The 59805-nt window shown below is 37.1% G+C and overlaps 1 protein-coding gene and 1 long non-coding RNA gene across 3 annotated transcripts; both read right to left on the bottom strand.

The window, feature by feature from the left end:
• Positions 1–4725: 4725 nt before the first annotated feature.
• On the bottom strand, positions 4726–7762 carry LOC121235332. The gene is made up of 3 exons (XR_005934568.1): positions 7483–7762; positions 6939–6989; positions 4726–4879 (listed from the first exon to the last, which is right to left on the bottom strand). It is a non-coding gene; the product is annotated as an uncharacterized LOC121235332 (long non-coding RNA).
• Positions 7763–23509: 15747 nt separating this feature from the next.
• On the bottom strand, positions 23510–59568 carry LOC121234195 (ABC transporter E family member 2-like). 2 transcript variants are annotated; one of them, XM_041130038.1, is made up of 13 exons: positions 59411–59568; positions 59220–59330; positions 47076–47161; positions 46879–46976; positions 46683–46800; positions 46515–46604; positions 35244–35548; positions 26890–27085; positions 26627–26812; positions 26253–26522; positions 24417–24662; positions 23949–24084; positions 23510–23846 (listed from the first exon to the last, which is right to left on the bottom strand). In XM_041130038.1, the coding sequence occupies exons 2-12, from the start codon at positions 59320–59322 to the stop codon at positions 23965–23967; spliced, it is 1818 nt and encodes a 605-aa protein (XP_040985972.1). In that variant the 5' UTR covers positions 59323–59330; positions 59411–59568; the 3' UTR covers positions 23510–23846; positions 23949–23964. The 2 variants fall into 2 exon arrangements, with proteins under 2 accessions (XP_040985972.1, XP_040985971.1); XM_041130037.1 differs by having other exon boundaries at positions 59220–59339; positions 59411–59564.
• Positions 59569–59805: the final 237 nt, after the last annotated feature.

Here is a 59805-nt window from a genome sequence, read left to right as displayed (position 1 = left end):
GCCGCTCTATTCCTATGCTTTTAAGCAGTCTGATTAAAGGTTAATTTGGGTAAATCCAAGCTGGTTGCAATGGGTCAAGTCATCAAAATGGATTTGCTAGGCATTCTGTGGTGTAAGGTCCCACATTTACCTATGAAATATTTGGTTCACCCTTTGCAGGCCACTTCCAAGGTTAAGGTAATTTGGAATGGGGTTGTTGAGAAGACTGAACGAAGACTAGCTCGGTGAAAGAGGTTGGATGTATCTGTCCAGGGGTGGTAGAATTACATTGTCAGGAGTACTCTTCCATCCATGGACCTTTTGCAAACAAAATAGTGAACTCCAATAGTGGAATGTTAGTTTCATGGCTCATGATTGGGAGATTGAGGTTCTTTATTTCATTTTTATTTTTATTTTTTTGTACGCCACAAGTTTGAGAACAACAGGTGAAGACAAGTTGCGTTGGGCTCCATCCAAGAAAAGGAGGTTTCGATGTGTGTTTCCTCTCTATATAATGCCTAATACCAACTCATTTCCATGGATGAGAATATTTGTGCGAGTGGGGAGTCCGTAGACCATCTTTGACTGCATTGCCAAATGGCAACTGCTCTTTATTTAGTCGGGTTGATTTGACTTGGGTTATGCCAAGAAACATAATTGTCCTTTTCAACCCATGGAGAGGATTAGCAATCGTCCACAAATCCTAGCAGTCTGAAACATATTTGGTGAATCTGTAAGAAAATGATTGAGACAAATTCTGAGGATGGTGAACAAACAATAGATGAGCTCAAGACTTGTCCTTTGAATGGACAAGAAGCATAGACTTCAATGGACATACTCATCATACCTTCTTTTCTTTTCTTTTTTTGTTTTTTTTTTAGACATCCGGGAACCGCTCCAAGGCCCTTTCGGACCCACCCGTAAATTCCGATTCCGTGCACCGCACCCTCGGAAGTTTTTCTATATAAAACTGGTTAAATCTCTGACTTTTCACTAGGGAGTGTGGTCCTAAAGGATTGTTTGCATCCATGAGGTGTTGAACCATAGACTTTGAAGGGAGTGATACCTCTTTCAACGTCTAGCTTGATGACTTTTTTGTACCCATTTCGTATGTGGAAATGTTTAGTCCTATGGTTTTGATTAATTACTATTTTGCTGGAAATATTGGAGACAAGCTGGGTTGGATCCAATAAAGTATGCGTGGGAAATTATAAATTTTCTTCTTCTATCACGTTGAAGCGTGGTTCATATTTCTTGAACTTACTAGATATTTAGATATTCCGTCACATAAAATTCTTTAAATTTAAATTTAATACTTATGACCAATTTTAGAAGTTGTCAAACATTGAAAATACTGATGATAGGTATCAGCTGTACAACTGTCGGTGGGAACTGCCGGGTAATCTGCTGATGTGTCAGCCAATATATTAAAAAAAAAAAAAAAAAAAAAAAGGCAAACACACGAAAAATAAGAGGAAAAACGACTGAGCCTCTAAGCTTGAAGAAAGCTCTTTCCTGGGTTAAAGAAAATGAAAGCTTTTTAACCAATGTTTTATTTTTCACCAAAGGATCTAATTTAGTAGAGTTTTTCATTACCCCAGAAGAAGGAAAAAAAAAAAAAAAAAAAAAGAGAGGATAAAATGCTAATTCCGAAATACTATTCTTCCACTTTCTTGGCAATCAAACAAGACATGCAAAAAATAAATGTAAAACAAGTAGGAAAAATAAAGAGGTAGATGGCTGGAATAGAATGAGAACAGAGTTTTGAAGTTCTTTGATCCATTGCTCTTCATAGGTACGGCCTTCATGAGCTCAGGTAACTTTGTCTCTTTCAATTACCGCGCACAAGAAAGAACAAAGAAGACCCACCGAATCAATGACCCTATATATGGATGCGATGAGTTTTTTTTTTTTTTTTTATCTTTCTAGATGACTTTTTGTTTTCCCCTAAAACAATCGAAAAGAAATTCACTTTCACAAAGCTCACAGAAAGTTCTCTGTGAGGAAGTGATAAGAATCTCGTCATTTTCTCAGCAGTTCTATGAGGAACTGAAGGAACAAACGAACGATAAATGTACTTTAATTTGGCCACGTGAGATGCAGTGTCCCGACGGTTTCACTGGCAGGTTATAAATAGACTTTTTCTTGTTCTAATTATAAAGGTGAGATTTGATTGTGTAATCATTAAATGGTGGGCTGATGTTTTTATTTTTCCCAATGAAGTTGAGTGTCGGGTATGTATAAAGCCCACTAGATTAAAATTTAATTGTCAAGTCTAACCCATTGTGTATTGGAAGCTCAACATGCATGAAAGTAAAGAAAGAATAAGGCAAAAGAGGAATGATATGTATCAGTCACTATCTATTCTCACACTCCACACTTATAATTTTTTTATAAGATATGAGAGTATTTTTTTATAAAGTAAAGTGTGGAATGATAAATAGTAATTGATGAGAAGAATTTTTCTAAGATAAAAAGCCTGTCATCCATGTTAAAATTGGACTTAAAAAGGTTGGCACAAGAAGAAACATAGAGAACAAAAATGATAGGCAAAAAAGGACACAGGCTAAAGGGAATAGACGAGATAGAGTAAGGGCACGTCACTTTTTGAAAATCTAAAGAGATTTATTATTTCTTCTTCCCCTCCTCCATTATTGTTCTATAAGTGAGCTTAAAAGACTGAAATATTGTAAAACATCGAACGAAATAAATTAAGGGAACGTCACTTTTGGATATTATAAGAGACATCCTTTTTCATCTTCTTCCTCATCACCTCCATTATTGTTGTATCATTGAGTTTGACAAACTATGAGAGCTTGTAAAACCATAAATATAGTGAATTTTGTTCAAAGACCCGTGAGCACAGACCTTGGTGCTGAACCACGTAAATCCATATATTCTCTATCTCTTTTACATTTCCTGCACTGTATTTAGTGTTCAAGCCATGGACTAATAATCCAAGCACTGTATATCGCCTAATCACCATCTTGGATCATATAATCATAGCATTGCCATTCGGCTTCCAAAAGAATGCATAAACTATTTGGCGTTGTCTAGGAGAGTCAAAGTCATTATATTAAAAACATTGTAAAGCCCATCCCGTTGTATAGTTATAATAATCAATCAAACCCAGAAGGTTACCATTATGGCGTCATACTCATACCCAACATCACCTCCACACTGTAAAGTGTATACAAACAAAATCTCATCTCTCTCTCTCTCTCTCTCTCTCTCAAAGAACAATGAACAGTTGACATGAGTCTCATGTAAATCAAGCAAAAAAAATATATATATATGAGAAAACCAAGTAAACCCACAAAAGAAAGCCACCTTTCAGATTCACCTACCACGCTTTCATATTCATCCAACACGCTTTCAGATTCACCCAGAAAAGAATAACAATTTATAACCCGTCAATAATGGCAAAAAATTTGAGGGACTAATCAGAAATCCATGTCACTTCAGACCAATCATGCAAGAAAACATAAAATAGAGAAATGAAAATTACAAAGAAAAGCAAAGAAGTATACAGAGTAACAATAGAGACTTTGTTGTTGTAAAATGCCGGGAGGGAACTGACGTTATTCCAAATGTGTTCTTTCAAGTCTAGAAGTGTCAAGTTATATCAAGGATAAATCCAGGATCGTATTCCACAGGGACAGAATAGTATTAAAACAACCTTGAAAATACTATGTAAAATCTTATGGTTTATGTATAAAAAAAAGTGTACGAAAGGATTTATGTAATCTAATTACAAAAGCAAGTTGTAAACATATCTACATTTGAGTCCAAATCGAAATGATGAAGTGTCAAGTTCATTCCTACTACTTAACATGTAAAGAACCATGAAAATAAGATAAACAAAGTATGAAACTAAATGTAGCAAAATGAAGTCAGAAAATACTTAAGATTTCAAAAGGAAATAAAATCTAAGAAGCAATTTATCAAACACTCGGGCTGCAAATGGGTCTCTTTTTTATTTGGTTCTTAGTTAATTTTCTCAACTATCAATCCAATCAAGAAATTGACAATCGGAAGATGGAGAGTTCACGTTCAGATTTGCACTATTTCTTTAAAATCTTCACTGCATTGCCAACCAACCCATAATAACATCTAACTAAAAAGAGCTTTGATAAATTTTCAAGCGTTTGTTGTGCCTTACGTCTACAACAAAGCAAGAACAAGAGCTTCTATCTAGTTTCAAATCAATTTCTAAGTTGCAATAGAGTAAAAATAACGTTTAAACCAACAGAAATTTCATTAACCTAAAATCCAAAACAAATTAAATCTCATCTTGCAACCCAAGCTTTCAAATTAGCCTTGTATCATCTTTTTAGAAAATGAAACTAGAAACAAGAAAAGAGCCATGGCTCATAGAGGACAATTTTCTGTCGAAAGCCCCCAAACTCTCTCTCACGATTTCGTCTTTCTTTTCCCAGGAGCCTTTAGCCAAAATTCCTCTCTGCCGCTCCTTTTTTTTCTTTTTCTCCAGGCTCAATGCCCTTTTTACTACAATACCCTTTGTTTTTCTACCAGTGACCACACACGAAATACTCCTAGCAAAATCCATCGTTTTGCTCCCAGGAAGAACCTGTGTATATCTCAGGGCCCTAGCATGAAAATACCCTTTCATTCCAGCCCCAATTTCGTGTGTTCTCCTAGGGACCACCTCTTGCATTCCAGCTGTATTGTTTCATGTCTCCTCTGGTGCTCTGCTTCTCTCTCTTGTGTCTAGTTCCTTCGCGCATCCACTACTCATTAGCTTGTCTCTCGCGCACATTTTGTATCGCTCCCAGGAACCACTCACTTTTTCCAGCCGCTAGCATCTTCCACTAGGCACACGAGTGAGTCTTTCAAAAAGAGTATTACTTCAATTGGTAGCCTCTCTTCCAAAAATGCCCTATAACAAATATGATTAAGAGCTCAGCACCATAAGTGTAAAACTGGAATATTGAACCTAATGTGGCTTAACAATGTAAGTGTCATGTGTATCCTTGATGCAACCAGCTACATTATAAATGTTTTTAAGTGCAAAATATCAGGAATTATCAATTTACTCAAGTACTATAATCTACTGCATAATTAAGTGCTTAACTCAGTTTTGGTTAAACAATTTATTCACTTAAGCAACTTAATCATGCAATTTTAACATTTTATCACACCCTTCAACTAGCTTTTTGCTAGCAAATTGAGCAGTCAAAAGAGCATGCAGATTCACTTTACTTCAAAATTACTCAATCCAAAAATCTATGCCATAGGTCAGATTAATTGGCTTTTAGAGCTAATGTAAATCAAACATTAGTTCTCCACAAAAGTTTATACATTATCCAGCTAATCATCCAAAGGAGAAAAATGCAAAAAGCATGTTTAATCCTTAGTGCACAAGTGCGTGGTCAGATTTCCAAGTTTGACTACCAAAATCCATTTAAAGGTTCCAACATCAGCATCTGATCTAGAAAGACCAACTGGTCTTACTCTAATTCAAAACCATTGTAATTGTGGCTTTCACCCTATTACACTTTAAAAGACCCCCTTTTTTTTTGTAGGAACCCCAGTAATAGGAAGTCTTTTTCCATCACACACCACTTCTCTTGATTCCTAGCTTATCCATTTTTTCATTTGTTTTTCATGCTTTCATTCTCCCTTTTCATACTTCTTTTTTTTTCTTTTTTCTTTTTTCACTTTAAAGCATAATGGAGTTTCTTCCTAAGCCATTTGGATATGGTTCATCAAAGTTCCATACAGCTACAATGTTGATCTCCAATTCATGGTATAATAGTGTCAACTAAGATATTCCAAGTGTATGTGTAGATCATTAGTTAGCAGTTTTTAGCAAATCACCCCTGGCTTAATCAACTAAAAATTGGATAAACTTCTATTTTGAGCTAAAATCTGGATCCTTAAATGTTAAAGTAGCTCATAATTCTAACAGATCTTTTCATAGGTATAAAAGTTTGAAAAATAGTAATTTTAAAACATGTCGAGTCATAAAAAAAATCAGTTCCTTTCAAATGTTCTTGGAGGTGAAATAAAAAATACATAAAGCATGCTAGTACCAGAAAAACCATAAAAAAAAAATACTTCTGCTCCCACCCCCCAACTGGAAATGAGCATTGTCAACAATGAGTAAAAGCTGCAGAATTAGGCTTAAAAAATGGAGGAAGGTTATCTAAATGAGCTGCAGATAATGACAATAAAAGGGAAAAGAAATATAAAATAAAAATCTACAAAACAGAAGGAAAACAAAGCAAAATAGAAAAGAAAGAAAAAAAAATTAAAACAAAGAGAAGTACTAAGCAACAGCAGGGTAAGTAGGATCTTACAAAAAACTGGTGGTGGCCTCAGATGAAATTTTTTTCAGAAAATGTTTCAATATTTGGCCATTTACCTTGAAAGCATTTCCATTTTGAGGATTGACAACCTCAACAACACCATGAGGAAAAACTATTTTAATTAAATATGGGCCACTCTATCGGGATCTTAACTTGCCAGGAAACAAATGAAGTCAAGAATTGTAAAGTAAAACTTGTTGATTAGGTTCAAATGATTTTCTTTGAATATGCTTATCATGTAAAGATTTCATACATTCCTTGGACAGCTTACAGTTACCGTAAGCATCCCTTCTAAGTTCCTCTAATTCAGAAAGGTGTAACTTCTTTAAAGATCCAGTCTGGTCAAGATCAAAATTAAATTTCTTGATGGTCCAAAATGCACGGTGTTCAAGTTCAACAGGAAGGTGACAAGCCTTACCATAGACTAACCAATAAGGGGATATACCAAGAATAGTTTTATATGCAATCCTACACACCCACAATGCATTTGTTAATCTCAAAGTCCAATCATTACGATTAGGATTCACAGTTTTTTTCAAAATGGTCTTAATTTCTCTATTAGCAAGTTCAACTTGACCATTTATTTGAGGGTGATATGGGGTAGAAACCTTATGGTGAATGACATACTTGTGTAAGAGGGCATCAAATGGTTTGTTCCAAAAATGGGTGCTATTGTCACTTATGATAGCCTTAGGCGTGCTAAAACGAGAGAAAATTTTTTCTTTTAAAAACTTAAGCACAATTTGATGGCCATTTGTTTTGCAAGGAATAGCTTCAATCCATTTATACCCGTAGTCGACAACAACTAGAATGTAAAAATGACCAAAAGAAGGAGAAAATGGCCCCATAAGTTCAATGCCCCAACAATAAAAAACTTCTAACACCAAAATAGGTTGTAGAGGCATCATATTTCTTTTAATTATTCCACCCAATTTCTGACATGGTTTACAAGATTTACAAAAATGTATGCATCCTTAAACATGGTAGGCCAATACAAACCATATTGCAAAATTTTAGCTACTGTCTTATGAGCAGAAAAATGGCCACCACATGCCTTGGTATGACAAGCATTTAACACAACAGATATTTCATCATTTGGGACACATTTTTGAATGATTTGATCTGAGCAATATTTAAACAAATAAAGGTCATCATAGAAGAAATACTTAACCTCGGTTTTGAATCGTTTCAAGTCTTGAGCAGTCCAATGTGGTGGAGTCTGATTTGTCATCAAAAAGCTTACAATGTCAGCATACCATGGTAAAACATTAATAGACAAGAACTGATCATCAAGAAAAGAATCAGATATAGAAGAAGAGGTTCAGTTTCTGTGAATTGGATTCAGGAGAGATGATCAACAACCACATTCTTTACACCCTTTTTATCCTTAATGGTGATGTTAAACTCTTCAAGCAGAAGGATCCATCGAATGAGATGTGGTTTAGCATCTTTCTTTGTCAAAAGGTATTTCAAGGCTGCATGGTCAGTGAAAATTACCATAGGAGAACCAAGTATGTAAGTCTGAAATTTTTTCAAGGCAAAAATAACAGCAAGTAACTCTTTTTCAGTTGTGGAATAGTTCTTTTGGGTTCTATTTAAAGTTTTACTTGTATAATATACGACAAAAGGACGATTATCCCACCGTGGCCAAGCACAACCCCTATGGCAAAATCACTGGCATCATACATAATTTCAAAAAGGATGGATCAATCAGGGAGTTGCATGATAGAGGCTGTGGTGAGCAAATTTTAAAGTTGGTCAAAAGCATTGGTGTTCAGCTATCCAATTAAAAACAGTGTCATGCATGAATAAAAGACACAAAGGTTTAGAAATGGAGCTAAAACCTTTGATAAATCTCCTATAAAAGGGGCATGACCTAAGAATGTCCTAACATCATTTACTACTTTAGGTGCAGGAACTTAGAAATCAATCTTAGCCTTATCAACCTCAATTCCCCTAGCTGAAATGATATGCCCAAGGACTATCCATTTTTGAACCATGAAGTGACATTTCACCCAGTTAAGGAGCAGATTTTTTTCTTCACACCTAGCCAACACAACTTGTAAGTTAGCAACACAATCATCAAAGGTACTATCAAAAATAGAAAAATCATCCATAAACACTTCCAAAATGTTTTCAACCATATCACTGAAAATACTTAACATGCATTGTTGGAAAGTAGCTAGTGCATTACATAAACCAAAAGGCATTTATCTAAATGTAAACGTGCCAAAAGGACATGTGAAAGTAGTTTTTTCCTGGTCCTCTAGAGCATTAGCATTGGTCTATGCATATGCATATGCAAAGTCATATTTACATAATATGACCCTAAAATCATCTACATTGACTTATGCATATCCAAATATTTAGCTACCTATAAACAGTGCTTATCCAAATTTGGATAACCACTATTCATCCTACAAATCATATTTTAATCATTATTTCTCTCTCCTCCCACTCTCTCTCTCACAATACTTTCCTTTTCTCCCTCTTTCAACAACACAACAAATCTTCATTTGCATATTCATTTTATTATTATAATATATTATATATATTTTTTTCATTTTATTATATTTTTAATATAATATATAAAAAAATTATATTTTTTATTATTACATTTGTATTATTAATGTCAAATGTATGTAGTGGATGCTAATTGCAAAATATATATAAAAAAAATTGATTTTAGCAAAAAATTAATAATAATGAAATAATAAAATTTTATTATTATTTTGTCTCAAATATGCATAAGCCAATGTGAGAATTTTGCTTGAATGACAAAATGGATATGCAAAATGGTGATTTTGCATATGCATAGGCATAGACCAATGCTAATGCTCTAAGGCAATTTCAATTTGGTAGTAGCCCGAAAAACTATCTAAAAAACATGACCAGCAACTCTTCCAAAATTTGATCAAGAAAAGGCAAGGAAAAATGATCTTTCCTAGTGGCTGCATTGAACTTTCTATAATCAATACACATACGCCAACCAATGGCCATTCTCGTAGGAATCAACTCATCATGATCATTTTTCATAACTGTCAAACCAGATTTTTTTGGAACAACTTGAGTTGGACTCACCCACTTGCTATCCAAAATAGGGTAAATGATACCAACATCAAGTAATTTCAAAACTTCATTTTTAACAACTTCTTTCTTGGTAAGGTTCAATCGCCTGTTGCATTTCCCTAGAAGTTTTTGCATTTTCTTCTAAACAAATCCTATGAGTACAAATAAGGGGACTTATACCTTTGATATCCGCTATAGTCCAGCCAATAGCTCCCTTATGTTGCCTCAACACTTCAACTAGCCTCCTCTCTTGTGTTTTAGTGAGCAAGGAAAAAACCACCACTGGAAAAGTGTTGTTGGAGTCCAGAAAAACATATTTAAGAACTTATGGCAGTGGTTTTAAATCCAACTTTGGGTCTCATCTGAATAAGGCCTCAATGCTGCTACTAGGGATGGAAGTTGCTCAAATTTTTGCTTCCAGCATGTCTCCTTTTGATTCACTATGAAAGAAACATTAAATTGGTTAGAGTTGTTGCTAGAAAATTCACTAACAACCTCTAAATCAATTTCTAAATTAGCACACTGTCTTTCTAAATAAGTTTCTTCATCAAGAATAACCTCCAACAAATTTACTTCTTGAACCTCCTCCAAGTCATGTGGCTACCTACAAGTGTTAAAAATGTTTAGCTCCAATGTCATGTTTCCAAAACTCAACTTCAAAACACCACTTCTACAATTAATCAATGCATTAGATGTTGCAAGAAAATGTCTTCTAAGGATTACTGGTGCTTGAAAAGAAGACTTGTCAAATGAACATCAAGCACCACATAATCCACCGGATAAAAAAATTTATCAATCTGAACTAAAACATTCTCAATAATACCTCTAGGCATCTTACTGGAATGGTCAACCAATTGCAAAATAATTGAGGTTGGTTTCAATTCTCCCAATCCTAGTTGTTCATATATGGTATCAAGCAATAAATTTACACTTGAACCTAAGTCTAAAAGTGTTTGACCAATTTTTGAGCTACCTATTACAGAAGAAATTATGGGAGACCCCAAATCTTTATACCTTGGTGCGGTATTATTTTGTATAATAGCGCTGACCTGATCAGTTAAGAAAGCCTTTTTTTGGACATTTAGTTTCCTCTTTACAGTGCACAAGTCCTTTAAGAATTTAGCATATGTAGGAATTTGTTAAATGGCATTTTACACAGGAATGTTGATCCTAACTTGCTTAAAGATTTCCAAAATTTCAGAATGATTTTTATCTTTATGCAAAGGAACAAGTCTTTGAGGGAAAGGGGCTGGAACAAGGCAAGGATTTACTGCCACATCAGTTTCATTTTCTCCATCAGCAATTTGAGTTGAGTTAGAAACCTTGCCAGCCTTATTTACCTCGTCTGCCCCTTGAGCAGGAATGTCTACCACTTGTCCACTCCTTAAGGTTGTGATGGCCTTCACTGGTTTGAGGTTGGAATACTCAATTGCTTCTTGAACTTGTTGAGGTTAAGCTTGAGGGTTCAGTTGTGGCTATAAAGGAAATTTTCTTTTCTCTTGGATGCTCAATGCGGTAGTCAACCTTGTGAGTGTGCTCCCCATGTCGTTTATAGCTTGACAATTATGATTATTAATTGTGGCTTGTCCTTGCATGAACTACTGCAGTGTATTAGCCATCTGCTGGACAGATTCTTCAAGTCTCCTTTTTTTAACTGAGGCATGTTGGCTTGTGTATTGAGATGCCCCTTGAATTGTAGGTCCTTGAGGAGCATTTTGTTCACTCTTCCAACTGAAGTTTGGATGGTTCCTCTAACTTGTGTTATAAGTGTTAGAATAAGGCTCAACATATGGTTTAGAAATCAAATTCACAGCATTTATTTGGTCTAACATCACCTCTTTAAAAGCAGGAATAGTGGGGCATTCATTAGTAGAATGTCCTAACTCTTCACAAATTCCACATTTTTCAAGCACTCTAGGAATAACTTGCACCTCATTAACTTTTTTCATTTCAATACCATCAATTTTCTGGACAGTAATGTTATTCTAGCATGCATATCATCATCCTCTTTCAAATTAAACTTGCCACCACTAGACTCAACCCACTTAGATCTGTCATAAGCATCGGCAGTATCCCAAGATTGGGCATTTTCAGCTAAATAATCTAAATATTCGAATGCTTTTCAAATTCTTTATTGAAAAATTTCACATTACACATGGTTTCAACAAATTGGTGCATTTGGGGTGTTAAACTCTTATAAAAGAAACTAATCACATGCCAATGCTCATAACTATGGTGTGGGCATGAATTTAACAGATCTTTGAACCTTCCCCAGCATTGATAAAAAGTTTCAGAATCTTTTTGAGAAAAATTCATGATTTATCTTTTCAAAGCATTTGTCCTATGTATAAAAAAGTTTTTTCAAAAATTCTGTTTGTATCTCCTGCCAAGTGCCTATGGATCGAGATCTAAGTGAGTTCAACCATGTTTTAGCTTTATTTTTTAAAGAAAATGGGAACTACTTAAGCCTAATGACTTCTTTCGTGCATGTACAATCCAAAAATGTAGAACATACTTCCTCAAATTCCTTGATATGTAAATAAGGATTTTCAGACTCCATGCCGAGTTTATCGTTCAAATTCCTTGGAAGCAGAGGTATCATTCCAGGTTTGAAATTGAAATTGTTGGCATTTAGAGGTTAGATGATGCATGAAGGTGCACTAGTTCGAATGAGATGCAGTTATTCCCTAAGAGTCCTATTAGGATTCACAATCTCCCTCTCGGCATGCTCATTTTCACCCATATTGCTTTGAGTTTCAGATGTGAACTCAAGGAATACAGATGCTAAATCAGATGCTAAATCAAAAGATGTTGAATTAGAGTGTGTGTTGTTAAAATTTCTAATAAGACGACCATAATGATTTTGAGCCCAACCAGACATATACAATAGTAAAAAAAAAAAAATCATAAAATAAAGAGAACAATCCACCGAAAAAAAAAAAGTTTAGGTATCACCAAAGGTCCAAAACTGTGAAGAGGTTCATAGCATCATAAACCTCATGTCCCTTAACCAAAATTGCTTCAATGAATACCAATTGTCCCCGACAACGACGCCAAAAACTTGACATTGTTCTAAATGTGTTTTTCCAAGTGTAGAAGTGTCAAGTTGTATCAAGAATAAATCCAGGATCGTATTCCACACGAACAAAAGAGTATTAAAACAACCTTGAAAATGCTATGCAAAATATTATGGTTTATGTATAAAGAAAGTGTATAAAAGGATTTATGTAAGATAAACCTTGAAAATAAAGAACCTTGAAAATTTTAACATGTAAAGAACCTTGAAAATAAGATAAACAAAGTATGAGACTAAATGTAGCAAAATGAAGTCAGAAAATACTTAAGATTTCAAAAGGAAATAAAATCTAAGAAGCAATTTATCAAACAATTGGGCTGCAGATGGGTCTCTTTTAGATTTGGTTCTTAGTTAATTTTCTCAACTATCAATCCAGACAAGGAATTGATAATCGGAAGATGGAGAGTTCACATTCAGATTTCCACCATTTCTTTAAAATCTTCATTGCATTGCCATCCAACCCATAATAACATCTAACTGAAAAGAGCCTTGATAAATTTGCAAGCCTTTGTTGTGCCTTATGTCTACAACAAAGCAAGAACAAGAGCTTCTATCTAGTTTCAAATCAATTTCTGGCTTGCAATAGAGTAAAAATAACGTTTAAACCAATAGAAACTTCATTAACCTAAAATCTCAAACAAATCAAATCCAATCCCACAACCCAAGTTACCAAATTTGCCTTGCATCATCTTTTTAGAAAATGAAACTAGAAACAAGAAAAGAGCCATGGCTCACAGAGGACAATTTTCCATTGAAATCCCCCAAACTCTCTCTCGCGATTTCGTCTTTCTTTCCCCAGGAGCTTCTAGCCAAAATTCCTCTCTACTGCTCCTTTTTTTCTTTTTCTCCAAGCGTAATGCCCTTTTTGCTGCAATGCATTTTTTTTTTCTCCTAGGGACCACACCCAAAATACTTTGAGCAAAACCCACATTTTTCCTCCCAAGAAGAACCCATGTATATCCCAGGGCCTCGCTTGAAAATACCCTTTCATTCCAACCCCAATTTCGTGTGTTCTCCCAGGGACCACCTATTGCATTCCAGCTATATTTTTTCGTGTCTCCTCTGGTGCTCTGCTTCTCTCTCCCATGTCTGGTTCCTTCGCCCATCCACTGCTCCTTGTCTTGTCTCGCGCACACATTTCGTATCGCTCCTAAGGACCACTCACTTTTTCCAGCCGCTAGCATCTTCCACTAGGCACACAAGTGAGTCTTCCAAAAAGTGTATTATTTCAATTGGTAGCCTCTCTTCCAAAAATGCCCTACAGCAAATATGATTAAGTGCTCAACACTATAAGTGTAAAACTGAAATATTAAACCTGATGTGACTTAACAATATAAGTGTCATGTGTATCCTTAATACAACCAACTGCATTATAAATTTTTTTAAGTGCAAAATATCAGGAATTATCAATTTACTCAAGTACTGTAATCTATTGCATAATTAAGTGCTTAACTCAATTTTGTTTAAGCAATTTATTCACTTAAGTAACTTAATCATGCAATTTTAACACTTTATCAGGAACCCAGGCCACGTCGAAAATGGAGCTTTAAGGCTCAGGTTTTGCCTGAAATGAACGTGGAACTCTAAGATTGCTTTGAAAGTGTAGGGCTTCAAATGGGAGGGAGGCAAGTGGCTTTGAGAGGGAGACAAGCTTTAGGGTTTTCGATATTTGAAGAAAGGGTTTTCAAATCACTCAAGAGAGGCTTTAGGGTTCGGTTTTAGGATTTAAAATTAGAGGGAGGGGGCATGGAGGAGAGTGGCGACGAGAGCTGAGGCAAGGGTTTAGCTCAAGGAGATGTTCCATTTGAGAGGGGCAAGGGTTAGGTTTTAGGGTTTAAAATTAGAAGGAGGGGAAGGATGGAGGCGAGCGGCGAGGGTTCGGGCTCAAAGAGAGAGAGATGTTTAAAAAGAGAGGGAGAAAAAATAATTGGTTCATTTTTTTTACTAGCCAGGTAGCAGGCGCCACATCATTCAGTGGTGTTTCTCGGTATGCACTCTTGGTGGGAGTAACATTTTCCTTTTACTTTTGACTATCTTAAAGAGATTTATGAGAGATTTTGAGATGAAGTACAATATTATTTTCTAAACATGTCTTTATTCTTCCATCTTCTTCTTTTTCTTCCGTACCTTCATTCTCATTGTATCATTGAACTTAACAAACTATGAAAGCTTGTAAACCCCAATTATAGTAGATTTTTCCTCAAGATCCGTGGAAGTCGAATTATGTAAATTCATTTGTTCTCTATCTCTCTTTTACATTTCTCGCACTTTATTTATTGTTGAAGCCATGGACATGCACTCCCAACATCGCATCACCGACTAATTACTACCGTGGGTCATGCATCCTAAGTCATTCGATTATACCATTGGCATATGACATCCAAAAAATACATTCACAGGAAAATTTATAATTCAAAGATTTGAGAGTCCTCATGGAAAGACAAAAGCAAATATGTACATGTTTTAAAAACATCTTATTTGTCTTTTTACAAAAAAGAGTATAAAGCCATTATAAATATCACAAGATGGAAAAGGGAAAAAAAAGCTAACACCATAAAGAAAGAAAGTTATTATATATAAAAGAATAATTCTTCTCATTAGCCACTATTCACTACCCCACATCCCATACCCCACACCTTATGCAAAAAAAACTGTCAGGTATGAGGTCTGGAAATAAATAGTAGTTGATATATAGCAAACCCTATATAAAATATAAGTCCTGTCATTTGATTGTCATACATCAGTTGTTTAAAATATAAGTGGTGGGGTAGTAAAAAGGACGAGTACCAAAATAAGATGAACTACATTTTCTTCCTTATTAAATAAGTAATAATAAAATGCTAAGAACTCTTTTTTTTATCACAACTTTTCTAAAATTTAAAATTTAAATATAATAGCAAATTGGATTATTTTACTTAATAGGAACAAAACTCCAACTTGAAAAGCTATATATATTATAGATATATAAGGATTGCACAAAAAAAAATAAAGGAAAAATATGTAGCTCTCCTCAAACTACCTCCTAACTTTTCCAATCCTTGAGGTTTGAAAACTTTTAAAACCGATACCTACAATTTGCATTTGAGAATAACTTCACACAGGTATATCCGCTATTCTCCAAACAACAGCAACGGTAGCATGCCACGTAGGATACACATCTTTCCAATGTTGGGGTGCATTGTAGAGAGAGAAAAAAATACCCTGGGATCAAAACTATGATTCTCCCTCTCTCTCTCTCTCTCTCTCCTTCCCACATTCACGAACCCTAGCAAATATAGTTTGCATTAGATAAAATAATTGTAAGGACAAATATGCTTGTAATTTCACAGAGGAAGGCCCATACGTACTTAATTATTTTGAAAGCCCATATATAAATCCATCACAACAATATTGGTGCAACAACAAAGTTTTTTCTTGTTTTTGCTCCGATGGGGGTGGGAAATGGTTCAGAATGATGCATTGAGATTTTTTTTTTCTTTTTTCGTGGGGTTGGGAAATGAGATATTTGAGTTTTGAAAACCTAATGTTATTTGCATATAATCTCCTACAAAAGACAGAGTTGTATTTTTATATTATGTGATTTGCAAAACTGAAACAAGGAGGAATGGGTATGGTGCGATGGTTCCCTCGATCTAAAAGGCACCTACTGCACACTATGGGTGTGAATACGGTGGGGTGCACCGGTCTGGGTTCGCCTAAAGGGTTGTTCTATTGAAGATGCACAGGAAATCACCCCAACGACTAGTAAGCCTTACATGGAAACCTAGCCATACATAGACTCAAGTCACCCAACTGCTACAAAGCCATACATGGAAACAAAGATACCCAATGGCTAAAATACAAATATGGAAACAGAGGGCTGATCTCATCTACTTTCCAATTCTTCCTCAATTGTAACGTTAGACTATAATTTCTATTTTTCATTCACACATTTTTACGGTAAATATATATAGTGAAAGGCTCTCCAATATGCTCTCACGCTTTGTGAGACATTGTGTCCAACAACCTGTGTTTAATTCTCTTTATGGTATCTAGAGCCTAATGAGAGCAAGAGAGTCTTACTCCCATTGCAGCCCTTTCCATCTCAGTGAACAATTTTGTCACTCTACGTTTGAACCAAGGAAATTATCCCTTACGGAGAGAACAAGTCGTGGCCTTGGGTGAGAGCCACGACCTCTGTTCCTCCACCCCAATATGAGCCCAACGATGACCCAACAAATACCACACAACCTCAAATTCGCTCTAGTTACCTCAAATGGCGGAAGGAAGACAGGTTGCTTCATGGATGGATCATCGGTACTCTGTCCGAGGAGTCCCTCGGTCTAGTTGTTGGCCTCGACAACTCCTATCAAGTGTGGCATGCTCTTCAAAAAGCCGATGCCCAGGATTCCCAAGAAAGGGAGTTTCAACTTACTTAGCAATTAACCTACATGCAGAAGGAGGACTCGGTTTCTCTTCAGGTACATCTCAAAAATTTTAAATCCGTTTGTGTTAATCTTGCAGCGATTGAGTGACCCGTGAGTGATAAACTCAAGGTGTTTGCTCTCCTCAATGGACTCGGCCACAAATATGAGCCCTTCACCACCACCATGCTCAAGCCACTGATGCCTTCCTATTCCGAGGTAGTGTCGTTGCTGCAGGGCTTTGAAACGAGAAGCCAATCGCATGACTTGTACAATGTACAGCACTCTGCCTTTTATGGTCAAGTTACGGGTCACGACAAAAGCAAAGGGAGACCTTGGTCCTCCTGTGGACGTGGTTTTTCCCAACCCACACAAGTGGCACGTCCAGGCCATCAACACAGTCAACACAATGGGCCCAAAAATCAAGGACCACATTCTAGAACGGTCCTTGAAAATGTTAAAGAAAATAATCGTATTCTGTCCTGCCAAATATGTGGGAAGCAAGAGTATATCGCAATTAAATGTTGGCACCAGTTCGATCATGCTGTTCAACCCAATGATATTCCTCAAGCATTGGCTACCATGACCCTTGAAAATAATATTCATGATACCAAGTGGACAGCTGATACAAGTGCTTCTACCCATATGACAGGGAATTTAAGTATGCTTTCGAATCTTCGTCAATATCTTGGTAATGATGTTGTACTCATTGGTGATGGTAGTCTTCACACAATTACACACATTGGTGATACTTTTATTAAACCTGGTAACTCGTTTATTAAATTAAAAGACGTTTTACTAGTTCCTGACTTAGCAAAAAAAAAAAATTTATCAATTAGTCAATTAACTTCTGATTATCCTTATAACTGTGAATTTTATGGTGTTGGTTTTTCTATTAAGGAAAGGGTGACCAACCGCACATTACTAAACGGCCAATGGAAGGGTAATTTATATGTGTTGTCCCCACCCTTTGAAGCACACTTCTCAAATCACTTTCGTGCAGTTTTTGAAGAAGTGTGGCATCAACGGCTGGGACATCTTCAAGCTTCCACTCTTCAAGTTTTACGATCTAAAGGTCTTATTTCGGTTATTGGAAAAATTAAAACCAACTCCATTTGTGAGAGTTGCCAACTAGGAAAAATGAGCAAACTTCCTTTTTTTCAATCTTCGCATGATGACTTCAATATATTTGATAAAATTTATTGTGATTTATGGGAACCCACTCAAGTTTTATCTGTTGGTAAATTTCAATATTATGCTTGTTTTGTTGAAGCCTCCACCAAATATATGTGGTTTATCCCTTTACGAAAGAAATATGATTCTTCTAATGCATTTCTCTTATTTGAAAAATTAGTTGAAAGACAATTCAACAAAAAAATTAAAGTTTTCAAACCGATGGCGGTGGCGAATTCACTAATTATCAACTAAATTTGCATTTTCAAAACCAAGGAATTCTTCATTAATATTCCTATCCTCACACTCCCGAACAAAATGGTTCGGTAGAACGACGACATCGTGCAATCTGTGAACTTGGTATGACCTTACTTTTTCAAAGTGGCGTTCCTAAACATTTTTGGGTCGAAGCTTTTTCAATTGATGTTTTCTTAATAAATCGTCTCCCTTCTTCTACTTTAGAATTTCAATCTCCTTTTTTTCTTCTCTATGGTCACTACTCGGACTATACCTCCGTTAGGATTTTTGGCTCAAAAGGCTATCCCTATACTTGGGATGCTAAACAAAACAAGTTTGAACCGAAAACTCTTTCTTGTATTTTTATGGGTTATAGTGACAAACATCAAGGTTATAAATGCTATCATCCTACATCTCATCAAACCTTCATTTCTCGACATGTTGTTTTTTACGAGTCCTCATTTCCTTATAAACAACCTGAAAATCTTCACCTTCCTTCCCATGGTGATCAAATTTTATCTACCTTTATTGATTGGCGTTCCACTAACAATTTACCTTTTAATCCTTTGGATGGTTCTAGTGTTTCCTCTATGCAGGCACCTCCTTCACCGCCTATCCCCACACTACATGAGATTGACAACATTTATTTGCCACCTTTACCGCTTATGCAAGAATCACCATTTATTCAAACAACCAACCCTACTCCATCAAATAGTGATCCACCCACCTCAACAACTCATCATTACACCATGGTAACTCGATCTCAACTTGGGATCCGCAAACTTAATCCTAAGTATACTCACTATCATTCTCTAATCGAGCTCCCCAAGGAACCTAAGACAATTCACTCCGCTCTTAACCATGCAAGTTGGACCAAAGCAATGTAAGAAGAAATTCAAGCTCTTCATGAGAACAAAACATGGACACTTGTATCTCATCAACCTCAAATGGATGTTATTGGATGCAAATGGGTATTCAAAACAAAATCAAGGCGGATGGTACCCTAGATCGACTTAAAGCTCATCTTGTTGCTAATGGATTCCACCAAATTGATGGTGTCAACTACACAGAGACTTTCTCTCCAATCATAAAACCATGCACCATACGGATCGTCCTCAGCCTTGCTCTTGTCCATAATTGTGACATTCGCCAACTCGATGTCAAGAATGTCTTTCTCCATGATGACCTTCAAGATGACGTATTAATGGAACAACCTCCAGGTTTTATCCATCCAACTCTTTCCTCTCATATGTGCAAATTAAATAAAGCATTATATGGGTTAAAACAAGCACCTCGTGCTTGGTTTGATAAATTTAGTCATTTTTTAACTGCTTATGGTTTTACTTGTAGTTCTGCTGACCCTTCAATATTTATAATTCCTCTATAAGCACAATTTATTTATTACTTTATGTTGATGATATAGTTCTTACGGGTTCCAACCCCACACACCTCACTACTTTCATTCATGCTCTTGGGGAACAATTTGCAATGAAAGATCTTAAACCTTTGCATTATTTTTTGGGAATTCAAGTAACCCGCAACTCAGATGGCCTTACACTATCTCTAGCTACGTATGCGCTTGAGATTTTGGATCTTGCTTCGATGAAAGATTGTAAACTTATGGGCGCACCTATGATGCCAAAAACTAAAGGACTCACAAGTGATGTCCCTTTTCAGGATCCGGGTCACTATCGGAGTATTGTTGGAGTACTTCAATATCTCACCCTTACTCGCCCTGACTTAGCCTTTAGTGTTAATTTTGTATCCCAATTTTTTCACTCTCCCATTATGGCTCATTACAAAATGGTAAAACGTATCCTTTGCTATTTGCATGGTACTCTTGATATCGGTATTCATTTTAGTTCACATTCAACACTTAATCTCCCTTCATTTTCTAACGCAGATTAGGTAGGTTGTCCACATACTCGTCGCTCCACCAAAGGCTACTGCATTTTCCTAGGCAGTAACTATGTTTCCTAGTCTGCCAAGAAACAAAATACCATATCCCGATCTAGCTCTGAAGCATAATATCGAGCCATGGCGAGCACCACTGTAGAAATTACTTGGATTTCATTTCTACTACGTGATCTTGGTATTACTCTGCCATCGGCACCAATTTTGTTTTGTGATAATCTCAGTGTCCTACATATAACTGTCAATCCCCTTTTTCATGCCCGAAGCAAGTATATCGAGATTGATTATCACTATGTGAGAGAACGTGTTACTCTTGGTCTTCTCCATACCCGACAATTCCAACCTCTTCTCAACTTGCCGATATTTTTACCAAGCCTCTTAGACGTCCTGCGCTTTATTCTTTACGAACCAAACTTGGCCTTCTATCTCGGCACAGTTTGCGGGGGACTATTGAAGATACTCAGGAAATCACCCCAATGGCTACTAAACCTTACATGGAAACCCAGCCATACACAAACCCAAGTCACCCAACGGCTACAAAGTCATACATGAAAACAAAGATACCCAACGGCTAAAATACAAATATGGAAACAGAGGGCTTAATCGCATCTACTTTCCAATTCTTCCTCAATTGTAACATTGGGCTATAATTTTTATTTTTCATTCACACATCTGTATGATAAATATATATAGTGAAAGGCTCTCTAATATGCTCTCACGCTTTGTGAGACATTGTGTCAAACAGCTTGTGTTTAATTCTCTTTATGTTCCTCCACCGGCGTACGACGTGCAGCTGGGACCTTTCAGTAAAGCGTGCAGCTGGGTGCTTGCGTTTGAAGGGATGCAATTCATCCAAACAATTCTGACCTTTCTGTAAAGGGAATTTGCCCGTTTCTATGGTGTGGCCAGGTTCAGATGAGACCATGTGCTTAGTTGATGTGTCATTTTGCTATTAGCCTCTGATAAACACCCCCCCACCCCCTGCGAGAGGATACACCGTTCCAAAGAGGAACTGTTTACATTTGAACATTGCCCTCAGAGTTTCAAACTACCTAAAGAATGTAGCATACCCATTTTTCCTTGAAGGAAATAAACCCTTATATGAAAAAAGGCATACCGTATTAAATATTAAAAAAATTAATTTTTTGAAAAAATATTTTATAGAATGTAAAAAATAATTATATATTTGTAGAAAAAGAGAGATAAAAAAGGACTATGTTTGAATTATCTTTTTTTTAACAAAAGCTATTACTATTTTTTCATTTTCTATTTTTTAATTTTTATAAAAAGGTTGTTCATTTTTTTAATTCTGCTTTTTAAGAAAATTATTTTTCAATTTTTATGTTTTCGTTTTAACTTTTCCGAAATTTTTTCATTTTTTTAGTTCTTTTTATCAAGTGTTTATGTCGGCATTTTACTGATGGTATAGATTATTATGATTATTATTATTATTATTATTATAGTTTGGACGGTAGTTGGCAGAATTAGTTGTTTAAAAAGTAATGGTAAATTGAGTGAGTTTGAACCAGATTTATATATTGTTTTCCCTAAAGGACGCTGCTACGTCCGCCAAGGTTTTCTACTTATAGTGCATTTTGCACTTTACTTTTTTATTTACATCTTTTTAAATATATTTTTTTAAATCACAAACTCATTAAAAATTACTTCCTTAATATTAATTAAAAAAAAAGTAAAAAATACGAATCCATAAAAAGCCTCGACAGAAAATGTCGATGACTTTATCATTTTCCTTTCCCTAAAATCGTCATCACAATCCATTTTCACACTGAATTTGGCACGTACCATGTAAATATTATGTAAGCAAAGTGAGAGGATTCCTAACTACATACACAAGGGGATGCAATAATGGAAAGAGGTACCAAGTCAGCACAATTTTTTTTTTTTTTTTTTTTGGGGGGGGGGGGGGAGGGGGAGCAAAATAGCACCAATCAATAGGTACTTTTTTTTTTTTCCTAAGCAAACAAATGATCATTCAGATAATGAAAAACGAGATACATGAGAGGATAGGGTTCCCAACAAATACCTCATTACAACAACCACAACGCAAAAGTGAAGGAAAAAAAAACAAAAAAAAAAAAGCAGGCCTCAGGACCAAATACTTGGTCCCTACCCATGCGCTGCAAAGAGGACGCCTTCTTAAAGACCTTTTTTTACAATTTGCACAGCTATTCAAACTGTGGAGTCACCGTTGGAGGCGGTAGAAGCTGAAGGTACACTGTGGTTTGTTGTTTTAAGATGTTTCTTGGAGAGACTCGTATTCCCTTCCTCAAGATCATTAATTAGAGAAAACAAAAATATAGAAGAGAGACCGGCATCAAATGGATTGGACTGCGACGAGCCAACTTTCCTCACGCGCACCTATGGTGACGCATGGAGACCACGCGTCGGTGATTGTGAGATGGAGTTGGGCAGATCTAAAAGATCTTGAGGTAGAGAATCTACTGGTGCGATGCGTGTAGCCGACAGAGTCATTAGGGAGCGACGATGCATGAAAGCCACGTGAGGGTCAAGCGCCGATAATTTTGCCGCGGTTCTGCTTCATCCCGATAGATCAACGGTTGGAGAATTTCATGGTGGAGCGCATGTCGACAGGCAGTCATCGAAGTGCAGTAGATCTGACCAAAACTGTATTGAAAAAAAAAAAAAAAAAAAAACCTACCATGAAAGCATATATTTAGAGCCGTACTAGAAAAGGAACGGAGAGGAGGGTGGGCGGCAGAAACACTCGGAGAAAGATTTGAGGTTTTTCTAGAGAGGAGGAACTTCTCTTTCTAGAAACCGAACGGGTAGCTCTTCTAATCAATAGGTACTTGTTCTATTCTCTCCATGTCACGATATCAGTATGCCAGGTCTCTTTCTACCATTAATCAATTTTTAGATTAAAAAAAAAATCAAAAGTTGATAGATAATGTCGACCAAACGTATAGAAATGGGAGTAAAAAGAGAATAACATGCAACTTTCTCCTTCCACGCCACGGTTAGACCAACGGACTCTAGTCGAACAAGAGTAACCTCGTCGAGTTAGAGATTTCTATTGACTTGCATTTCTATAGCAACATGCATGGTCGTACAGAATAATGAAACTAATCACATACAGATCACTCACAAACCGAAAACTATATGGGGGAGAAAAGAGGCCAATATATAAAGTAATTCAGGCATCAGTCACCATGGATTAATACCCATTAGAGATGTAGAACCGAGAGACCCGTTATCTCCACTGGAAGTTTTAACTAATTATACAACAATAAATCATTCGTACGACTCAAATTAATACTGGAATTGTCATGTGATAACCCGGAAACTAGAAAACTAAAACATGTAAAACTCAATAACTCAGTATTAACATCAGTTTTGCTGTTTGTCACCTAGTAAACTACAAAAATTTGGGTTATAAAGACCAAGTAGAATACATATATTCACTCACCTCACGTCACACATAACTGGTGAACAGTAAGCAAGGGGAAAATATACTTAACTGGCATCAATAGAGATAACATGGCCTTTAAACTCATTATAACCAACTTAAGTGCCCCGTTGGACGAGCTAAGGACTCTTTTCGACCTCTTTTCTTTTGTGAACACAGTAACTTGGCTGACATCCCACGGCTCGTACTGATGCCCTTAAATATTGCGAAGGGAACTGCATGTCAACAAAAATCCCAGCTGAAGTCTATCTAGGTGCCAAAAGAGCTATTATGCTTAAACATGACTTGTGATTGAAAGCAAGATATGAAAGAACAAACCTATTTAAATTTATGTCAACCATCCAGGTAATAGTAGGAACCAGCAGATTTCTGCTCCCTGTCTTTGGTTGACTCCAGTTTGTTGATTCTTGGGCGGTAATTTGTTGGGTCCCTTCTAAATGTGATATCCAGATGCTGAATGAAATGAAATGCAAAATGAAGCATCGATAAGAATTATAGTGAACACACACACACACGCAGAACAGTAATATCTTTTAATGTATTAGTTTTTTGCTACAATTCTCTAGGATTTTACGTATGCTGGGGGAGAACTAATATGAGGGTGGAGGTACAGGAAACATTGGAAGCGTGAATCAGAATTGGATATTTTTTATGCAAAATACAACTGAACCAGACACCTTAAGTGATCAAGGATGCACAATCATTGAGAGAAATAGCTTACCTGAGCAGTTAAGACCCAGAGAGAGAGAGAGAGAGAGAGAGAACAAAAAAGTTGTGACACTTACAGATAAGAAGAGATTCATCCCAGTCAATAATGACTGAGGAGAATTGGCAGCACAATCAATTGACGGCTTGCCCTCATACACAATTACTCTGTCTGCCAGATAAGTTGCCATTATAAAGTCATGCTCAACAACAAAAGCAGTTTTCTTTGCATGAAGGATAAATCTCTTTATGACTTTTGAAGCAACTATACGCTGCTCAGAATCAAGATATGCACTTGGTTCATCAATCAGATAAATGTCCGCAGGCTGAATCAAGTAAAGCAGTATATTAGAACTATTCGAAAAGATCATGAGAAAACAGAAGTTTTTTTAATGTCAACATACATGAGAGATCGCTAGCATAAAAGTTACATTGTTTATTTGAAACGGAATCCCAACAAATGACTACCATAGGGCATTCATACCACACAAATGACCATTTCGAGCAATCAAATTAATATAGTTAAAAATGTTGGCAACAGTTCATGTGCCTTAAGAACTAAGTTAGCAATAGGTACACGTAGATTAGACTATAACAAATGAATAAAAAACAAACACAGAAAAAAAGTGCGAAGAGCAAAATATGAACTCTAAATGTTTTCATATAAAATACAAGAGCACCAGCATTAAAAAAAATAGATGCTCAATTACACAATCAATAACAGTAAATTAAATAAAAAACCATATACATCTTTTATTGTGCAAGTATATGTACAGGGGAATGTGTGGAGTGCATAAGGAAGAGAGAAAACAATCTTCAAACAATAACACAAAGCTTCAACAAATCCCAGAGGCTCATCGTTCTATATCTACTCATAGAAATAAAAACTATAACCCCTTTGAAAATAGTCACAAAAACAGTGAAAGAAATCAAGACATACAAGGCATCTGCCAACACTATGAACAAAACATAATTTTAGTCTTTTATCCCCCCAAAAAAACCAAAAAACAGCAAAATGAAGGACTTACATGTGACCCATGCAGCACCAGGCCTTAAAACCTAGCATCCATTAGACACAAAGGAATGAAGCCTGGCCCATGAGATTCTCAAGAAATGGTACCAAACAAAATTGAGGGTGCAGATGAAGTTAAATGTCTATTAGCTACGTCGAAATCGAACACAAGAATCTGACCCCTAGAGATGGAAAAGGCCAAACAATCTAATTTAGCATGCGACGAACAACTTCTAAACTAATTCTACTGAACTCTCTCTCTCATATTCCCCTAACAATCTATAAAAAACAAAATGAAAAAAATAAAATAAGCAACAAATACCACAGAACTAGGAAGAAAGGAATATATCACCACATCAATAATCAACTCAGAACTTGATTCTCTGGGCAACCCATCAACAAAGAAAAAAATAAATCATAACTTTGAAACAGAACAAATAAGTCTCATCTCATATCATCATTACAACTTTCTCAAACTCCCACACAAAATATAATAAACAATTTAACTTTTTCAAATCCCAATTCAACTTTTTCAAATCTCAAAAACAATAATAATATTTTAAACTTCCATCTAAAACCAAAAATTCTCATCTCACTCCCCAAACCAACCCTAAATGAATAACCAATTGGACCATTTAATCACACATAGAACCTTAATCAAAGGATAATCCTGTCTGTGGCCACCCTTCCCCAAGGAACTCCCTATCGTCCATACCATGAATTTACTCAGATAATATGAATATTAATAGTAATTAACCAAAACACCATAAATATGCATTGCATTCTTCAAAAATGAAATATTCATAAGGAATATGCCAATGAGATAATATAAAGCTATCAAAATTCAAAACTACCTAGTTTCATATATTTTGCCACATTCAATAGAAGCAATTAAAATGATTACCTTCCCTAGGCATAGACATAATGCAACTCTTTGCAACTCTCCACCGGAAAGATTCACGACTTTTTGATCCATCAGTTGTTCAATGAGAAGAGGCTTCATCACATCTGACACAAATTGAGGATGCATATATGAATCACGTATTTTTTGATGTAGCAAGTGCCTGACAGAGGATTCAAATTTTGGACTGATCTTCTGGGGTTTGTAAGAAACGTTAAACTCAGGTATCTCCACATCAGAACCTTCTACAGTATCAGGTTTCAATAAACCAGCCTGCAGTTTAGCCAATAGGATGACTCATCTTAAGAATTAGGTTATATATAATAACTTAAATCGTTAAAGTTGACAAAGAACGCAAAAATGATGACAAGTAATACCAGCATCCGGATAAATGTTGTTTTCCCTGTCCCATTCTCACCCAGCATCACAACAATCTGAGAATCAGTAAATTCGCCCTCAACAACACGAAGCTTGAAATTTCCTTGAGTTTTGGTCATAGTTGGATATTTGTATCGCGCATATGTCTCAATTTCCTCAGCACTTTCTTGTGGAGTCTCAGCAACCTGATGCAGGCAACAAAGTAAATACAAGTGTAAAGCTACATGCAAAGGACAAGAAATTGACAAAACTAGCAGTTCACCTTAAAGGTAAGAGATTCATCCCGAAACCGTAAATTTTCCGTTGGAACAAATCCTGCCAAGAAGATATTGATTCCTTCTCTGACTGAAAAGGGAAGAGTTACAACCCCATATGCTCCCGGTTTCCCATATAAACAGCAAATGAAGTCCGATAAATAATCCAGGACACTGAGATCATGCTCCACCACAATTACATAGCTGAATTACAAAGTTTAAGCAGTGTGATTATCATTCTTAAAAGTCCTGAATAACACAAATAAGAAAACACTTTCTTTTTTTTTATAAGTAACAATACTAAATTTCATCAAAACATAAAAGGATGCAACCCAAGTACACTAGAAGCATACATAAGAGAACTATTTAAGAATAGGAAAGAGGACAAGAATTTATTAAATCTTTTTTTTGTCAGTAAACAAAATTTTATTGATCATAAAATAGACAATGCCTGAGTATACGGGACATATACAAGAGCATCGCTTGTGCATGCTAGATTGGTGATACCAACAAGAATTTATTAAATATACAAAAGAAGAAGATTTAGAAGTGTCATGAACAAGGGTGACCATTCGTACAAAAGATTTATTAAATCTACAAAAGAAGAAAATTTAGAAGCATTGTGGCCACGTCCTCCCATCAAGGAAGGGACCAACTATCCAAAAACTCGGAGAATCAACTCGTTGCCATTAACAAAAATTCAATCAGCAGAGGATGTTTGTTTTATGGGCTCTTCTAACAAAGCAAGCTCTTCGAAATTTTCAGTAAACACCTCCCTCCGGCAGTTGCCTTCCCCCATCCCTACTTCCCCCTAAGTTACTTCTCTAACATCGTAACATTGCTCATCAAATCTATATTCCCATTCATTGGACCCTCGAAAACCATCACCTCTAAGTTTTCTGACCTAGATGCAGTCAACCAAGGGCCAGAGATTTGCTACTCTTCACCATCATATCTCAGCTTGGGAGAACCAAACCCAGTCTTGACTCATATACCTGCGGAGTAGATAGATTTTGTTTCTGACCACTGACACATGTTTGGCCTTGACTCGGAACCAATGGCTCCTAGCCGTGTTTAATACTCCATACAGCGCCAGGATGAGCCAGTTTGCATTTAAGGCCCATATATTTAATAAAGCCCAAATTCTCTTGCAGGCCTTTTCCTCAGGCCCTTGTACTCTTTTTGCACACCCCACTATTTTTGGGTAGGGGAACAAACAGGCTAATGGCCATTTTGCAACCCATGGGCTTTAAGCCCTCTTTGAACTTTTTTACGACATCCTCCTTACCCCACAACATCATCTCCATCTAGTCTTTGAGCCCAAGCATGATCTTCTCCATTTGGTATTTGACCGAAAGCATGGTTATGTAAACTTCTACGTCATCAGGATTCTCAATATATGCTGCCTCAAGTTGACCTACATTGCTTTTGAACATCTATACCTGTGTGTCTACAGCTCCTCATACTCCTTGTATTTCTACACTAACAGACTTGCAAACCTTAGGATAACTCCTTCCATCCTTGCTCAAAACTTCGGGTGCTGAGCTTGGTCTACTCCCTTTCATCGCCTCAACACAGGAGCATGTCCAGAGCATCACTTTTTGAGCTTCCATCACTGTCATAAGAATTCCTCTGTGATTCTTCCGTGGTTGGACATAAGTGTTGCCAAAGTCAAGAAAAGACTGGAAAAACTTTGCGACCCCGCACAATTAGGGCTGTAAAATGAAAAGGCTACTCGACAGACAGCTCGAACTCAGCTCGATTAAACTCGAGTTCGACTCAAATCGAATATTAAATGGACCGTTCACAAACACAGAATTAGGCTCGATTATTAAACGATACAAACTCGTATAACGCTCAACCGGCTCGATTAATGTTTGTGAACAAACTCGTATGAAGCTCAACTCGACTCAACTCAGCTCATCAGCTCGACTCGTATATATTCATACATATATAATACAATATATATAATATACATAAGTTAGATATATATATAATTTATAATATACATAATTATGTATAGACTTATAGTCTTATAGACTTATAGTCGACTACATATACTATATATAAATTTATAATATTAACTTCTAGTCTTATAGAACTAGAAGTTATGATGAATACATGAGTCCAATAAATATATAACATTATAAATTTACAAATTACACCATCTCCTTATCATATTAGTATAATAGTATTATAGTATATAATATAACTATAATATTATATTATGAGTAATAAATTATAATGTTTGATAAAATATAAAGTTAGACAATGTTATAAACTTATATATGTATACAGAATAAATATATAGTTTTATAGTATATAATACATATACCTTCATAGTATATAATACATATAGTTTAATAGTATATAACATGTGTCACATATTAATCTAGTTTTATAGCATATAACATTTGTAATGTGTTACATATAATGTGTGTTAGAGAGCCTGCCCGTGTGACATTTGGAGTTATTGAGGCCCTTGGATCTTTATATCCAAATCTGAGCCGTTGATTCATAATGAAACCCTAGCCGCCCCCACCCACTTGCAAGTTGCATCTCATTTCTCCTTCAGCCGTTTCACAGTTCCTCACTTATTCTCTCAAAGCCATCACGAAACCCTAGCCTCCTACGCTTCGTCACTTACCTCGATTTCCATGGAATGAAGCCTTGAATTGATTCTAGATTCTTGAAGGCTTGTAGCCATCAAGATTCAAGAACCCGAGGGGCTTCTGTTGTGAATCTTGTGATACCGGTTGCGACAGCGAGAAACCGTAGCAGATGCAGCCGGCAGCAAGATTTTCGGGGAGCCGTGACTACAATCTCAGTCTCAGAGATGGCAATCGGGCCTTGACAAATGGGTCATTAAATGCTAGCATTTATGACTCCCAACCAGCTGAATCCCTGATTTCGTGGTTCGTGGTTCTCTAGTTCTATGTTTCCTCCATCCATCAGTCGATTAGCCACGTTCTTTTCCAATTTATAACCATTTCGTTGGGAACTTTGGAGATTTGGAACCACTTATTTAGTTATCTGAGTATTGCGAACCTCTGGTTCTCTCCTAACTCTTTCTAAATTCTAGTATTGTACATCTAATCATGTGATTCATGTTAGTAAAGATCTGTATGCCGAAGTGGTGTGACAATGTGACACTATCTTGCCATACATCAACAATCACGGCATATATGATATATGCATGCTGTTGTGATTGTCTCTGTCTATCACTCCAATCTGTTCTATGAAAATGGATTTTTTATTTTTAATGGCAGAGTATGGGCTTTTGACTCTTTTCCTATCTTGATCTTGCTATTGTTTGCACATTGCACTAGCACTATATTATTCATATTGAAAATTTTGAGGGAAAAACCTTCTGAAGAAAGAACTTATAGATCTGTGCTTGAAGCGAAATTTTCAGTCCACAGCACAGTGAGTTTAACTTATTCCTCCTTTATTCTATGTTTATATTTTTTTACTACAGATTTTAAAATTTTCATTTGATTCTCTGAGTTCTTTCTGGTTGTTTGTGTATATTGTTAACTGGAGTATAGAAATTTGAAGTTTCTAGAGGTGCTATGTAGCCTGTGGCTGTGTTTGTTGTCAATATGGTTGTGTTTATCATGTTTTGGTTGATATATCTTATCCAATCTATTCTATGTTTATTGTCTTGCTTCAAGTATCAACTGGTGCTTTGTTTAACATGTTTTGGTTGATAAATCTTTTCCAATCTATTCTATGGTTATGTTTTTGCTTCAAGTATGAAATGGTGTTGTGTTTAACATGTTTTGGTTGATAAATCTTATCCAATCTGTTCTATAAAATATTTTATTGCTTCAAGTATGAAATCGTGTGTTGTTTATCATGTTTTGCTTGATAAATCTTATCCAATCTGTTCTATGTTTATTGTCTTGCTTCAAGTATGAAATGGTGTTTTGTTTATCATGTTTTGATTGATAAATCTTATCCAATCTGTTCTATGTTTATGTTGTTGAGGTGTCTTGCTTCTGGAGGCACACCGAGCCATCAAGGCAAGGCTGTATATTGAAACTGTTCGAGTCAAAGTTGTTTGACTTTAACATCTTTTAGTTGATTACATCAACTATATCAACCTTGCCTTCTGGAGGCACATTGAGCCATCAAGGCAAGGCTGTATAACGAAACTGTTCGAGTCAAAGTTGTTTGACTTTAACATCTTTTAGTTGATTACATCAACTATATCAACCTTGCCTTCTGGAGGCACATTGAGCCATCAAGGCAAGACTGTATAACGAAACTATTCGAGTCAAATTTGTTTGACTTTAACATCTTTTAGTATCCTTGCTTCTAGAGGCACCTTGAGCCATCAAGGCAATGCTGTTTTTATTTTAGTTAATTAATATAAACAGTATGATCAATGTTTATATGCTTATTTTATGTTTCTAGTTTTGTGTTTACAAAATATTTATTTTAGCAAATGAGTAATCGTATGAATGAACTTGATACGGTGGAGTATGAAAATGAAAACTCTATTAGGATTAGCTTAGTAGAGCCTATATCTAATGATGATGGAGGCACTGCAAATACAGAGGCCCCTAATACAGTCAGTAATGAGGGCCCAACAGAAGTGCAAACGGTAGCCTATGAAAGATAAAAGAGAAAGAGGACTTCTGTTGTATGGAAGGATTTTATTGAAATTGAACAAGATGGTACCAAACAACCACAATGCAAATGGTGTAAAACTATGTTCAAAGCATCAAATCTAGTTCTACAACTACACTATGTAGACACTTGCTAACTTGTTTGGCATACATAGGGTCTAAAAAAAAAGCAGAAAGTTTTAGCAGTTGAGTCTAAGGAGGCAGACCGTGGCTTCACTGTGTCAAACTTTACCTATGATCGTAATAGGGTAAGAGAGCTTGCCTCTCATATGATATTTTACCATGAATATCCATTCTCTTTCATGGAACATATTGTGTTTAATAAGTTTATGAGTGCAAACACTCCATATTAGGAGAAAATGTCTCAGGCTGCTGCAAAAGAGGAATGCATGAGAACTTATGAGACAAAAAAGACGAAGTTAAAGGCTTTGCTTAAAGCTGTTAACAAAGTTCATATTACAACTGACATGTGGACTTCTTGTAAAAAAACTTTCATATATGGTAGTGGCATGTCATTTTATAAATACTGATTGGCATCTTCAGAGGCATGTGTTGAACTTTTGTAATATATCACCTCTACATACTGGTCTTCTTATTGCCGATACTTTACAAAAGTGTTTTCAAGATTGGAGAATTGAGAATAAAATTAGTTCAATTACTATTGACAATGCAAGTTATAATGTTGTTGCCATTAGAATTTTGAAAGATGATTTTAGATTGAAAAAAACATTGTAAAATTAGTTCAATTACTATTGACAATGCAAGTTATAATGTTGTTGCCATTAGAATTTTGAAAGATGATTTTAGATTGAAAAAAACATTGTAAGTTGGAGGGAATTTGTTTCATGTACGTTGTTGTGTGCATATAACAAATTGCTTGTGCAGTATGGACTTGGGGAGCTTAGGGACATTGTTGATAGTGTGAGAGATGGTATAAAATATCTAATAGCATCAAAGAGTAAGCTAAAACAGTTTAGTGAAACTGCAAAACAATTGCAATTGCCCTAAAAGAAACTGATTTTATATGTGCCTACAAGATGGAACAACACATATTTAATGTTGGAAGCTGCAGGTCAATTCAAAAAAGTGTTTCCCAAATATGGTAATAGAGGTAGCAATTTTGAATGGGTTCCAAGTGTTGATGATTGGGGGCAAGTTGAAAATATTTGTCAACTACTTGCTATTTTCAATGAAGTAACCAATATTGTATCAGGAAGTGACTACCCAACAGCAAACATATTTCTTTCTGAAGTATGGAGAATGAAGGACATCTTGGGTAAGAAGTCTAGGGATGAGAATGACTACATGAGATCAAAGGTCAGAAAAATGAGTTCTAAGTTTGAAAAAAATTGGGTGTTGGAGGGCGGGGGAGTGTAATTTATTAATGGCAATTGCAGCGATGTTAGACCCTAGATTTAAGATGGTGTTGATCCAGTTTTGTTTCCCTTTAATTTATCAAGAGTCCGAAGCTTCCAAGAATGTTGAGCATGTCTCTTAAGTGTTGCATGAGTTGTGTGATGAGTATGTTAAGGAATACAATTCTACTATTGAGGCACAAAGAGTGCAGGGACATGCTTAGCGGTTCCTCCAATGCTAGGAGAAGCATGCAAAGTGGCCAGTCATTATTTAAATTTTCACAATTTGTATTGTGTTGTCTAATTGACAGTCTATATTTACTTTTCTATGTTTGCAAAGTTTGGTGGATTAAGATGATTTTGTTGAATGATGACAGTTAAGGTAATTTCTAACTCCTCACCATTCAGTCAATTAAATTTTGTGAATGGCAAATTAAATTGTGCAGTCTTGAAAACATCCCTTAACAGTATTACTAAGTTAAAAGTATTTGAATAATCATGCAAGGGATTAAAAATTAGCTTAATGTTTATTTAGTGTATCAATGTATGCAGGTTGCAGTCATGGTGATTTTGTTCAAGTTGGTAACTTGTTGCCATTGTGATTTTGTTCAAGTTTTGTAACTTACTATCATGGTAACTTGCAGTCACAATGATTTTGTCAAGATTTCTATGTTGCTGTCATGGTTATTTTGTTGAGGTTTGGTAGCTTACTAGCTTGTTGTCATGGTCATCTTGTTCAAGATTGGTAACTTCCTATCATGCTGAAGTTTGATGGTTATTTTATTTCTCAGATTTCTTGTATTGTGTAAGAGATATCACATTGATTGTTGAGACAAATTAAATTTTGCATTCCTGTCAAACATCCCTTGACAGTATTACTAAGTTTAAAGTACTTGAGTAATCATTTAAGGGATTAAAAATTAGCTTAATTTTTTTTAGCGTATTTGTATATGCAGGCTGGTGACTTGCCTTGTTTGTTTGCGCAGATAAGATGAGTTGAGATTAAAGTTAAAAGTTGAATAAAATATTGTTATAATATATTTTTTAATATTATTTTTGTTTTGAAATTTGAAAAAGTTGAATTGTTTATTTTATTTTGTGTGAAAATTTAGGAAAGTTGTACTGATTAGATAAGATGAAATGAAATAAGTTGTGAAAATAAACGAGGCCTTAGTGTCAAGAGGGCTGAATGGGGACACTTGCTATTTGCTGAAGAAATCTGGCTCCATTCGATACTCCACCTTTTTATGGTTTACTCCACTTGAAGGCTTTTTTTTTCTAAGCACTCCACCTAAAGGCTTGATCATGTACTTTGTATTTTTTTTGTTATTTCCTTATTTTATATCTGCATTACAAATAAAGCACATGTCGATACTTGTGTTAGTTCTTTGAGAGGCCAGTTATTGGGAATTTGGGGGCAAGTCGAATGTCATGTTATATCTTATACTTGTGTAATTGTGTTAATTCTTATTTTTTACTTTCTATTGTTTGTTAATTCCTTATTAGTCTATCAGGTTATAAGTTATAACTTATGTCTTAGCATATTATTTTGTATTGTGTTAATTCTTTATTTTGTATTTTTTAATTTAGTGTATCAATATATTTTGTAATTTATCTAATTTTGTAATTTATTTTGAAAAAAAATCCATCATCTCTCAAGCCGCTTGACTCGGCTCGGCACATCTGTAAACAAGCCGAGCTCGTACAGCATACGCTCGCTCGAACTCGGCTCAATTACAGCCCTATGCACAATTCCACCTTGAAAGCTATCCACCCCTTACATACGTGACCTTCTGGTATTGCTGTTAAGCCCCTTCTTACCAACTCTACAATACCCTTCAATGGCCAAGCATTTACCATAGTTATTAGAGTGACAATGGGCTTCATTGAACTCCTCATTTCTTATAGACACATGCCATATAGAAAGCAGCCACTCAACAATTAGCCTTTCCAACAAAATCGCATGTAGACCACCCTTATTCTCTCATTGATCCTAACTACAGCGATACCCTCATCAACCAAGAACCCAAGAAGTTTCGACTCAACAATAATTGGAAACAACAAACCCATATTACCCTTAATCTTTACAAACTCAAAAGAAAGGGAATGAATTATCAGGGATATAACATTCACCAAATATATTAAGGGTAATATGGGTTTGTATCAAAAAAAAACATTCACCAAATACTTCAAGCACAAGAAACAAAACATATGCATACACTATCAATTTTTAACTACTATACAATCAAATGGACACTACGCTTTAATGTGATTACCTGACACAACCAATCTAGCTGAAATGAACACATGCAACAAGGTAAATAAGAAAAAAATTGAAGATTAAGTATAACGAAAGGCTAGAGAAACCATAACCTATGAGGCCTGAGCAGAGATCGGACAACTTGAGCAGCTTTTAGCCTCTGTCTCACATCAAGATAACTTGAAGGTTCATCAAACATATATATCTCTGCATTCTGTACAGCAACAACAGCAATGGCAAATCTCTGAAGTTCCCCTCCTGATAAATCCCCTACATTACGATCTATAACCTGGTTCAGCTCAAGATCTATGCAAAGTTCTGACTTCATGTCTCTCTCATCCTTTTGGTCCAGCACCTGTCCTACATTGCCTTGAACTGCTTTCGGAATGTGATCAACATACTGGGGCTTTATAATAGCCTAATAAACAGAAATGTGCATTCTCTCAGCAGAGACAAAATTGTTAAACAAAGGTATAGGCTATATCTAACCCAAGACAACTCATAGAACGATCAAAATCACAAGATCATTGCACAGAACTTTAAATTAAAAAACAAACTGATAAATATGACACCCCATACTCCATTGTGCATCTTACCACTCAAACTTGGTCTCATTATTATTTTCATCCATGAAATAATAAATCAATACTTTTTGGAGCTTCATAAAGTCCAAGGGCTTGGTATAGAAAGTGAACAGATACAAAATTATCCAGATTAATGCAACGTAACATTAGACATGCAAAACTTTCTCCCCAAATCAATTAAGGGGTTCGATCAAATTGAGAGCTGCATTTTTTGCTTGAACAACCACCCTAAGGAAAATTCTCACCACCGCTAATTTGAGAAAAGGATGCATGTTGTGATAGATTGGCATTGCATATCTAAGATAAGTGGTTGGGAAGTTGATCATTATTACATAATTGCCTGTACTGTGGTAATTGCCTATACTGTGGAGTGACTTCTTCGGTCAAGTTGATTGGCTTGGTTCACGTTAAACTGAATTGAGGACCTATTTTGTTTCCAAAGTGGGTTAGGCAGTAGCCCGCAAATTGCAACAGCGTGGAGATGTTTTCTGCTTGGCTCATTCGGTTTATCTTAAGGAAATGAATGATAGAATCTTCGAGGACTGAGAACAGCTCACGGAGTAGCACAAAACTTTTTCAATCCTATTTTCCTTTGGATAGCCACACAGACTTTAATGGGCTAAACTTTCATGATTATTTGCATCTTTTTCTCTTTCTAAATATGTCTTTCTTCTATACATCTTGTGTACTTTGTTTACTCATGAAAATTTCTGTTAAAGAATCACTTAATAAGTTGTTGACTTCGTGTAAACTTAGGTTGATATGCACCACAATTATAATCTACTAGTCTAGCGTGCAAGAATAACTAAATTTATTGAATAAAAAATACTTTACAATGTTAACATGTTTTCAGGCAATATAAGATTAAATCGAAGCCTTAAAAGAGTCTCAATCTTAGTTTTTGATCAACAGCTTCATCTTTTACCCCTTTGGTCTGCTTTTTCCCATATAAGTGATTAAAAACCTTACAAACTTTGCTTCAGTGAAGAAAGGGACAAATAGTTATTTATATAGCGTGCTAAAGAAACAACCACCCATGGATAGCCCAAGTGTTAAGGGTGAACTTGTCACAGGTACGATTCTTCCCGGAATCAAACTGAGATTTAAGTGGGAGGCCATGGTGGTGGGTTGTTGTGCTAGTCTCCCCGGGGGTTTAGGTTCCATGGGTGAGTCCTAAGGGCTCTACCGTGGGGTGGTTCCCCCATCATAAAAAATACAAAAAATATATAAAAAAAAAAAAATGTGTGCTAAAGAAACAAAAAATGCGTAAGATGAGAAACAAAAACAGATGCGTTATGAAAACTTAAAACTACTAATTTTAGATGAAAATAGTTATTTGATTAAATGTATTATTTATCATCTAACAACATACTTCTGCCACTGTAACATCCAAACCCCAAAAGTGTAATTTTAATTATTATTTTTATCATTATTTTAGGAAATATGCTAACAGATAAATTAAAACAGTGAGTCTTTTCCTATCAAAATCTTCGTATAGTCATCTATTAGGTTCCCATATTGGAATAGGTTCCTAGTTTGAAACTAACTCCAACTCAAACTCCTCAAAAATCCTCTTAGTGTACGTATCCTCGTAGGAATAGTTTCCTAAGAGTAGCCAACTTCGAACACTAACATATCACCTAAGGAATCACGTGACCACGCCACTTCCCTCTCTATAAAACCCACGAGACCCCTAAGCAAAAACCATGAAATTTTACACTGGCCACCATAGCAGCCTTGGCAGACAAAGAAAACTCACCAACTGAGACACCTACCTCACCGGAAACCACCACTGAGCATGCCGACAGTGAGCCAGCCTTCCTCCACTGCGTGCGTGACCCATAAGTCCTCTGCGTCTTTGCTTTCCTCCCCACCGAGAATAAAACATCCCCTGCATTCTTCCCAGCCACTGGAAACCACATCAGGGAACGTCGGACAACCTCCCAGAGGCCACAGAGATCGCCGACCAACCCAACCCGGTTGAGCCCACTCCTTTCGGTAAGCCACTATCGTCTGCCGCTCTCCCCTCCCTCTATTTTTGTCGATTTTGATAGTTCCTCTCTCTAAACTCTCTCTCTCCCTCTCTCGGTGTCGCACCACCATAGGGACCTTGGTAGGACCCCATGCTTTGTGGCCCATGGCCAAGCCACTAACCATGCCAGCCAGGCCAGCAATGTCAGCCATGCCTATGGCCCAGCCTAGCCCACCCATGGGCTCATGCATGCTATGGATCAACTTGGCCCATGCCTACTAATGCCAACCATGGAATTTACTTTTGGCAAATTCCCTAGAGGAGGATTATTTTGTTTAGGAGATCAATAATCAATGCTAGGCACTTGGGCTTTTTGGTTGCAATTTGTGAATCTCAAAGAGAGGATCACACTTTACAATTCGTGAATAGGTGTGATTCATTTATCTTGTTCTTGCAACTTGGTGCAATTCGTGAATCCAAGTTGTTATCATTGTTTTTATCAAGTTATCAATTCATGAGGTTTATTTCAACTATTGTGCAATCCGTGAATCATTAGTTGATTTGTTACCTTTTGTTCATTCAAGTTCTTAAGTATTTTACTTTGTTATTTAGTGTTCATCATTTTGTTCTTGGTGTTCAATCTTTCATTACTCATTTGATCCTTCCATACCCTCATTCTCGACCATTAAAGTGTTTGCCACTTTCCATAAATTCTTTCCATCATCCAACTTGCCCTAGCCAAAACACTTGCTTCCATATCCATAAAACCCTAGCCATAATTCCCACTTATCATTTTCGACCACTAGTATTTCCTTATTTTCCATAAGTGAACCATTTTCATAAGTGCCATTCATCCTTCACAAACCTTGACTTAACCTAAACCCTAATTGCTCCTATATTTTCATTCCTTCACTTACCATATTCGGCCACTATAAGTCTATCCTCCCTCAAAACCTAGCCACCCACCTCAAGCCCTATAAGGTAACTCATTCATTTTAGGAGTCTTGACTTCCTCACATTCAAATTCAAATCTCATTTCAAATCCCTTAATTTAAGGAATTGACAATCACATTCAATCTCTTAAATCACTCTTCCTAAAATCTCTCTAGTCAACTATTGACTTGCCATCCTAGTTCAAATTCGAATTCCCCTCTTCCCTCAAAGATTCCCTTCATCTTACAAATTTTACATATCCATTCCTAAACCAACCAAATCTAGCCAATCTTCCAAAGACCAAGTCAACCCCAATCCGTCCACCTTAGCCAATACCAAATCCAACACTTACCTAAAGAGATTCCTACCACTTAAGAATCTTTCCTTAATTTTATCCTAGTCAATCCCTAAACTCTAGGAACCTTAGACTCCTTCAAACACCATCTATCTTCATCCACTTATCTTATCCAAATCATATCTTCCTCATCTTACATTTAATCAATCCCTAAAGTCAAGGAGCAACCCTAGACTCATTCAACCACCAAACCCTAGCCTCACTCTTCCACCTCATTCCCAAACCCTAGCATCATCCTAACTCCAACCCTAAGCCAACTCTTCCAAATCTCGAAATCCACCCAAGCCACCTCACAAAACCCTAGCTACACTTTACCATACCAACCCTAATCACCATCCAAGTAGCCCAAACATCAAGGACACCCTTCAAGCCACCCACATTGCATCAAACACTCATAATCAACACTTAGCCTACCCGAGTTCGTCATCATCTCCATCATTTCATCACTCAAACACCATCTCTTTGTTAAAGGCCAAACAAGTTGGCAAGGTCACTCGGTCATCATCCTCTCCAAGACAAGCTGGTGGTCCTTAGTGTTAAGGACAAGACCAGGGTCCCTGCTGATCCACCCCCTCGGTGAGTATCGCATGACACCTTCCCCCTCACAAACGTCTCTCAGACTTGTGTATTCTGCTTTTGATATTAAAGTGGGCCATGGGCCTTAAGCCCATTAAGCCAGAAGCCTTATAGGAGGCTAATCTTCCACAAAGGGCTTTTACCCTTGAAATTAGAGTGGACCTTGGGCCTTTAGCCCATTCGGCTAGTGCTTCCTTGAGTTGGTATTGGGCCTAGTTTTTTTAAATGAACTTCTTGGGCTTATTCCAGAAACTATAATAATTTAAGTGGGTTAATTTTGGGTTGACAAAAACTGTTTTATTGTTTTAAAGTGGGCTGGTGGTGTTTTACAAAAAAACGACGTCTTAATGATTTTAATTCGACTATTTCCTTTAATAGGAGCTGGGCCTAAATTTAAGCTAGCCCAAACTTTTATATGAATAATTATGAACCCAAAGACACAAATTTTATAAAAAGTATTTAAGGGATTTTAAAGTATATTTTTAAAGTATACTATAGAGCCTATTATTTTAGTTAAATTCTATTATACGTAGAGTATTACGATATGCTTTTCTAGGAAATTAGTAATGTCCAATACTTCGCATAGGTAGCACGCTACAAAGTGGGAATCAGGAAGCAGCGCCAAGAGGTAATTAGTATGATCATATAATTGCATGTGCACTGTAAATGTTCTAATTTTATATGAAAATGTGATGTTTGTCTACGCTACGCTACAAGCTAAGTCAAGGTTAGATCCCTTTCATGATCTTCGATGAATTATAATGATATGCATGTAAGTGAGCTTATGTATGTTATGCTATTATGGATTTCGATTTGATGGATGATATGTCATGAAAATCACATATATGCCATGCAATGTAATGTCATGAAGTATTTAGATCATATAAGACGTGTAATGTTCATCTAGTTCTCAAATCATGTATGCCATGGAATGTTTATGTTAAGATCACATTATGACATGTCATGTTATGTTATGCTATCTACAAGTATATGCCATGATAGAAAATTTCATGAAGTCCAACAAACTTCTCTGCATTAAAAAAGATAAGATGTTAAGGGTGACACGGACCTAAGCGTGTTCACCACAAGTTATGTTAAGACGATGCCACGGATCTAAGCGTGGTTCACCATATGTTAAGTGAAACACGGACTTCAGCGTGTTTACCACCAATTATGATAAGCGGTGCCACGGACCTAAGCATGGTTCACCATACGTTAAGGAAAACACGGACTTAAGCGTGTTCACCACTAGTTAAGTTATGCAGTGTCCGTACTTAAGCGTGTTCACCACTAGTTAAGTTATGCAGTGCCACGGACGCAAACGTGGGTCACCATATGATAAGTGAAAGACAAGATAAATAAGTTATGTATGTTTGTTAGAAAATGCATGAAGTCGGTCATTTATGCATTTACGTTACATGTTTGCCATGATTATGTATTATTTCGCTTATGTTAATGATGAATAGATATGCTATGTGAATCTGTGACAATATATGTATGTATGTAGAGTTTTTCAAAATTAAGCCTATGTTAAATTAAGTTGTGTATGGTATGATTGTGAATTTGTGATGATGTATGTAAATTATCAAGAGTGTTCAGAAATTAAGTCCATGCTAGGCTAAGATGTATTTTACGGTATGATGTGCTATTTACTGAGTATTCGACTCATTTTTATTTGTTTCTCTATTTTCTTCTATGTTTAACTGTCATAGATGATGAGTATAAGGACGCAGAGCTAGAGGGCCAGGAATAGATCTAGTGTAAAGACTTTTTTCTTTTTAAGTAAAACAAGTATTATTAATCCAAGAATGGGCAACAACTGCCAATTACAAAATCAGTATGCCCTATCTACGTAGGTGCGTTAGAAACTAAGGAGTGGTTTGAATTCAGAGATGAGTTGAAATGGTTTGTAAATAGTAGAATAAAAGTTAGATTGTTTATTATATTGTGTAAGAATTTGGGGAAGTTATTTTGAGATTTGAAAAAATTGAATTGTTTATTATATTTTGTGTGGAAATTTGAGAAAGTTGCAATGATGAGATGAGATGAGATGAATTGAAATGGATTTTGAATTCAAACGAGGCTTAAGAAATCATGAAGGTCCATGCCATTAAAGTCCACAGCAATGGCCCAAGTACAAAGAGTCCTAAAAAAGAAAACAATTAGCTCTGCCATAGATCTCTCTGTCTTCAAACGTCCTCTCATTGCGCTCCTGCCACAAGCACCACATAATACAAATAAGGATAATTTTCCAAATCGCTTTGAACTGATGCACACCTTGAATAGAGGTCCAACACGCCAATATATCCACCATGGATTCCAGCATAACCCACACTAGTTCCATTCTTTTAAACACTTCATTCTAGAGTCCTGACTACCTCACAATGTAAAAGTAAATAATTCACCGACTCACCCCCTCTTTTACACATACAACACCAATCTGCAATGATTATCCTCCTCTTTCTCAGATTATCCGTACTAAGAATCTTGCCTAATGACGTTGTCCACACAAAGAAAGAAGCTTTAGGAGAAGCCTTGTGTCGCCAGAGCCTTCTCCAAGGAAACTGTATCTCCGGCACTTGTGTGAGGACCTTATAAAAGGAACAAACAGTGAATACCCCTCTCCTTGTAGGAATCCACCACAAACCATCTTCATGCTAAATATTTGGACGACAATAATACAAGAGACTATAAAAATCTACAAAACTCTCCATCTCCCAATCTTGTGCCGCCCGGTTGAAATTAATATTCCAGTGAATACTCCCTCCTAAGATTCCCATAACCTCTGCCACTATGGCATCTTTGGCACTTGCCATCAGGAAAAGTATAGGAAACAAATCTTGGAGAGCATTGTTGTCACACCAAGCATCCTACCAAAATCTGATCCTGGAGCCTGTACCCAACTGAAACCTAGTGTGATGATGAAAGACCTCCCACCCTCTTCTAATATGCTTCCATAGCCCCATTCCATGGGCCCCTCTAACTTCTCTAGTACACCAACCCTCCCCTAAACCACCATATTTATTCTCAATCACACTTTTCCATAAGGCTTCTGGTTCCTTGATATATCGCCACAGCCATTTGCCAAGTAACACCCGATTAAACAACCTTAAATTTCTAATACCCAAACCGCCACTAGAGATAGGACGGCACACCATATCCCACTTGACAAGATGAAATTTAAACTCTTCTCCTAAGCCACCCCACAGAAAATCTCTTTGAAACTTCTCAAGACAACCCGTCACCCTTGCAGGTATAAGGAATAAAGATAAGAAGTAAGTAGATAGATTAGAAAGTGTACTTTTGATCAATGTAATCCGGCCCCCTTTCAACAAGTATTATTCTTTTCCACCCTGCCAGTCTCCTATCTATTTTTTCAATCACTGTATCCCAAATCGAGCACACTCTCGAAGCTACACCCAACAGTAGTCTCAGGTTGTCATAGGAAGAGACGCTATCTTACAACCCAACGTGTCAGCCAACTCCCTAATATTCTGAACCTCTCCAGTTGGCACAAACTTGGATTTATCATAGTTTACTTTTAAACACGACACTGCTTCAACAAAGCAAACATGCCTTCACAGCCCGCAACTAGTCTCGATCAGCTTCCCACATAATAAGCGTATCATCTGCAAACAGCAAGTGAGAAATAGTAGTAATACCCCTGCTCGGAGATCCAATTTGGAAACCACTAACAAACCCATTAGCCAACAAAGCCGAGATCATCCTACTTAGTGCCTCCATAACAATAACAAAGAGTAGAGGAGATAACAGATCCCCTTGTCTCAAACCACGAGAACTCTAGAAAAAACCCCCTGGGCTGCCATTAATCAACACAGAAAACCTTAGTGGATATACACCAGCTAATCCAAGACCTCCACCTTTCACCAAAACCACACATACCCAGTAGATATAGAAGGAAATCCCAATTAACATGGTCATACGTTTTTTCTATATCTAACTTACACATAATTCCTGAGCTGTCAGCCTTCAATCTATTGTCTAAACATTCATTGGCAATTAGAACTGCATCAAGGATCTATCTACCCTTAACAAAAGCATTTTGAGGCTTAGTCACAATCTTCCCCAAAACCTCACTTAAGCGATTAGCAAGCACTTTTAAAATAATCTTGTAAACTCCATTCACTAAGCTAATAGGCCGAAAATCTGTGATCTCAATAGCCCCAACCTTTTTAGGTATTAAAGCAAGGAAAGTGGTGTTAAGGCTTTTCTCAAAATTTTCAAACGAAAACAACTCTTGAAACACCTTCAAAAGATCTTTTTTAATCACCTCTCAACATTCTTAGAAGAAGCCCATAAAGAAACCATTAGGTCCGGGAGCCTTATCTTTTACCATTTTCCTTACTACATCAAATACCTCTTCTTCCTTGAAAACCCTCTCCATCCTAGCAACATCCCCCAATTCAATAATGTCAAAAACCAATCCATCAAGAGTAGGCCTCCACCCCACCTGCTCAGTAAAGATCTTCTCAAAGAAATCAACCACATGATCTTTAATAAACTCTTCTTCTCTGCACTCCACCCCCTCAATTTTCAACACCTCAAAGTTATTATTTCTTTTAAGAGTTTGCAATTCTATGGAAAAACTTTGTGCTTCAATCCCCTTCCTTTAACCATAGTGCTCTTGACTTCTGGCGCCAAGACATTTCCTCTTGCAAGATTATCCTCTTGAGATCTGCGACCAGCAAAGTTTTTTGTGCTTGCTCTCCCTCAGTAAGAGGCCTCCCCTCTTTTAGTCTCTCTAAATCCTGTATATCCATCCACTTGGTATTTTTGTTCTCCTCTACATTACCGAAAGATGGTTTATTCCATTCCTTTAAGTCTCTTTTTAAGGCTTTCAATTTATTTGCAAAAATGAAGCTGGGTGTCCCCTCGAACTGATACGAAATCCACCATTGTTTGACCCTCTTCACAAAACCTTCTGATTTCAACCACATATTCTCGAACTTACAATACTGTCTACCACTTTGAATGCCTCCACAATCAAGCAAGATAGGCCAATGATCCGAAGCTAAACGTACCAAACGTTTTTGCCATACGTCCGAAAAATGGCTTTCCCACTCAGGTGAAATTAAAGAAACAATCCAAGCGAGTTCAAGTCTGATTATTCGACCATGTGGCAGGGCCCCCTGCAAGTGGTAGGTCTATCAAGTTCAAGTCAAAGATACACTCTGAGAACTCCAAGCTTGCTGGCCTCAATCTTCTATTTCCGAAGCTTTCACTTTGGAACCTAACAACATTGAAATCACCCCCAATACACCCCTAACAACATTGGAATTCGTTTATTCCAATAGTGAAAGAGTTCGTCTCTATGCCTATGATTTCCTTTTGTAAGAAAATGTGTTCAATGGCTGTCATATTTGGAAGTGAAGTACTATAGGTGTGGCCAGCTCACCTTAATCAAAAGCTACTTAACGAATATAGTAATCTACCCACTTACTACTTGTCATTGTTCACTATTCCAATGAGTGTGGCAGATTGCATAGAGAAGCTTCAGAGGAATTTGTTGTGGACTAGTATTGGGCGCGCAGCCAACATTCATCTTCTCAATTAAACCAAGATTTCCACTCTGATCCCCTCAAGATGGTTGGGGATTAGAAATTTTTAGGTGTTCAACGTGCTCTACCAGGAAATGGAAATGGTGCTTTGTCATGAAAGGGAAGTGTTATGGCGTTCAATGATAGAAGATAGGTATAGTAATGAGGGGCAGATGGTGCTCTCATGGATTGGAGGTCTCACAATGTTGGAGAGAGGAAATTCACAAGGGTTGGGGAAGTTCTCATATCACATTACATTTGGTAATGGGAGATGGAACCAAGATTAGATTTTGGCATGATTCCAAATGCAAATAGAGCTCTTTAGGGAAGATTTCCCTGATTTCTACAACAATGCACATGCTACAGATGCTTTTGTGGCGAACCATAAAGAATATCTAGAGCTTTTGCTCAATGGAATGTCAGCTTGATCAGAGCAACCATGATTGAGAGATAGATGCCTTCACCACATTCTTTTGTCTACTATATTCCTCTAGTTTAAAATGATATTAATAAAAAATTTACTTATAAAAAAAATCCTCTAGTTCGAGATAAGGAGTTAATAGGACCTGGGGGGGGGGGGGGGGGGGGGGGGGGGTTTGATGTTTAATGTCCATTCATTATATAATGCCCTTCAGAGCATTTGGAACTGGGATTCCCATAAGGGCTCTGTTTTTTGCTACAACTAGCTGTCCAAGCATGATTTTCACCATATCTTAAGGAAAACATAGTGGTTAATTGGTGTTGCATGAGTAAGAGTGGGGTGTCCACAGACCATCTTCTCCTGAATTGCAAGATTGCTAGTACTCCGTAATTTCTTCATACGTGTTATTTTGGCTTGGGTCACCTCAGAGTAGCAGACCCATTTTGTTCTGGGAGAGGCTAGGTGACCACCCACAAATCACACAAGTCAAGATTTACAGTGATTTCAACAAAAAAGTCAAAGCTACCACAACTATTAAATCCTACAAAGTTGTAAGCATACAAGCTAATGCCAGCATTTCTAAAGGAAATCTTAAGGCACAGCTTTAGAGGGCAAGACAATTATAGCAGCAAAGATACACCTTAGCATTCTAAACTAAGGTTTGCGTTTGGGAAGTGAGCTGATCTCAAATATTCTGTGAATAGTAGTGAAAAAGTAATGAAAAAATAAGGATAAAATATTGAACAATCAATAGTAATAAAAAGTAGCGAAAAGTATATGAAAAGTAATAATAAAATAATGAATAGTAGCACTCAACTACCCAAACGGAGCCTAAATATTTAAAACGTCCATCAGTAATTTGCTTAATGAAGACCAACATCAATAATTATACTGCGAGATAGTTCAATATAAAACTAAATGTTTCCTCATTCAAGAAGTCAGATCATAAGTGTAAAAGGACGTGTCAGAGAAAAAAAAACCATACCTTCAAATCATCTTCAAGAATACGAGTAAAGTAATTTTGCAGCTCAGATCCTCGGAAGTATGTCAAGATTTCCTGCCAATCCGGAGGATTCTAGGGAAAAAAGGTCATGAAGTAATCAACATAAATCCATCAAGAGGAAATTAACAGAATGAAAGTTTAGAATATTACATTGAAACGGCCCAAGTTTGGTTTCAATTTTCCAGACAAAACTTTAAGAGCGGTAGACTTCCCAATGCCATTAGTTCCAACCAAGCCAAGAACTTGGCCAGGTCTTGGGACTGGTAACCTGTAAACGTAATATACTGACTCTCAAACTACAGATAAAGAAGTCACCCTTTTTCCAGGAAAAGCAGTGCAAACAAACCTGTGCAATTTAAAAGTGTTGGGGCCATAGCGATGGGTTGTATCTTTGTCCAGATCTTTTGGCAAATTGATGATCTGAATAGCTTCAAACGGGCATTTCTGCATCAGCAGATCACTAAGTCGTATCAATTACATCCTGTTAAATAAAATTAAACAAGAGAACAAACAAAGAACCGATTCCAACTTCATCATGCATACCTTAACACAGATACCACATCCAATACACAATTCCTCAGAGATATAAGCGATCTTAGATGCAGGGGTAACTTCAATACACAATTTACCTGAAAATAGATGGCAAAAAATTAAGAAAACTAATATATTTACATCAAAATACGTGAATCTATACAATAGGTTCCATGTTGTAGAAAAATTATACTCTTCACTAGCACAATAACAAGAGAAATGTAAGCAGAAAAAATCAGAAGCTCCTTCTGCTAGCCATTCTCACACCAATATATACAAAAGTCACAATTCTTGAGAATTTTATTCACTAAGCTCCACCTTAATCTCAACTAATTATGGTCAGCAAGAAACTTTAATGAACTAATTGAGGCATTTACTTATCAAAATATATATATATATATAATATATCACTTCTTAGCACTCGATCATACATAAATATAGTCTCTAACATCTATCCCTTCATCATATTCATCTTTGTTACTTATACCCATGTTGTTCCAGACCTCCCCTGGACCTATTCACTTGGGCCTCCCTCATTTGGTTACACAAATGAGATAATATGAGAGTTGAAAATTGAATAAAATATTATTAGAATATAATTTTTTAATATTATTTTTGTTTTAATATTTGAAAAAGTTGAATTGTTTATTATATTTTGTGTGAGAGTTTAAGAAAATAAGTTGTAATGATTAGATGAGATGAGATGATTGTGTAACCAAACGAGGCCTCATTCCCACTTGATCATCTCCCTTCCTCATTGACACAAGCATCAAGTTGAAGATCCCCCACCAAAAAATTTTGCACCTCCAAACCACCGCCCACTTTTCAAATTGCACTCCAAACTACCAAAACCAACAATTTGGTACCCCAGGGCCCGAACTACCAATTTCTTTCAATTTGCACCCTCCATACAATTGAGATATTCAATGTCAAGGAACTCTAAATCTTGTAGGAATTGCCAAAAATGCTCACACTAAAACTTTTCCTGATAAGTACATTCCTTCTCTATTTTCTCTCCATACACTTTTTTCTTTCCGTACACGTTTTCTCCATTGTCACAATGGGTGATCTTCTCCAGTGACCGTTGCTGGAAATAATTTTCTGTAGCTGCTTTTTGAGTTATTCAGCAGTGACAATGGGCTTGATTAAACATTTATTAATAGAGACAAGATTTTGTTTTATCATTGAAGGGGGGACATTATCTTCGTATCGCTGAGAAGAATAGGAAGTTTACTAAGGAGTTGATCCTCAGCTTTGCCAGTGTTTGCTGGCTTGCGAATACAGCGGAAGAATGTTCATTCTAGGAGGGGAAAAAAAGAGTTTTGCAGACATATTGCAATGGTGCTAAGGCACTGTTTGCTCACCAGCGTTCTAACGATTTTGGACGATTCTTAGAAGTTACAGACTACGGTGGCAGTGGGCAGCAAGGTCTTCTAGCGATCCAGGCAGGCATGGAAGGAGGGGGGAAGGGGGTGGAAGAGCCTTTCCATGGAGATGAAGCACGTTTTGTCCATGACTATCCCAGCAAACAAGACACTAGTGTTGGCTCCAAAACTGGACAGAACGACAGATAAGGGGAAGGGGAAGGAGAAGGAGAAGGAGAAGTAGGTTCAATCTTATGTAGAGGTTGTGATGGGTGGGGGAAAAGGGTGGCAATGCTGGGTGGTAAGGGTCACCTTTCAGTGCTACAGCTAAAAGAAAAGGACAACAGGGGACATGCAGAGAGCACCACTGCTGCAAAGAAGGTTGGTCAAGGCACCATACCAGAAAGGGTGGAGGTTTTAAATATGCTTGCACAGCGGAAAGTGTGGAGTTAAGATCCCTTTTTTGTTTGAAAGATGAATTTGCTTTACTGAAAAAGGTGGTGGACGAACTCATAAGCAAAGTGGATATGAGCTTGGGCCTAGGCCAAGGCCTACAAAATACGAGCATCTCTGAAGGGTTGGTCAGAAAATGGGTTGGTCTGGAATGGGCCCAGTTCCTTTAGGCCCGATAAAGGAAAAAGAATTAAAGGCAAAAGAAGGTGGGCCTGAGCCAAACGCATCTAACTAGCCCAACCATAATGAAATGGAGGCTAAAACGTGGGCCTGCTTTTGAAAAAGGCTCTACATCCAATCTTGGCACAACAGCGACGCCGGTACAACACTGGACAAGGGTTTGCTGCGCCGGCAACGTCTAGGCAAGTTTCTAGCATAATCTGCGATGGAGAACCTGTGTCGACAACAGCTGCAACTGAGTAGTTAACGCCGATGGGGCTATCGACGCGACATTGCAAACCACCAGGAGGGCCACCGTGCTCGGGGGTGGCACAGACTTGTGTGCTGGAGGTTTCTAGGTTGTCTCCCGACACCGCTACAACGACAACAATGTCCCCGTCATCGTAAATCTTACTCCTTTCAAGATGCCTGTAGACAAGGGGATGGATCTGCTGCTAGGAGGTCTTGAACACTGTGGGATGCCACAGAAAGTTGCGTTGGCAACTTCAGTATTGACGACCGACCACCACGTCGCGCAGGTCACTGTTCTGATGTTGAAAAAAGTCACAGTAGCTGAAAAAGTGTTGTCTGACAAATCTGGGAAGGCAGATTTAGGGTGTGTTTGGGTAACGAATCTGCGAGAGGTAGTGTAGGTGTGGTGGCATGGGTGCCGTGTACGCTAGCGCAAGTGGACAGAAATGGGTGAAACCCATTTTGGTTGGATTACCGCAGGGGAGAGAGAGTTGCGCGTGGGGGAGATCGGTGGTGGCTGGCTTGGTCACCGGCATGAGGGGGAGTGGCCGGTGGTGGCGATGAGGCTAGTTGCAGCGTACGGCGGCCCAAGTGGAGAGAAATGGGTGAAACCCATTTCAGTTGGGTTACTGCAGGGGAGAGAGAGAGAGCTGCACATGGGGGAGATCAATGGTGACTGGCTTGGTCGCCGACGTGAGAGGGAGTCGCCGGTGGTGGTGGTGGTGGTGAGGCTGGGCGGCACACGGCGGAGCCGGGCTGGGCTGAAGGAGAATCGGGCCAAAGGAGAGAGAGAGAGGGAGAGAGAGTGAGGAAAGAAAAAAATAATAATAAAATCACTACTATATATAAAAAATAAATAAAATACTAAAATATTTATCACTATTATATATAAATAAAATCATCATTTCATCATCATTAAAAAAAAAAAATCAATCATTGATGGGACCACACATTTTTCAACTATCTATCCAAAAGTGAACAATTCAACATACTTCTCATGCATCCAAACAACTCAAAATACTCTCAATGGGACCCACAAACCCACTCTAATCTCTACTAATAACTATTCACAAACATTTTCAACACTTCTCAGATATTCTTACTACCCAAACGTAGCCTTAGTAGGGGAGGATGCAACAAATGGAACTCTAGTTGTTTTTTCACATAATAAAGGAGGGGAAAACGAAGGGAGGGGCAAGACTTCTCTTGAGGGGAAAGAACCTATTCCTTTAAACTCATTTCACCCCAATGTATCAGATTGGGTCATTCAAAAAGCTGGAGATTAAGCATTGGGTGGGGATTACATGTGAGGTTTTTGAAAATGAATTTATGGCATTATTCACAACTATTGAGGCTGGATATGCACAATCCAAACCTGATCTATCCCTTAACTCGGCTAAGAAAAGATAGAACTCAAGCGACTTAAGTGGGCCATGAAAGATTGGGGGGGGGGGGGGGGGGGGGGGGGGGGGGGAGAAGAGCTCTAATCGGGGGTGTCTCAAGGGGAAAGGTAAGATGGTTGCTTTATGAAGCCAAAAATAATATCATGGAATATAAAGGGACTGGATGAGTATAATAAATGGCTCCAAGTCAAAAACTTACTTCGTTAATGGAATGGTGATATAATTTGTGTACAGGAGACCAAATTGGAATTCATCACAAGGGAATTAGTTTGGAGTTTATGGAGAGGTCTACATGTAGGGTGGTCGTACTTGCTATCAAAAGGTGCATCCAATGGTGTTCTAATTATGTTCAATAAAAGGGTGGTGGAAAGGGTAGAGGAATGTGTGGGTGAGTTCACTGTGACTTGCTCTTTTATAAATATAGAAGACGGTTTCCAGTGGGCATTTGCTGGAATTTATGGCCCTAATGTTGATCCGGAGAGAAGGTCATTGTGGGAAGAATTGGCGAGATTTCTTAACTGGTGGGAGTTACCAAGCTGCATAAGGGGTGACTTCTATGTAACTCGCTTCCCGAGTGAAAGATCGGGTGTGTCCCACATCACTCCCGCCATGAGAGAGTTCTTTTATTTCATCTTGGAATAGGAGCTTATGGATATTCCATTAACTGAAGGTACGTTTACTTGGTCCAACAATTGAGAATTCCCATCTTGGTCGAGGATTGATAAGTTTTTGTTAACTCCTAACTGGGAGTTACATTATCCGGACGTAACTCAAAGGAGATTATGCTCTGATCACTTCCCCATGATCCTAAGACTGTGGAAGCATTCAAGTAGGTAGAAGGTATTTCAAATTTTGAGAATATGTGGCTTAAATCTGATGATTTTGTAGACAGGATTAAACAATGGTGGACCTCTTACAATTTCCAAGGCTCTCCAAGTTTCATAATGGCAAGAAAGTTAAAAGCGCTAAAATAGGATCTGAAGCAATCGAATGAACAAGTTTTTGGCAATGTGATGCAACAGAGGCGCTCTCTTTTGGAGGAGCTACAGGGGCTGGAGGAAGAGGAGGCAAAAACTGTCTCTGAATATGAGAGAACCCGCAAGAGCCAGGTAGCCATAGAACTTAAAAGAGTAACATTGCTGGAGGACATCTCTTGGCAACAAAAATCAAGGGTGCTATGGCTCAAGGAGGGAGATAAGTGCACTAAGTTCTTCCATAGGGTGGCTAATTCTCATAGGAGAAATAACATTATTGATATGTTGATGGTAGATGGTGCAGTGTCCTCGGATCAATTAGTCATCAAGAATCACATTGAGCAATATTACCAACACCTCCTATCTGAACAACACACTTGGCGACAAAAAGTGGATGGTTTGACTTTCTCAGCATTAGATTAGCAGTACGCAGGGTAGCTTGATAGGCCTTTTGAGGAGGAAGAAGTGGGTAAAGTAATTTGTGGCATGGCTAGTGGCAAGGCTCCAGGCCCCGAGAGTTTTTACCATGGGTTTCTTCCAAGCTTGTTGGGAAGTGATCAAGGGAGACTTTATGCATGTCTTTCAAGATTTTCATCCTAACGCCTACTTTGAAAAAAGAATTAATGCCACTTTCCCAACACTAATTCCCAAAAAGATGGGGTCTATGGATGTTGGAGACTATCGCCCCATTAGCCTTGTTAATGGGGTTTACAAGATCCTCTCTAAAGTGTTAGCGAATCGATTGAGTACGATGATGGGAAAGGTAATTTCAAAGCCACAAAATGCCGTTGGCAAAGGTAGACAAATCCTAGATTCAATCTTAATTGCAAATGAAGTTTTGGATGGACGACTTAAATCTAGAGAACCCGGGTTACTTTGCAAATTAGAAATGGAGAAAGCCTATGATCACGTCTACTGGAAGTTCCTACTTTATTTACTTGCAAGATGTGGCTTTGGGGAGAATGGCAGAAATGGATAGAGTTTAACATCTCTACAGTTCGATTTTCTATCTTGGTATGGCTCTCCGGTGGGTTTCTTTGACTCCTCTTGTGGTCAATAGACCCAAGTCGGATATTAAAGATGCTTGATCTTTACTTAAAGAAACAAATTCCAATCCAGCTAGGCAGCTACTATTTCATAGTTTAGTGTGCTTATTTTTGATCGATAAAATGAGATAAGCCAAGATTCATATAATATTCACGATTTCGATGATAGTTTCTTGATGGAGTGTACCACTACATATGAATTTGCAAGACTTTCACCATTTTTTATACTGTATTTTAACTTGACATGCACTTAGATAGTTAAACGAGTATGGCCAATTCACCCAAGTTGGATATTAAAGATGCTTGATCTTTACTTAAAAAAACCAAATTCCAATCCAGCTAGGCAGCTACTATTTCATAGTTTAGCATGCTTATTTTTTTATCAATAAAATGAGATTGGCAGGGGAGCACCCAATGGTAAGCCTAGATACCTTCCTTAAAATAGGTGGTGAGGCATAATCTTGATGGTCGAAATGGAGGCTACAAAGTGTGAGTTTTTTGTTGTTGAGGGTGCAATGTATCAATTTTGGCAATTCGGGATACAAAGTGCAAAACCCCTAGTAGTTTGAGGATACAAAGTATGTTTAATATTTTAAATATGTCTGTCAAACAAGTCGTGTTGTGTCGAATTCATATCGAATTATTAGGATTATGTTTAGTTACCATAACCTGAACACAACATGCTCATTTATGGGTTTACCTGAAAAACCCATTTGACATATTTAATTTTTTATTTTTATAAGTAAGAGATAAACTTTATTGATGCAAATGAAATAGACATGTACCAAGTCCACAGGAAGTATACAATAGAACACCTAAATAAATTCTAAGAGCAATGAACTAAGGATAAGAATTCATGAATATCATCCCCATTTAATATAATAGCTGAAAACCAAAGCAATAAAGTATGAAGAAAAAAATTCTTCAGCTCCACCATTGTTCGTTCATTGTCTTCAAAACAGCGCGCATTCCTTTCTGTCCAAATACACCACATGATACACAACGGAATCATTCTCCAAACTGCTGCCACTTGATGACTGCCCTGCAATTTTCTCCAACAACCCATCAAATCCACCACCCTCATAGGCATTACCCAAGGCACACCAATCATTCAAAAAATCTCATTCCACAACCCTCTCGCTACGTCACAATGTAGTAAAAGATAATCTACCGATTCTCCATTCTTTTTACACATGTAACACCAATCCAACACAACACATCCCCTCTTCCTCAAGTTGTTCGTGGTCAAGATCTTCCCAAGGGCGGCATTCCAAACAAAGAAAGCAACTCTAGAGGGTACTCTAGACCTCCAAATGTTCCTCCAAGGGAATGAGGTGTGATCCTGTGTAATCAAGATTTTATAATACGCATTTACTGTGCATTTCTTGTGATCCTGAAACCTCCATTTCAAGCTATCATGCTGAGCCATAGTAGTCCCTAAGGAGTGTAGCAAGCTGAAAAAGTCTGAAACCATAAATAATTCCCAATCATGAATATCCCTATTAAACAGAATATTCCATTGATGCGAACCATGAGCAGCTAACCGCACATCTGCCACTGAAGCCTCCTTATTAACTACAATACGATATAACGCCGGAAACACACTTTCCAATGCATGATCTCCACACCACACGTCCCGCCAAAAACTGATTCGGTTGCCCTCACCTGCAACAAAACGGATATGATTTACAAAACTAGTCCACCCCTTCCTTATAAACTTCCATAGCCCCACTCCATGCCTCCCTCTCACTTCTTTGGAACACCAACCACCCTAAGCAACACCATATCTAGAATCTATAATTTCCTTCCACAAAGATCCCCCTTCCAAATGATTTGACATATTTAATTATCCATGTCTGGTGGTTGAACTGACACGACATGACCCGTTTGACCCAAAAAAAATGCCAAAACAAAGGGCTAGAATCTACATATAATATTCACGATTTAGATGATAGTTTCTTGATGGAGTGTACTACCACATTCAAATTTGCAAGACTTTCACCATTTTACTTTTGTACTTTTGTATTTTAACTTGACGTGCACTTAGATAGTTAATCCGGTCAATTCACCCAAGCCAAATATTAAAGATGCTTGATCTTTACTTAAAGAAACAAATTCCAATCCAGCTAGGCAACTTCCATTTCATAGTTTAGTATGCTTACTTTTTGATCGATAAAATGAGATAAAAATAATAGTGCACTTATAGATTCTTGACCTTTGCTTTAAAGTGATATTGTGTCTTTTTTCAATGGTAAAACTAATCAGGTCAAGCAGGTCAACCCTCATAGCAAATCGACCCAAATATGACCCAATTATAATCACATCAAATTTAGGTCGACCCAAACCCAATTATATCAAATTCAAACTCTATTATTTTGTGCAAGTCTATATCAATTGTGCAGGTCATGTCAGACATTGCCAGCCCTAAATATATCCATAAAAAATATATAGTGAAAGAAAAAAGAAAGAGAGGACAGCCACAAGTGAGTGGCTTTGTGTTGTGCTATCTTGTGCCACCCCTAGGGCTTGGGTGACCCCTATCAAGCTGCCCAATAGGTGGCAACCTTCAGGCCACCCCTTGTGGGTGGGCTACCCTAGTGGTGGCCACTCACAAGGGATGGCCCAATCTTTTTTTGTAATTTTAAACAGCCACAAGTGAGTGGCTCTGTGTTGTGCCATCTTGTGCCACCCAAGGGGTCGGCCACCCCTAGGGCTTGGGTTACCCCTATCAAGCTGCCCGATAGGTGGCAACCTTCAGGCCACCCCTTGTGGGTGGGCTACCCCTAGTGGTGGCAACTCACAAGGGATGGCCCAATCTTTTTTTGTAATTTTAAACTTATTATTATTTATTTTTTATTTTTTATATACAGGATAGATCGATAGTCGGTATTACACCCTTGGTCCCTGAAGAAACTATGGCTCCCTCGTCAGAGTTGAAGGAAAAAGGTGTACTGTCGAGGTCTGAAGGAGATGTAGGATCCGCTATCACCCCAGAGGTAAAGGGACTTGTTGTCACCCCAGAATCTCCAATGGGGACTCCGATACCATTGGATAGAACCAATAGAGTTACTGGAGAACCAATGGGTTTGGCGTTGGTACCTTGTGTAGAGGAATGTCTAGAGTCGGGAGTGCAGGTTGATGGGGATATTGTGGCTCCCCTAGTCTCTCTTCCTCCAATAGCGGATTGGATTCTGCCTAAAGTTAACGAGATTCAGCAATTTGTGGGAATTTCACATGGAGGATGTGAAGACCAATTTAACGAACTAATTACTGCAATCGAGACAAGCCGCACACTTGAAACCAAATCAAGCTTCAAGAAAAGCAGGGAGTTACAGCGTCTCTTTTTGACAATCAACTACGACGATAAGGGTGGTAGTTCAACTAGAGGGAAGTCTAAAGGGAAGGTATTGTGAATACGGGAATCAAGGTGTTGGGGTTGGTGTTCGGGTAGAGTTTTAGTTATACGGGAAACAAGGATTAGGGTCGGGTCTGATGTACTTTGGGTTTTTTTTTATGGGCTTTTTGAGGAATTAGGAGCTTGTTGGGTCATTTTGGGCAAAGTGTTTTCTTGTATACATTCAGTGTACTTGGTTTCTCCTTTTGATATATACAATAGTTTACTTATCAAAAAAAAATTTATTTTTTATTTTTTATCACTTTAATGTAAATAAAAGGTAGCTAGGTAATTTAATATATGTGGGGGGGGGGGGGGGGGGGGGGGGGGGGGGGGGGGGGGTTACTTTAGTGTAACAATTCAGGGAAAGCGCTAGTCATATTTGCACTTAAATCCCAAAGATAGTAGTCAAGTTGAAGCATCCCTAGAATTACTTACAAAGCCTAGTTTCATCAAGTAGCCAATGTAGGACATAGTATCCATGACCACTTTTATAATTTACTTACACTGCGAATTATTCCTTTCTTCAATGTGGGATTGGGTGTTACCTGTCCTCTTAATTCTTGATGTCCTTGTCAAGACAATGTCACACATTGCTCCTTGTCAAGACAATGTCACACATTGCTCCTTGTCAAGACAATGTCACACATTGCTCTTGTATCACATGTTTAGCCTTGCAACCTGGCTTTGATACCATATGTAACGACGCATGAGGCGCGCTAGCCACATTAACAATATAACCTCAAAAAGACAGCGAAACTCAATTTCACTTAGCAAGTACCCAATGTGGAACTTAGCAACCATAACTACTTTATAACTAACCCACTAAACTCGAGTCATTCATTTTCACAATGTGGGACTAATGCTTTACATTTTTTTTATTGGCACCGAGTATCCAGAACAACGTCCCAACTAATCCCGAGGGTGCACAGGCCCTCAGTAAGGAGTTTCCCACAAGTGCAACTCGGGTAATTCAAAGGAAAAATCCCTTAATCCAATGGCCCCTAGAGATTGTTTACACCCAAGGGGATTTGAACCTTAGACCTAGGGGGGGCATACCCCTAAACCCAAGGCCTTTACCACTTGAGTCAACCCTTAGGGGTTATTGACGCTTTACATTTAGGGGAGGTTTGGATACCAAAATCATCTCAACTTATCTCATCTCATCTTATCTAATCTAATCATTAAAACTATCCCAAATTCTCAAACAAAATACAATAAATAATTCAATTTTTTCAAATCCCAAGACAAAACTAATATTAAAAAATAATATTCTAACAATATTTTATTCAACTTTCAACTTTCATCTCAACTCATCTCATCTCAACTCACTATCCATTAGACAATCCACCTATGATTTTAAGGTCAACTCATATTTAACAGATCAATTGGACAGTACAATAGTTTTAAGCTTCCCTGAAATACTAATAATGCTCAATTTCACCTCTTAAGCACCAAAAGCAGGACTTAACATCAATGGAAACCTTTAAAACTTACTCATTATATGTGAGTTGTTCCTTTTTTCCCAATGTTGGACTAGCAAGTTACATTACACAATTCACTCGATGGTTTTAGGGATTGGTCATGCTTAACAGAACAATTGGATGTTAGATGCAATTTGAAAGTTCTCTAAAATTACTTATAAAGCTCAATTTCAACTACAAAGTAACAATTTCACCTATTAACTTGCCCACTATATATGAGTCATTTCTTTTTTCCCAATGTGGGATCGAAGAGATACATTTATGGGAGGTTTGGATAGTGAGTTGAGATGAAAGTTGAAAGTTGAATAAAATATTGTTAGAATATTATTTTTTTAATATTACCATTATTTTGGGATTTTAAAAAGTCGTAATGATTAAACATTTCACTCAGAGGTTTTAGGGTTCAGTCATATTTACCAGATCAATTGGACAGTAGGATGCAAATTGAAAGAAATTGGCATAAGGGTAACAATTTTTTGGTTATGCTTATGGTAGTTTGGGGTGCAATTGAAAATTGGATGGCAATTTGGGGGAGAAAAATGAAATTTCCCCCATTTGCTCTTTAAAAGACCAAGAGTTTAGTATCATCCTTGGCAATAACTAAGAATTCAATTTTCTATACTCCAAATTGAAACAGTAGCTTTTCATCTTGGTAACCTAGCATGACCAATTTTAGATGAATCCAATCTCATATATAGATAGATCTATTGAGATTTTTTGTGCGCTATTGGCTTGGTAGCGATCTGTGGAGCTTCACCATTCTAGTTGCTGTATTAATTCAAAATCTATTCCGTAAAATATCTTTGGTTTCATGTTGAATGATTAAGGATTACAAAGTCTTCTTCTTATGTTTCTTCAGATACTTCTGCTAATGATCAGTTTTTCAAGATACAATGATGGTAAATAAAAGCGTGCATATTCTGATATCTATACAGATACACCTAGTAAGCCTCTGAAAGTAGGAAATCTCCTAAGAGTACAAGACAATTAAAGTGAATTTCAAATTTAGAAACTATTAAAAAACCTATCAAAGATTTTTTTTTTTTTTTTTTATAGGTAAAACCTATCAAAGATTATTGCAACGCTTAAGTTCGAGAACAAGCAGAAAAGAAGCCCTTAAAGCCAAGCATAAAACAAAGCCAGCTAAGTCAGATAGCTCCAATCTCTATTTAAAATCCAAGAAACGTTATATATTTTTCACCTTATTCACCAACGATGAGTAACACTGCAAAACTTACTTCAGTTAAAAAACGGTAATATTCTTTCATCAACCGTAGGTTTTTTTTTCTCTTCAGCTAAAGCTTGGTTTCTTCCAAAACCTTAAGTTGCAAAAATCTTGAATTTTAGGAAGAATATTAAAACCTTTCAATCACAGAAACCATAGAAAACAGCCCAAACAACTAATTAAATAGATTGGTAAACCCCTCATCTAAACTAATATTCTAAATCGGTTAATCTTTCAACCAAGCTCAATTGATTCACAGAAGATTTACAATCGATAATTTGCAAAGAGTAATAAAGGGAACTGGTTAAAAGCGTACTTGGGCAAATCATTAAAAGCCGAACAAGATCAATCATATAGAGATTGAAATAAAAAAAAAATAAAAAATAAACAATCAGAGCGTACCGGTCTTGACAACAGGGCAGCTCTTTTTGCATTCCTGACGGCACTTCTTCGGCTTGCACCTATCCGAGCTCACAATGGCTATACGCGTCAACCGCTCCGCCATCTCTCTTTCTTCGCTCTTTTTTCACCGTAAATGATTACGATGCAAAAAAAAAACCACAAACTAGGAAATAGATTTGAACGGATGATACCTTCTTTTCTTTGATTTGCCGAGAAGTGGAGAGACAGGGAAGAAGAGAGAGTAGAGAGACGTGTTCCGGAGCGCTTTTGTGTTGTCACAAACCGAAGAGACAACTAGGGCTCCCTAATAGAGACGTGTTACTTGTCTTTCGGTCCCAAATTGAAACCGAGTTCCATCCAGTGGATCTTAGAAAATGAGATAGACTTGAAAATTCTGTGGATTGTAATAAAATAATTTAAGTTAATTATTTTTTAAATTTTAAGAAAGAATAAAGAAAAAGTTAAATAAAAAATATAATAAAATTAAATATTGTTAGAATATAAATTTTTAATATATTTTTATTTTGAGATTTAAAAAAATTGAATTATTTTTTTATTTTTTGTTTAAAAATTTGAAAAAGTTATA

This window comes from Juglans microcarpa x Juglans regia, chromosome 6D (genome assembly GCF_004785595.1).
Source record: "Juglans microcarpa x Juglans regia isolate MS1-56 chromosome 6D, Jm3101_v1.0, whole genome shotgun sequence".
NCBI lineage: Eukaryota > Viridiplantae > Streptophyta > Magnoliopsida > Fagales > Juglandaceae > Juglans > Juglans microcarpa x Juglans regia.
Note: the sequence above shows the minus strand (reverse complement) of the source record. Positions and strands in the feature narration are given on the sequence as shown.

What these genes read in the sequence shown, in the direction of transcription:
- LOC121234195 (XM_041130038.1), bottom strand. Translation starts at nt 59,322, where the DNA reads ATGGCGGAGCGGTTGACGCGTATAGCCATTGTGAGCTCGGATAGGTGC. An exon ending in GATGTGGTATCTGTGTTAAG is followed by an intron (nt 46,977 to 47,075) that starts GTATGCATGATG and finishes CTGCTGATGCAG; the next exon opens with AAATGCCCGTTTGAAGCTAT. An exon ending in AACACTTTTAAATTGCACAG is followed by an intron (nt 46,801 to 46,878) that starts GTTTGTTTGCAC and finishes TTACGTTTACAG; the next exon opens with GTTACCAGTCCCAAGACCTG.